This window comes from Notamacropus eugenii, chromosome 2, assembly GCF_028372415.1.
Source record: "Notamacropus eugenii isolate mMacEug1 chromosome 2, mMacEug1.pri_v2, whole genome shotgun sequence".
In the NCBI taxonomy this organism is placed as follows: domain Eukaryota; kingdom Metazoa; phylum Chordata; class Mammalia; order Diprotodontia; family Macropodidae; genus Notamacropus; species Notamacropus eugenii.
In genome coordinates, this window is record NC_092873.1 from 241065386 (window position 1) to 241137474 (window position 72089).

Consider the following 72089-nt stretch of genomic DNA (forward strand, 5'->3'; position numbering starts at 1 on the left):
AAAGTAAAAAATAATTATTCAATAAGTAAAGCCATTTGTTTTCTCCAAGGAAAAAGTGGTTAATGAGCTTGGGTATAAGTCTTTTGCATTTTCTGTCAGAGTGAATAAAACTTGCCCTATATTTGATGTCTTGTTAATCTAATCACTTAGACAACAGGTGAGGGAACTTTTTAGGAAGACGAAGTCAAAGTCTGATATTGTCAGGGAAACCCTGGGTTGAGACATAAGCCAGGTATTTATGAGAGATGAACACGGAATTGCATCATCAGGGTCTGGGCCTAACTGATTCCCACAAAATTATATAAATAATTAGAATTTTCATTAAGACACACTCTGCTTGCTATCCATAACATATTTTCATCTTTCTTGAATTTTTTAGGTGGTGACACTTTAGGATTTAATATGCTCAGAGTTGGCATTTTGAACAACAATGGTTGTGAATCGATTCTGTAGATGTGAACCATACTTAGGTTGGGGCTCCTAGTACTCTGTTCCAGGGTGGCAAAGTTCAGAGGGCATGGACTGCATAGTACCCTTCAATTGACCTTAACATCTAGTTAGCAAGGATAATTAATTAAAATAAGAAGCTGTTGGTAGCATACTCGTTCTCCCTGCCAGCTAGAGCTAGCATATCAATGGAGAACATTGTCTCTCTCTCTCTCTCCCTCCCTCCCTCCATCTCTCTCTCTCTCTCTCTCTCTCTCTCTCTCTCTCTCTCACACACACACACACACACACACACACACACACACACACACACACATACACATACACACCCACCCACACCCACACCCACACAGAATTTCTCTTAAAAAGATGATTTGAGAGCATGTTCTATGCTATTTGTCCTGGGAATGTCTAAAGTTTGCCCCAGCTACAAAATAATACCTAAAAATAAAAAGTTATGGATCTATAGTAAGTTTGAATGTAGTAGATCCTGAACTTTGCTCTGGAGGGAATTCCTAAAGCTAGCTTAGTTGTCTGTCTTTGAGAAGTAAGACCTCTAATAAATTACTCAATCTTAATCTCCTCATTTGTAAAATGAGGGGGAAAGACTAAATCACACTTAAAATACCTTAGTTCTAACACTTTAGGATTCTATTCCTAGATAATCTCTAAGACCCCCTTTCTAGTTCGAATATTCTGTATGGTTCGAAAGCAGGAAAAAATTGTTTTTCTTTTATTGGAAATTTGGGGTTGTCTATATTTCAAATAAATAGGAATTCATGTGTGCCTAGGCAACATGTGAACACACAGTTTTAAAGTGTTATATTGATTTCCTTTATTTAAATCATAGTCGTTTCTAAATATATCCCTCGCCTAAACCCATGTAATAAGTCATCCCTTTTAACAAAGTCTTTTTTGAGAGTGAAAAAAAATTCAGCAAAGGTAAAGAAACACAGCAACCGAATCTGCCTACATATGCAATGTTTCCCACCTATAGTCTCCCCCACCCCCAATGAAGGGAGGGGGACACGCATTGTAAGTTACTCTTGCCCAATGTTTAAAGAAGCCTGAGAAATAGCATAGATGACTTGAAAGCAGTTATTCCACTCTAAACAGGCTGTGTTTCAGCAATAGCAGCTGGCTAGAGACAAGCTGTCCAAAGGTGTATGCTTCAGAAGGCCTGGCAAGCCTTACCACCCATGAAGCAAGTAGGCCACAGTGGAAGGAGGGGAAGAACAGGAGCTGCCTGAGGTTTCTGTATTATTTAACAGTAAAGTGCCATCACCCTGAGCAGAAAGAGTTCTTCAGTTTTTGGCTGCCTTGGGCTGGTGAGACTATTTTGACTGAGCCAAGTAAACTTTTCTGATCCTTCTTGCCTCCTTTGAAAAGGCTTGGAGCTCAGCTGCACCTTAGCACAAAAGGACTTCGTACTGTCATAACTCTGGGTACCCAGAGATATAAGGAACCATTCTGGGAGTCAGGAAGCTCTCTCAATTAAGTGTGGCAAAAACCCAAGCTGCTTCAGAGGGACACATTCCTTTGGCCAGGGAAACAAATGAAGGTTCGACTGATTCAGATCATTAGCAAGTGATTTTTAAATGTAACACACAATCTTGGGCTGCTGGGAATATGGCAAAGAGGAGCCCACTAATTCACTAGACTGTCAACTGAGGCCACGTTTGCTCTAAACCACAGATTCTTAACCATTTTTGATTTGCTCTTTTTGCCATAGACCCCTTTGGCAGTCCGGTGAAGCCAGACTCGGATTCAGACTCAAGCAGAATGTTTTTAAATGTGTAAAATGAACGTGATAGGGATGCAAAGCAAACCAGTCACACTGAAATACAGTTATCAGTTTCTAAGTTCACAGACCGTGGGCTAAGAGTTACAGAATTCTAAACTCTCTAAACTCACTAAATTCGCTTAACACTTAACACAGTGCTCTGCATGTAATAGGCATTTGGTAAGTGACAGAATGCCTTATGGAATTTACCATCTAGTAGACAAGGCAAGGCACATGTTAGGAAGTTTAATAATAACAAAGGTCATAAAGCAAGAGATGTCACAAGATTTTCAGTCGTTTCTGACTCTTCATGACCCCATTTGGGGTTTTCTTGACAAAGATACTGGAGTGGTTTGCCCTTTCCTTCTCCAGCTCATTTTACAGATGAGGAAACTAAGTTTTCCATCCCTGGTTTTGATGAGAAAATGTTCCTCATTCCTCCCATTTGTTCAGGGAGATGAACTCACTGAAAACAAGATAAAAGTTTGAAACGGGCTATTTAGGTTTCTCCTTTCATCTAGCCCAGTTTGCCAGGGTTACGTGACTTGCCCTGGGTCACACAATTAGTATGTGTCTGAGGTCAAATTTAAACTCAGGTCTTCCTGATGCCAGAGCTGACACTCTATACACTGTACCTCTTGGCTGCCTCGTATCACAAGATAGGATAGTAATAACATATAAATATAGTGCATACTAATAAGACCTTATATTTACAAAGCACTTGAAGGTTTGCAACATGCTTTGCACATTATCTCAGTAGACTCTTATAGAAACTCTGGGAGGTAGGTGCTATTATCATCCCTATTTTATGGAAAATGAAACTGAGCCTAGGAAAGTTAAATGACTTGACTAAAGTCTCAAGACAGTAATTGTCTGAGCTAGTATTTGAAACCAGGTTTTTGTGACGACTCCAAGTCCAGTTCTCAAAGTGTGATCCGTTGGACTCCTTGGAATCCCTAAGACCCTTTCAGGGGTTCTGAGAGGTCAAAGTTATTTTTATAATAATGCCAAGACAGTTTTTGCCTGGTAAAATACTCCTCCTTTTTCCAACTACATATCTGTGTGAAGTCAGACTTTCTTTATATACTTCAACCAAGACAACACATCCCAACAGACCAAATGCAGAAGCAGATATGAGAATCCAGCTGTCTTCTATTAAGTCAGACTTTAAAGAACTTTGCAAAACTATGTAAAACAATATCATTCTTCTCATTAAACTGTTATTGTCTTGTAAAATATAGTTTTTTCATTAAAATATGTTATTTATGTTAACATGCAGTAGGTTTATTATTGTTATTTTAACGGATTAATATTTTTAATTATTAGTTTTAATTTCTAATAATGTACATATTGGTAAACATAACCTACATAAACAAAAGCTCTTTGGGGTCCTCAGTAATTTTTAAGAGTCTAAAGGGGTCCTGAGACCAAAAAGTTTGAGGACAACTTTACTATATACCATGCTGAAAGGAAGTGGGTTATAAAAAGGTCCAGATTACTGGAACTGAATGAAGTCACACTTACTGTGTGATCATAAGTAAGTCTCTGAGTCTCAGTATTTTCATCTGTAAAATGAAGGCACTGGGTGTGGAGTAGAGAGAGGATATGGGAGACAGCTAGGAGGGTGCAGTGGATAGAATGCTGGGCTTGGAGTGAGGAAGACCTGAGTTCAGATCCTGATTCAGACACTTATTTGCTGTGTAATCCTGGACAAGACACTTTAACCTCTGTTTGCCTCAGTTTCCACACCTGTAAAATGGAGGAAATAATGGTAGTGACTGCTGCCCAGGCTTACTATGAGGACCAAATGAGATCATATTTGGCACATAGTAAGTACTTAATAAATGGTTGTTTCTTTCATTCCTTCACAGAGCTATTGTAAGAAAGAAGCATGTAAACCTTACAGCACTAAAGGATGATAAAGGATGTTATTAATAATTGCTGCATGAATGGCAGAGATAAAAGAATCACAGCTGGGCCTCCTTATTCAGAGTCATCCCCAAAAATGAACCTACTACAATATGATAAGTGGTCCCCAGCATTTGCTGGAACATTTCAAATGAGGGAGAATTCACAAGATGACCAGGGAGTTTGCTCCACTTTGGCACAGCACTGACTGTTGAGACATTTTTCTTTATGACTGGTTTAAACTTCTATCCATCGTTCTTGGGTGTGATCTCAAGGGCCAAGCAGATCATCTAATGTGGTTTCCGCATGATTGCTTTTCAAATAATGAAGATGATTATCATATTCCTCCCATCCCCCACCTTCTCCAGGCTAACCATCTTCACTTCCTTCAACTGGTGCTCACATAGTAGAGATTCCAGGTCTTTCATGATCCTGGCTGCCTTTCTGCACCTAATATCAATGTGCTTCCTAAGATGCAACTAAGTGCTATGAGTTCAGAGGGGAGGATAGAACCCTATTGTCTAAAAAATGCTCAAAATAAGATCACCTAGCAAAATAAAGTGTCTAATGTGGGAGGAATAAGAACTAGATTCACAATGTCACTGAAATGCAAAACTCAGCTGATGAGAAAACTCTCTCTACCAAAGGGAGTCAGCTGCTTGTCTGCAAGTGATGGTCTGAGAGTTGTTCAAAGCACACAGAGGTAGGTGGCTTGCTCAGAGCACACCACCATTACAAGTCAGAAGCAGGGCTGGAATATTTCCCTGGCTCTGAGGCTACTATCCATTTGCTCTTGGAGTAATCAAGTAGCATCTTGATATATCCTTAATTTGAAGGAGATATGGATTTTCATTGGTATCATTGTACAGGACAAAGGAACCCTGGGAAACATACTAGTCATTCCCTAACTCTGGCCCCAGCCAGTCCTCTTGAACTCTTCAAATCAGGGGAGAATGGAGCATTATTTGTACAAGCAATTGTTATTATTCATGTGAAATTTCTGAATTCGCTTACCCCCTTCTCCTTTTTCCCAGCTGGTCAGTTTAATAGAAGACATTCATTTTTACACACTTGTTGTTTACTTTTCGTCTTTGTTTGGCTTGGAAGAAAGAAGCAAAAGTTTGTCCTGTTTCCTGTTTTAGCAAAGAAAGGTAAAATAACCAACCAGTCTCCACATGCTGGTTCATTTGCAGCACACCATCTGGTCACTGTGAGGCCAAGCAGTCTCAGAGAGAGGCTATATATAAGTTAACCATATGGCCTCATTACACTTACTGAGGTTTCTGCTTAACTTGGGAGCTCCTGTGGTTATTGCTCAGTCATCATATACTGGAAGAACCATTGCCCACCCCCACCCCCACCACCCATCCTGTCTCCTCCCTCATTACCGAGCCCCTAGCTCTCATTGATTTAAGATTTCTCTTAGGACCAGAGCAGTGTGAACTCTAAGTTATTATAAACTAGCCCAGGGGTGGGGAACCTGTGGCCTCGAGGCTACATGTGGCCCTCTAGGTACTCAAGTACGGACCTTTGACTGAATCAGAACTTCATTTGTTCTGTGAAGTTTGGATTCAGTCAAAGGGCTGCACTTGAGGGCTTACAGAACCACATGTGGCCTCAAGGCCACAGGTTCCCCACCCCTGAACTAGCCCAAGTCCAACAGGACTCTGCCCTGTCTCAGAGCATTGACATGAGATAGGGGAAAGCTCTTGTTTTTCCACCCAGATATCCACCACTATCCCATAGTTCTTCTCACAGTCCTTTAAAGGGGTCCCTCCATTTCTGCTACAGGGTGCCCTCCTGACATGCCACAGTTAGATGGGTCCCTGCACTTCTGAAAGACAATATATGAGCCAACTCTTCCTTACCACCCACTGATCATCCTTCCCCCTTCCTCCGCCTAACCGAATTTGCCATGGATTTGGCTAGTTGTGTCTCTACTTTTAAAACCTGGTGGCATTAAATCTATAACATGATTGGCTGTACTCAATAAAACAGAATTCAGGTCAGAGTTCTGCTAGAAGAAATACGTAACTTTTAATAATCGAAAAATATTACAGACTGGTTCTTAATATTTGCATTTTCAAGTAATTCAAAGACCTTTCAGTGTTGGGAGACTGGATACTTTCAGCTATTTATGAATAAAATTGTGAGGAAACACTGTACTTTGTGAGAGAAAGAGGAAAAAAAAAACTACAGCTGTACGTAGCCCCAAACCATGGTAACCAGTCTTTTCTCTGCAGTGAGCCTCTTTCCAACCAAGTCAGAGATTCTCAATTCTCATGATTTTCTTCCAAATCCCAAACAACTAATGCCTTAAAATGTACAAAAGGCTGGAAAGCCTACTGAATTGGCAAATATTTTTGGCCCTTTTTCTATTGAATGTCTGTGCAGAAGAGCAGAAGACATCCAAAGATTTGGATCTTGCTGCATTTCAGCTTAGTTAGGCCAAAAGCATAGTGAGTATGTATGAGAACATTCAAGGCAAATCTGTTGTATTCTGCAATAAAGTTTTGTTCCATAGCTCGTCAGTCAGTAAACATTTATTAAGTGCCTACTCTGTTCTAGACACTGTGCTAAGCTCTGGGGATACAAATACAAATGAAAAACAAAGACAGTCCTTTCCCCTCCAAGAGCTTACAATGTAATCTGGTAGCTGAAAAGGTGGGGAAAGCAGAGAAGGAAAGTTCCAAAGAAGGTCAAAAGCTGTGCGGGCCATGGGAAATGAGGAGATAGTAGAAGAGTGTATACAAGAAGATTGTTTAACAAGACTGGATAAAGTCAAGCAGGTTAGCAGTCAAAGGATATTATGAACTAGCCATTCTCAAAAGAACTACAAACCTAATTGTCATATGAAAGAGTGATCAAAATCACTAATGAGAAATGTTAATCAAAACAATCCTGAGGTTTTACCTCAAACTCAACAAACTGGCAAAAATGACAAAAGATGGGATGTCGATGTTGGAAGGATTGTAGAAAGATAAGTTTACAATGAATAAGTTGATGGTGGAGTTGTGAATTGGCAATGATTCTGGGAAGGAATGTAGAATTACCCAAATAAAATCACTGAAATATCCCAACCCCTTGACCCAAAGATTCCACTGCCAGGTATATGTGGCAAGGAAGTCTCTTGAAGAAGAAAAGTTCCAGATACACTGAAGCTTTTCTAGCAGCACTTTTCGTGGTAACAAAGACCTAGAAATAACAGTGGATGCCCATCAATTGGGAAATGGGCAAAGAAATTATGGTACATGCATGTATTGGAATATTACTGTGCTATAAAAAACAATGACAAGTACAGAGAATCAGGAAATTAATTGTAAGAACTGATGAAAAAATGAAGTAAGCAGAGTCAGGAAATCAATAGCAACATGACTACAAAAATGTAAATAGAAAGAATGAGAATCACAAAAATAGTCAAAACAATGTTGCAAAATTATTTGAAAAGAAGGAAGAAAGGAAAGAAGGCAGGGAGGGAAGGAGGAAGGAAGGAAGGAAGGAAGGAAGGAAGGAAGGAAGGAAGGAAGGAAGGAAGGAAGGAAGGAAGGAAGGAAGGAAGGAAGGAACGAACGAACCAAGATCCCAGGGAAAAGTTATGAGAAGACACCTCTCTTGCTCCTTTGCAGAGGTGAGGATTTGGAATATTATATGTCACATCAGACTTTTTTCAGCATGTTTATTAGTTTTACCGATTTCTTTTCTTATTCCTCTTCTTTGAAACAAAAATTCTTTGTTTTAAGTGGTGTCCACTCAGGACTTTAGAATTGCAAGGAGGCTTAGAAATTATTCCATATATTCCCACGTTTTAGAGAGGAAGTGATTGAACCCGAGAGAGGAGAGGTGACATCTCCAGGGTCACATGGTAGATATGGGACTCCAAATCTAGTTTTGTAGTCAGTGTATCACATTGTCCCATCTGAGCACAAAATGCAAGAAAAGATGGCATTTGTCTGGCAAGTTCAAAGTGTGAAAGCACACAATGCTGATCTTTCAGGGCAAAAAAAAAGGGGGGCAGGAAGCATTGATTAGAGTAGGTTGAGTCTCAAGGACAATTTGGTGTGTGATATGGTAGAAAGGGCTCTGGACTGACTCCTAGTGCAGAGACCTAGGTTCTAGTCTTGGCTCTGTTGGGAAGTAGATGTGTGACCTTGGGTATGTCACCTCTCTGGGCATCTGCAAAATAAAGAGGTTAGACTACAATTTGCCTTCCAGCCTAAAGTGGCACATACTGGGTTTAGTAAAGGATCATCTCTGGTAGCATCACCTGACTGGGAGGGAGAATCTAATGGAATACTATATGTGAAAGAACTTTGAAAAGTATGAAGAACCCAGCAAACACAAGGTGTTAGGGTGATGTACTGTAAAAGAGAGTCTGTGCGGTTGCTAGAAGGTACAGTGGATCAAGTTAGGAAGACTTACATTCAAATCCTGCCTGAGATGCCTACTAGTTTTGTGACCCTGGACAAGTCACTTAATCATTTCTCCCTCAGTCTTCTCATTTGATACTGTTTTACACCTCCCTAGGATTGTTGTGAGGATCAAATGAGATAAGGTTAATAAAATGCTTAACACACCTTGGAGCGCTATATAAATACTAGCTCTCCTATTACCAGCTATTCTTATTATGGGGCACAATGGAAAGGGCCCTAGATTTGAGAACAGAAGGCCCTACATAGGGTCTTTGCAAGCTTGGGGAAGTGATCTCTCCTCCTTGGGGCTAAATTCTTTTCAGCTGTAAAACTAGGGGTTAGGAGTAAATGATTTGTCAAGTCCCATGCTGCCCTAATTGATAGAATCCTATGCTATTGTCTGACCCAAAGGGATAAAGTTATCACTATCTTAAAGAACATCTAAAATGCCTCAGTGACACCTTTTAGAAGTAAACAGAGGAAAGATGTTTGTTTATACAGTCCTTTAATGCTTCTAAAATGAATTGTTTGATTTGCAGTCTCAACAGTCCAAAATCCGTTTAATATTTCAGATCTACTTCACTTTGGGTTGGGTAATTTAAGGCTAAGTTTGATAAACTCCATGCTAGCCTTGGGAGTTTAAAAATTCCTCATATATCAGCCCAACTGAGCCCAAGTCAAGAAGCAGTAAAAATGTAAACAGCATGTAACCTAAAGACATCCAATACCAACAACCACTGGGTTAGGGTCCCAACCCCATCACCAAATAGATCTATCTCCATCCAACCCATCCAATTCAAACTATTTTCAAACTGTCAGACCTTATCCATGTGCCTATTAAAGTTTTTAAAAAAGCAAATCTATTCATGGAATTCTTGGTTGCAGACCCCTGATAGCATCAGAAAGCCAATACTGAAAATTCTATTTCTTTTTTCAATAGTTCAGGCGTACTCAAGAAGAACTCAACACAGTATGAGCTGAAGAAGCTATCAGTAGGGCTGTGCTCACTATTTTTTTCTGTCCAATTCCAGACCAAAACCAGGATTAAACCCTGGAACAGGGCCCTAAGGGGAATTGTGCTATCTCTTGCTTTGGAGATAGTGACAAATCCTCCTGTGTCAGTGTTGCCTAGAGATGACAACTAGACTAAATGACCTTTGAGATGCTGTATTGACTCATAATTCCATTCTGAACCATAAATCTCAATGCAGGCTGAACCTCTTCTCAGCCCCAAACCCCACCCCTTAAGAAATGAGGGATGGGAGAAGAAGAAATGAGGAGAGAAAGAAAGGGGGAGGAGAGAATTAGAAAAGCAGGGGACCTAAATTTAGGGAGAACAGCAAAAAGAATTTTAGTTCCCTACAGGTATCCTCTTCTCTAGCTGTGAAAACTGGCGGGGAAGGAAAATTTCACAACAGCTTCATGAATGAGCAGCTTGTTTCCCTCTAAGGAAGTTTACAGCTGGACATCAGTAGTCAGAGTAGCAGTAATGTTTAGCAGGCAGCCTTCCAGGGTTCGCCAAGTGTTACAAGCCCTTCACAGAGCTCTAGATTTTAAAGGTGAACTGAAACTATTTTAAGATCCCTCTTGGGCAGCAGATGGACAAAATGACGGATTGTTCATATTGTGAAGTTGTTTTCATTACTGGGGAAATTGCAGCCCCATGCACATACACACACAGCATTTTGGTTCAAGTTAACAAGAAAACTCTTATTATTTGCTCCAGTAATCGATGTTCATTCTGCACAGATTGTAATAAGGCAGTGTCTGCAGTGAGGTGTGGAAAAGAGATTACACTTGCAGTGGAGATCTTTTGAGACTGCTGACATTCTTATGAACAAGATAGAAAAATACAGACTGGCCCATAATATAACCAGATGGGTAAGCAACTAGATATTTATTGTAAAGCTTTCTTTTGGGTCGCTAAGAACAGAATGCTTTACAGGTGAAACTGTAATTTATGGAAGTTCTATTGGCATCTCAGTAACAAAAGCCCCTTGGATAGGGTCCAAGATCTGTTCATGTTCAATATAAGTCTGCTTTATGACAACTCACTTAATAGAGAGGTTTCCAGAGTACTCCTTTAGATTCACTTATTTATGGCCCACGGTCAAGGTGAAGGAGCCACAGCCAGTGATTTCCTTAGCCAGCCCTGGCAGCCCCATCATGGCACATTCTCAGTCTCCCCTTCCAGTGCCTACATTAAGCAGGACAGTAGGGACAAGGTGGAAATCTCAGAGATGAAAATGTAAGGGTAGCAAATGAAGAGGAAACGCCCCCCCCCCCCCCCAGGTTCAGAGGGCACTTATAAACAAATGTTTGTTACCACTGTAATCCTATGTATTTTCAAAATTTCCACAAAAGGAAGAAGGGAGTTCTTTTGTCCTGTTCTAAACTCCATTGTTTCTGACTCTCTCCACTAGCACCAACCCTTTGGACCCCAATTCAGCCTGTCCCCATTTTATACTAATGCCTGTGAACTCTCTGGCACCTTCCAAAGTGCCTCCCTCACCTTAAGCAACCTCCTTTTCTTCTCTAGTCATCAATCCCTTCCTCTTGAAAATGAGAGGGTTGAACTCAGTGGTGTCACAAGGTCCCTTCCAGTTCTGAATCCTAGGGGCCTTTCAACATAGGAGGCATGCACTGGGTCATGTAGCTTTGTTGATGTTGGCACATGCAGTGAGCAAAGGGGTGAATGGCTGGCTTTTTCAGATGTTAACTCAGAAACTTTTTCAAGTGAATATGATGATCCTATTTACAAGTATAGTGCCTACATGGAGGAAAAAGCATTTAATGCTGCCTTGGGCTCCTGGATTATCATTTAGTACTCTAAGAGGAGTTATTTAGTTTTACTAAGAAGGGGCAGAATGCTATGGGCTTAGTAGGCCTTGACTCACTAAATTCCTGGAGCTGCTTGGCTTTCAGTCAAACTTGAACTACCTCAAGGCAGGGCCTCCTGATTTCTGGGAAACCAGTTGCTCTTCAGTTTCCTTCCTGTAAGCATCTTGAAGATAGGGGCTATGCCTTACTCATTTTTGTAATCCCAGAGGCTTAAAACAGTGTCTTGCACAAAGCATACACCAGAGGAAGATTTGTTAAATTGAAAGGAAATACCTGTCCCACCAGAGACATCCCTAGAAAGTGGCCCCAGTTGGCCATGGGGGTGAAGGTGAGAGATGAGGAGGAAGGCAATGATGTGGAGTTGTGTCTGAGTCCTACCTAGTTCTGAGGACCTTAAGACAGCTCTACCCTGCCCACAACCCTCCCTACCTCCATACTCACGTACAAAGGTATCTTTAAGTCAGTCAATAAGCGCTTATTATGTGTCAAGCCTAGCACTAAGAGCTGGGGAAACAAAGAAAAGCAAAAATAGTAATTTCTAAAATCAACTTGGACTTTTTAGCCCCTGTGCACAGGAAAGGATCCAGTCAACCCAGGGCCATCCATTGCAGCTGGTTGTCACACCTGAGGATGCTATGGACAAACGTCATCACTTGAAAAATACCTTGTATAACTTGATAGTGATTCATACAGCTCTTAGACCAGACGCTGAAAGAGATGATTTGCCGACCCTTCCACCAGTCTTCCCTTTCTTATAACAATTTTCACTTCCTTCCTATCCCTTCCAATGTTTTCTATACCCAGCACTTCTGTGATTAGCCCCTACCAAAAATCTGCTTTAGGGAAAGGATCTGATATTGACCATTTGAACTCAGACTAGGGTTAGGTCCTGTGATTTCATTGATGTAGAGAACTCCCAGGCAAGGAAACTCCTGCTAATGTAGCTCAGTAGCTTCTCTGTAATTTATAGTTCTAGAGCAGGATTCTTAAGATTGTTTGTTACAGGCCCCTTTGGCAGTCTGGTGAAGCCAATGGATGTCTTCACAGTGTTTTATGAGAACAATGATTCATAACATTTTAAATGCATAGAATATTATTTTATATGCAGAAATATTTTATTCATAAAATGTTCACGACAATATTTTATCTGTATAATATAAATATTTTTAATACATAAAAGGCACAGGATACAAATGAAATCAATTAAATTGAAATATCTTCCCTAGATTGACCTTGTGGCCACCGGCTAGATCATGAGTCTAAAACTAGACTGGATTTTCAATCTTCTAATTCTTTTTTCTCTTTCTTTTTTTTATTCTCTTAAAAAGGATAGCTCCGTGGAAACAGGAGGTACATACTCAGAAATGAAGATTTTGTTAAATTTTTTTAAAGAAAAAAAGAACTTGGGTCTTTTGATTATAGATTTAATGACCTTTCATGCTGTCTCCTCACAAATCCCATGCATTCTCATTTTTCCATGTGCAAAATCTGGATGAGAAGAGTTGTCTTTGCCCAGAAAATATCATTCAAAGGATTAAAGAGATTAGATATTTTTCAATCCTAATGGTACATAGGAATAAAATGTATAATCTCAGATGACTAGAGGCAATTTAGGATGCCAGAAAAGAAAAGCTGACAAAATGAAAAGGAGTAGTTGATCTGACATAATGAGATCTGTTTCAACTTAGCTACTGGGCACTAAAATAATTATATATGCATATAAAACATTTTATGCTATATATAAAATAATTAAAACGGTATGTATATAATGTTGATGATAACAACAGCTAGCATTTATATAGCACTTACTTTGTGCTGGGCCTGTGCTAAGCACTTTGCAATTATTATTTTATTTTGTCCTCACAACAACACTGCAAAGTAGATTATTATCCCCATTTTACAAATCAGGAAACTGAGGCAAACAGCAGTTAAGTGGTTTGTCCAGGGTCACACACCTGGTAAGTGTGTGGTGGGATTTAAACTCAGGTCTTCCTGATTCCAGCCCCAGGTGCTCGATCCATTTCCTTTTAAGAAATAAAGAATACTTTAAAGTATTTTCCTCACAAAAGCAAGTATGTTTACCCCCATTTTGCAGATGAGGAAATGGGGTCTCAAAGACAGTAGGTGACTTGCCCTAGACACATCTCTAGTAAATTTCAGGGCTCAGAGTTAAACCCAGGTGTCTTCTGATGCCACGTTCAGGGCTCTTTCCTGTAAGCCACAGAGCCTTTGTTTGTTGTGTGCTAACTTTTAAAGAATGTCACTGATTTTGAAGACAATAGTTATGCTACAGGAGAATGTTCAAACAGGCGGTACATCAGCTTCACAACCAGTCTTTCATCTTGAAATAAAAGAAAATATAAGTTTTCAAATACACATAACTTCGGTCACTTTAGCAGTTTTTCAAAGAAATTTGTTACATGAGGTCATGGAAGGACATGATAACAGTGATTGAAATTCTCAGCATTTCAAACATAAAAATATCCTGAAATAAAGGGGGAAAGTGAAATAAAACTGCAGGTATAAAACTTTAATTTAGAGCATATAGAATTTAATAATTAATATGTAGGGGCAGCTAGGTAGCTCAATGGATAGAGCTCCAGGCCTGGAGTGAGGAAGACTCCTCTTCCTGAGTTCAAATCTGGCCTCAGACACTTAGTAGCTGTGTGACCCTGGGCAAGCCACTTAATCCTTTTTGCCTCAGTTTCCTCATCTATAAAATGAGTTGGAGGAGGAAATGGCAAACCTAGTATCTTTGCCAAGGAAACCCCAAATGGGGTCACAAAGAATTGGACATGACTGGAAAACAGCTAAACAACAAGAATTTAACAACAGAATAGACTTACGATGGATTTAAATTCTGGAAAAATTCCTCAGATGTTTGATTTCTCCTTCTCCTCCAATTTGGGAAGGGAGGGGGGTCTACATGATGTTCAAAAACCATACTGAGTTGAGAAGTGACAATTCTAATATCAGGATCCTCAAGAGGAGAAGGAGGGCTTCATATGAAAAGCTAACGTTCAAGGCAAGGTAAGATGGAGACATCACTAGGTTGTACCAAGTATTTAAGGCCCTCTTCTCTCTGCTAGTGAGCTGCCTCTAGATCTGTACCCTCAGCCCATCCTATTTGTCTGTACCATGACTACTCCTCCCTAGCTGTGACATCTAGGTCTTGAGCTAGTTACCAAACTTAGACTTCCTTCATTCCTGGACTCATCTTTTATCTGCCTCATCCTGGATCCCAAACTTCGTGACGAAGATCCTTGCCCACTGACCCGTTCCTGATTCCGGAAGAGCTTCAGTGTTCTCGACCCTGGAGATTACCCATATTGTAATTAGCCCAGGCAGGCATTGTGACTCAATGAACAGGGCACATACCCTTTTCTCTGATGGGTAAAAAAAGCTGTCTTCCTAGATAAAACTGGAATTGGTCCTCACTAAAGTTTGACTCTCAAATACAGTCCTTTTCCCTGCCTCGATTCCCTGATCTGCTTACTACCTGACCCTAATTAGAAGACCTGGTGTTCAATGATGGTGTGAGAGGCTTGTATTCTTGGTAATTCTAGGAAGATTTTTGTAAGCACTTAGAACAGTGACTGATACATAGTTAAGTACCTGGTAATGCTGATTGTGTGGCTGATCAGCTGAAAATAGAGATGTGTGTACTTTGCTGTGAAGTTATCTAAGGGAGAGACAAACTTCCTCTGAGATGAGAAAATAATAATGGTAGCAGATGAGATCGAGAGCATCAAAGATTGGGATCTGTTTATGCAAATGTCATTAGAAATAGAACACTAAGATGCTGGGGGGAGGGTAGATCACAGAAACTGTCTGGGAGAAGTCTCTCTATAGTCTATTTCCAGGTTCCTATTAGGGATCCAGCGGTCTTTTATGAATGTAATCTATCTTCTTTGGATTTTTTGTTTATAATAACCCAACGTGGCAGGAGAGAGGGATAAACAGTGTCTCCAAAGTGAATCTGTTTTGCTAACATAAACACAGGATTCCCCAGCAAGTTGACCCTCCAGTAAGAAACAGAGGCCTGCTTTTGATGGGATCAAAGGCTCACCCAGGGAGCAGCTTCTCTCTCCAGCTGTATGTTGGCTTTGCTCGTGTATACATGCGGTAAAGCAAAAGCTGATAAGGGTCCAACTTTTTAGAACTCTTTATTGCTTATTACCAGAAGCAGGAAAAAGTATCATGTGTAATGTTCCAAGATCTGTAAAGGCTACCTACATCTGGTTGGCCAGATCTATTTTTCATTCTTTAAATGGCAGTGTGCCTATCTTTTGACCTATCCTTTTTTTAATGGTGCAATTGGGGGGGGGGGGAGGAGCACTTAAAATCAGCATCAACAACAACCTACAGTATAGATATATCTTCTCAGGATAACTGCATTTCTTTCTTGCTAAGAGCATTGGGGTAACAACTGTAGACCAAACATTTCAGGGGTTCCGCAATAGGCAATGATGCCTTAAACTAGTAAGCAAGTTTCTGCTTCTGAGTTGTTGACTTGGAAGGTAAAAGGTTATATTCCTTTCGGTCTTCTGTCTCCCTAGAGCTGAATATAAGGCTGTTGCCACCTGCTCCTCAGCTCTCTAATAGGAGGAAGGGGTACACTTCCTTGGTTAAGGGTACAATTGGCTAAGAGGTTCATTTACATCAGTGTGATGCCTTATAGAGTTTTGGTTTACTAGAACACTGGTTATTTCAATGGATCTGTCATCTTATCAGGGGAGACACTGAATCCATTAGGACAACTCCATACCCATTCGATGCCATCTCATCCTGTGGGATTGCTGTCCATGTTCTCTCCATATAAAATCCATCTAAAACACTGATGTCTTTCCTTTGGATTTTTGCTTTTCATAGACACCTATTCAGCACCAGAATTTGTCCAGTTCTTTTTTTGACTCTTGTCAATCCCTTTTCTAATTCCATCCCTTTTCTAATTCCATATATGATCATAGCATCATAGATGGAAAACCGTAAGGATTCTCAGGGGCCATTTAGTCTAACCTCATTTTATACATGAGGAAACTGAGGCTGGGGAGGGTCAACTTGCCTTAGGTCACAAAGACTGTTTCAGAGGTGGCATCGTCTTCCTAAACATGTCCTTCACTATGTATTTAGTGCCACTTCTGTATGCAGATATCATGGGGGCGTAGCTACTACCAACTCAGGTCCATACACCATTTGTATTTCATTAGCCTTGGAGCTATCTGTAATTTTGATTTTTCTGGGATCGTGGTATTCTATCTTTCATAACCACACAGTATCACAGGAAAAATAGTGGCATTAAAAAACTGGGCTGGCAGGGCAGGAAGCACTTTGGGGGTTACTTAAGGTACTTTGCAGTATTTCCTCCAATTTTGTTGATCCCATTTTCTCCCTGTATTTTAATTTTTCTCAAAAATCCTATTCTGATACCTCCTCGTAGCCTGGAATTTTCCCTGCCTTCTTGAAGATACATATCATAGCAATGTATATGTCATATATATATATGTATTACATATATGTGTATATAATACATATACATACACACATATACATATATATATACACACACACATGTCAGAGCAGTGTAAAACTCTTTCAACTCTCAAGTTGAAAAATGCTTCGAGTAGAGTCCTGGTAACAGATTCAATCTACTGTAGGAGGACCAGCAGAGCTAAGTTCAGACAGGCTCATAGTCAGCAGACTGGCCACTTTGAATTGATTTTTTGGCCATTTTTCTGGGAAACCATGAAATAGGAGGCTAAGACATAAATAGATGACTACAGTGAAAAATGAGATCTAAGGGTATTAGAGCGTGCAAAACAAAGTCCAGCAGAAGTCAGATGATCATAGGTCCCGAGCACTAGGAAGAACCTCACAGGATATCTAGTCCAACCACCTCATTTTACAGATAAGAAAACTGAGGCCCAGAAAAGTTACGGCCAAGTCACAAAGGTTGTAAGCTTGAAAGGAGCATCCGAATACAGATCCTCTGAATACAGAGCCACAGTTTTGTGCTGTTATTTTGTTTTGTTTTGTTTTGTTTTTTAACGTGTGTACAAGGGGGAAAGACCATTAAGGAAGATTGAAGCAGGGCTCTTGGAAAAGTTGGTATCTGGGTAAAGGATGAGGAAAAATTCAACAGGGGAAGAGAGAAAAGGAGAGCTGTCAGGTATAAGATATAATATGAGAAATGGAACAGAAACAGGAAAGCACAGCATATGCTAACTAAGCAGAGATTATTCCATTTGGGGTAAAGGATTATAATTAGGTCCAGGAGCTGCATGATGAAACTGCATTAAGTAGGAACATAAATGACAAGGCAAGCAGCAATTCAATTGAAGCAGTTAAGCAATTAAGACGAAGCTGGGGAGTTAGAAACTTGACTGTCTACAAAGGAGAGCACATTTAAGGGAATGATAATGTTTTCATATTTTATCATTAGGCATGCTGTTTTGGAACATGATTTGTTACAATGGTTTACACTGCACTGAATGCTGGCACTGAAATTCATCAAAAGTAAGAGAATAAGCAGATTTCTTCCCATTTAGGCATTGGGTCTGGATGTCTCAGCACTCTCTCCATGATTTTTCATCCTAATAAATGTCGAGCATCCTGACAAAGTTGCCTGCTGCTATTTGGTTGGCTCACTGGAAGAGGTTTGCTGGGCTCTACAGGAAAAGTCACCTGGGTTGAAATGGGAGGATTTTCTGGGCATGCTCCCACTCTCAGCACCACAGACCAGAACCTTTTGCAGCTTGTCAGATCTGGGGCATAACATCAGCTCTCCCAGACAGTGAAGTGACATAAAACTACCGCATTATCATTATAGAGGCCCTGGTGCTTGTGAAGCATGACTCCCTTAGCTCAACCCTATGATTTAGCAAGGCTGAGATTCTGAGTTAGAGCTGGTAGCTTTTGTTAATTATCTTTTATTGAATAATCAGGGCAAGTCATAATTCCTCATTATGTGCAGAAAATGGCAGCCAGCTGTTTCTTCTCCTTTCAGGACAGAATCAGAAGAAATGGAAGTGGACTCTGGGTATGGCAGAAGTTTAGCTTAGGTAGAACAGAGAATTTTCTGAGGGTATGGGCTAACTAAAAGATCCCACAGAGAACCTATGAAATACTCTTCTCTGAAGAACTTTTTAAAGGGCAGAAATTCTTGTAGTTCCTGCTGCTAGAAAGATAGGGAGGAAAGAGAGTGAGGGAAAAGAATGGAGAAGATCAGAACTGAGGTGCCAAATATATGGTGTTGAGGGTGGGAAGGAGGTGTCCAGACTTAGCAAGGGCACTCAGCAGGCCCCCTCTGATTTAAAAAGACCTCTCCTTCCTTTCTTGGTTCTCTATCCCATTTCATCAACTAGGGACTAGTTGGGCTAATGAGGTCCTCTTTTAGAATGTAAATTCCTCGTTGGATTATAACATCCTGGGGTTTTAGAACTGGAAAGGATCCTACTCCAACCCTATTATTTTATAGATCAGGAAAACTGAGATTCAAAGAAGTACATCAACTTGCCCAGGGCCACACAGAAAGGGGGGGTGGGGAAAGATACTTAAATATGTTTGAACAGTCAGCTGGGATCAGCCTGAATGAACTAACTGGTTTTGATAAGAAGGAAAGGTACTTAGGAAGCATGGGGGAGGAAGGGAGATCCAAGTCTTGGATTTGGAATAGCAGGGGACTTTGGAGAGTCAGCAGACAGGGAAGCATGGAGAACCGGGGAGCAGGAAAGGGTACGGGAAGAGGAATCTGAAGTAGGAGAAACGTGGAAAGAAAGGGAAGGAGGGCCAAAGACAAACTCTATCAACTTAGCAATTCTGTGGAGTTGCTGCTTTTCTAATAATGAAAATCATCTCTTGAGCCACCTTTGGCTCTGCTGCTCTGAAATGCTGATGCCTGGACGAAGTGGTGGCCAAGACCCATTCCAGGCCATCATTCTGTGATTCTTTGATTTCCTGAGAGTTTTTGTGATAAAAGCCAGAAGGAAGATCTTAATGAGACTTGATAAGGATAAGTGAAGTCTTGGTAGCTGGCACCTTCTCTTTGAATTTGCAGATGATATTCTAGGCTGTTAGGATATAGGCTTGTTTTCTCTATTGAAGACTCAAATCACCACAGGCCTTCTATGATTCAGAAAAAGTAATTTGTGATATTGCTCAATCAGTGTGTTCAAACATGCTGAAAAACTAGACACTGAACTCTTGTTTTCCCTCATGATTGCCCACTATCCTTAATGCCCCTATAATTTCTTGACCAGGCTTCTTCACCGTCCCACCACAACCCAATTCCACAATCTTCTCAATCATTCCCTGACACTACCAGGAGCAAAAGATAGCTTGCTTTATCTGTCTGACCAAAAACAAAACAGGGAAGTGAAGCAATAGTAAAATTGTCAGTGAAGGAGAGGGAGGAGGTCACACTTCTTAGCTGGAATCATTAAGGCTGACTTCTCCAGGCCTCATTACTCTCATCTGTAAAATGAGTGGGTTGAACTTATGAGTGGGAAGGGAAGATTCCTTCCCACTCTGAAATTCTATAATCCTGTGATCCTACAAGACAATAACTAAAAAGAGGCATTGAACATTTCATGGAAGGCTTTCAGGTCTGCTCCAAGCCCATGGCCAAAGCCAAAGTCCCTACTGGTGACCAAGATCTTTTGAATCACAAAATTTCGGAAGCTCCTCAGCTTTTTCAAACTCCATGTTCAACTTGTTCACTGCAAGTAAAAGATGTCCCAGAAGCAGTGAAATCAGGCTCAGGTACAGAACTGCTCTGTGCTTCCCCAAAAAAGAGTTGCCAATATCACCATAAGCCCTACTTTTCTCCTCTGCCCCTAACACAATAAAATAAAATTAAAAGTGAAGAACTAAAAGACTCAACTCCAGAAATGTATGAAGAATAATATGATTTAAGATGGGCTGAGTTTGCAAAGATCACTAAAAAGCAGACCCAGTCCTAGCATGGGAGGACAGGAGAGTTGGTGAAGAAGAAAATAAAAAAGATAGAAAAATTATGTTGGCGATAGATTCTTGATTAAAAAAAAAAAGTAGCAGTGGGAAAGCAGCATCGGTGGGATATAGATGTTTTTGCTGACTTTCCTAAAGAAATCTGGAGTCCTTTGGCTGTTAAAAGAGTTCTGTAGGTGGGAAAACATTGTATTCATTTCCTTGTCTCTCAACACTTTTCTCCTGAGGAAAAATGTTAATAAAGCAGTTGTGGGTTATTTTGTTGGGTTTTTTTTTGTTGGAACTGGACATCCAGAACATGTGGGGATTTAATTCTGAACTTTCCTTCTCACATGAAATCCAGAATTGTAACAATAGAACTTTTCAGGAAAAGGGAAAAAAATTTCCCAGCCCTAGGATATTATTTCCATGAAACTGCAAAAAGGAAGAAGATGTGGGAAGAAAAGAACTTCCCTAACTCTGGCAGAAGGCTGAAAATGAGAAAAAGAGAAACAGACAATAATCTATAAAAAGGCCAAATAAGACATTGAGAGAAGGGACAGGACATATTATGGAGAACCTTTGAACAATGGAATTTCCCATCTGTCTTGTCTATCTCCTATTTCATCTTCTTTGTCAGGGCTGACTTCTGCCACACAAATCTATACCGAAAAGGATCTGCTGAAACTAGGGTCAAGTTCCTGCCATTTAATATAATACTTTCTCTAAACAAGATGAAAATTGATTTTATCTTCATCAATTAAACATTATTGAGTATTTACTTTTAGTTACTACTCTAGGCAAATTATCATCCAGTCTGGAAGACTTTTGGTGAGAGGAAACTCACTATCTCATGAGGCCCATCATTCTAAACTGTCAAAGTCTTTTTAGACACCAGTTCTGTCAGCCAGAACATTAGCTCTTCCATCTGCAAGTCTGATAAGCATGTCATCTGTACTAAATCAATGGGAAAAATATTAAGCACAATAATGCCAGTTATAGATGACTATTAAACTCTGGTATAGACCTCCCTTCAGGTCAACATAGATTCACCAGTTTCCGTGCTTTGAGGAAAGTTGGCCATTGCAGGGTGGGGATGATCAATGCTGGCATAACTGTGGATAAATAGGTACTCTAATACACTGCTGGTGGAGTTGTGAATTAGTTCAATTGTTTATGAAAGAAATTTTCAGTTATACACTGAATTACAAAAATGCCCAATTTTCCCATTACCGGAATTATACCCTAAACAGATTATAGTCAGGAGGAAATAAAAAGACTTATTTATAGAAAAATATTCCTAGCTATACTGTGTGTAATAGCCAAAAAGCAAACAAACCTAGAAGTAGGCTATGGTCTATCAACTAGGGTACGGATGAACAATTTATGGTATAAGAATAAAACAAAATATTATTATGGCAGAAGAAATGGACAAATATGAAGAATTCAAAGAAATAGAAGATTTACAAGAAATGAATAAGAGTGAAAGAGCAATATACACAGTGAACACAATAATGCCGAAAAAGGTAACAAAAGCAACACCAGGTTAAATACACAAGTTCATAAAACACTCATAGCTGCTTTGGTAAAGTCACTGTATACATCTTTTGTTTTGGTGAAGATTTTATTTTGTTATTTTTAGTTATATACATCAAGGTTTTCCTGCTTTGCCATTCGGCAAAAGTAGAAATATGTGTTTACATTTACTATCATTTTGTTTTGTTTTTATTTTCCTTATTTTTTTTTTGACTGCTTCTAGTTTATAAATTTGAATGCTTATATTTTCTAATGGAAGTTAAGACAAAATTGAATGTGGAGAAAAATATGGCCATGCCACATATTCTCTTCACACACACCGCTCTCTCCCCCCCCCCCCCCCCCCCCTGCCACACACACACAAACACATAGAATCACCCCTTTGGGACTAGTCATTCAAGCAGCTCTGCATCTATCTAGCTGCCTAATCATTCAGGCTATGTCTCTCAACTTGTCCATAAGGATAGCATCAGAGATTCATTCAAATGCTTCGCTGAGCTCAATACCCTCAGTCTATAGCATTCTCATCTTCTACTGGTCCAGCAGTGACTTTGTCACAAAAGGAAATGAGGTTGGTCTGGCATGACTTGTTTCTAGCAAACCTAAGGCTAAAATGTATGTTGTACTAGGAGATAACTCTTTAGAGATAAATGTCTCTTTGGTATTATCTCTGGGATTTAACGAGAGCTTGTTTCTATTTTGAAGTCTTGTATCATCAGATAGGTAAATGACTCAATGCTATAGTAAAACAATAACCTGACCACCCAGCAGGCTACATGCAGAGGAGGTGTTTTCATTTTCACTAGGAAGAAAGAAGCCCCTAAAGAATGAGGTGATTTGGGAGCCTATAAAAAAATCCACAAGTTCAATATTGGCCTAAGAGCAACTTTAAAATGGAAGAGTCAGAGAGTAGGAAAGAGGAGACATGGAAAGTCAATAAAAGCTCTGTTTCTTCTATTTGGGGAGAAAGGATGTAGAGAGTTGATTCTACTACTTGCATAAAAAGAAATTGAATCAACCAATAATGTTTTTTATGGTTAACTTACCTGAAATAAACAAAATCTGAAATTCTGAACAAGAAAACAGGGGGAAAGAAAACAATTACTTTTATTACAAGTTTCACTACCATCAAAAAGAATCCAATAAACATACAAAATTAATAGACTCTTTAATAAATTCCTTAGTATTTAACAAGGTAGGAGCAAATGAAATGGGAAACAATAAATAGGCAAAAATAAAGACCCTAATGAACAATTCTCATTCTATATCCATATACTAAAAGGAGAAAGGTCCAATAGACTGAACATCAACAAATTGAATCTCCTTAAAGAAGGACATTAGGAAAAGAAAGAGGGGAAGGAGAATGGGTCCTAGATAAAACAGTTCTAGGTTCTTACAAACAAGTAAGGAAGCAAATAAAACAGAGCGGCAAAAACTGCACCACAGGGGGAAAAGCAAGAGCTAAACAATGGCTTTATTGATTTAAGACATGTGGATTTCATTACGGGAGCTTAATGCATAAAAATGGATTGTGATATCTGAAACTGGGCAAGGAGCAAAATTAGGTCAAGGGGATCCTCAGACGGAAGAAAATGATGAATCTGTATTAGGTAATTGGAGTCTGAGGTGGGAGAAACAAAACTTGTTCCCTCTCCTCTCCTCCTCCCCCCCCAAAATTTTTAAGCCTTCAAAGGCAAATCCACATGCTGGATTGAGCTGGCAAATCCCTGGGTGTAATTCTCTTAGAACCAGCAACAGTGTGCCAAAGAGAGGACTACTCCAGCCAGAAACCGGAGAATCCCCAGGAAAAACAGCTCAAACTGATATGGAAATAAATAATGGGAGATCAAAGCAGAGCGTGTACAATGTCCCAGAAGTCCTGATGCAGAGCTTGAGCTGAATTTGAAAGCTATAAAGTGACAATGATAATATTTTTCATTGGATGGCCTTTGTGTTCCTAAGAACTCATAACCCATAGCATCTTCTGTAAAGCTGATACACTATTATTCACTTGGGACTTCATTTTTTTTGTTTCTCCCAATGAACACCAAAGGGGCAGTGTGAGGGGGAACACTGAAAAACTGAGATTCAATTCAATTCAACAAGTATTTATTATAATGGGTACCATGCTGGACTCTGGGCATACAAAGACAAAAGTAAGCCCCTGCTCACATGGAATTTACAATTTATCCGTGAAAAATTTGTAACTCTATTATGATTAAATAGAAAGAGTTTCAGATGTGGAGTAAGATCTGAATTTGAATTCTAGCAGTGCCATTAACTATGTTGCTGAGTTCATGAGATCTCAAGTAAAAGGAACCTTCAAGGGCATCTAGCCCCACCTCCTCATTCCACCGATGAAGACCTGCCCCAGAGAGGCTAACTGAGTTACCCGTGATCACTCAAGTGATAAGCATGAGGCAAGATTTAAACCAAGGTCTTTTGATTCCAGGGTTAGTGTACTTTCTACATATTATATTGCTTCCCATTTTATTATTCATTAGATTATGAGCTCCTTGAGGTCAGGGGCAGTCTTTTGTCTTTCTGTATCCCTGGTTTAGCACAGTGCCTGGCACTTAGTAGGCATCTCATAAATGTTTATTGATTGGTTATAGTTTCTTCATTTATAAAATGGGAAGTCTGAGTTTCTTCCCTTGTGTATTTTGTTGTGGGGGTTTTGAGTCATTTTTCAGTCACGTCCAACTTTTGATGACCCCAAATGGGTTTTCTTGGCAAAGATACTGAACTAGTTTGCCATTTCATGCAAATCTGCTCCTTTAAAAAGAGAACCAACCAGATGGTGATTGACAAGATACAGTCAGGGAGAATGAATTCAAGATAGTTTCAGATTTTTAGCCTGACTGACTGAAAGAAAAAAACATTATTGAATTACAGGAAAAGGTGAAACAAGAAGACAATTGGGTTTGGGTAGAGTCTGGGACTTCTGCTTTTGACATGTTGTCTTTCAGGCACCAGCAGACCATCTTTGTCAAAATGGCCAAAAGGATGGTAGAAATATGAAAAATAAACCTTAATGAGTTGAAGAAAGAGAGGGGGGGGGAAGAGAGGGAGGGAGGGAGGGAGGGAGAAAGGGAGAGGGAGAGAGACAGACAGACAGACAGACACTTAGGAGTCCTCTTTATAGAAGTGATCACTGAAGCTGTAGGATTGGATGAGATCACCAAAGGAGAGGATGTAGAGAAAGGGGAGTAAAAGGAAGATAGAGGACAACGTCTTTAGAAATATATCTATGCTGGGGAGCTTATAGGAAGAAGAATCAGAGAAGGAGGACAGAGGAGGCTCAAGCAGAAAGGTAAGAAAAGGACAAAGAGCATGAAGTCATGAACAATAAGCAAGAACATCATTGCAAAAAGAGAAGGATGGGCAATATTGTCAAATACTTCAAGGAGGCAAAGGAGAAAGACTGAGTAAAGGATATTGGATTTTTTGACTAGGGAAATGATTGATGACCTTGGAAAGGGCAGTTTCAGATGAGTAATGGCAGTAGAAATTAAGATTTCAAGGATTTCAGATGGGTGAGAAGCAAGGAAGCTGAGGCAGTGTATACAGACACTTTTTTGTTGAGAAGTTCGGCGGAGAAAGGAAGGAGCAAGAAAAGAACAGTAGAAAGAGCATATGTTCTGGAGTCAAAGGACCTGAGTTCAAATATCAGCTCTGCCTTTTAATATTTGGGTGACATTGGGCAAGCCACTTAATCTCAGTGGGCCTTGTTTTTTTTGTTGAGGAAATATGATTTGAGGAATAGGATTCTATAACCTCTAAGGTTATATAAGGTTACATAACCTCTAAGGTTCCTCCCAGCCTGAGATCTATGACCCTATGTCTTCCCCAGGCAACCCATTCCTCCTTTTGGACAGTTTTAATCCTTAGGGAGTTTTTCCTGGCATCAAGCCTTTATCTTCCTATTTGCAAGTTCCACCTATTGCTTCTGCTTCTATAACTCAGGGCCAAACAGAACAAATTTAATCCTTCTCCTATACGGTAACTCTGCAAATACTTGAAGTCAATTTTAACTCCCCTTTCCAAGTCTTCTTTTTTACCACTTCCTTCAACTAATTCTCACAAGTTACAAATTTAAGTCTTATACCATTCTGGTTGCCTTCCTTTGGGCATCCTCTAGTTTATCAATACCCTTCCTGAAACTGTGCTACCCAAAGCTGAAGACAATACTTCAGATGTGATCTAACCAGAAAAAGTACAGCAGTCTTGTTACTTCCTTATTCCTGGAAGTTATGCCTGTCAATACCTTCCAAGATTTCATTAGCTTTTGTGATACTCGTGCCTCATACTGATCTTAGTACCCAATAACGACCCACCCTCCATTTTTTTCAGGTAAACTGCAATATAATTTGCCTTCTCTCACCACGTACTTGTGAAGTGAATTTTAACCTGTGTAAGACAATATTTATCCTTACTAAATTTTATCTATTAAAATCAGCCCAATGTTTTAACTCATAAAATTCCTGTTGGATTTTGACTTTGTCATCCAGTATGTTAAGTATCCATTATGTCTTTCTTATCATCAGCAAATTTGATAAGGATGTATTTTATGCTAAAATCTAGGTAAACTACATATACAGCATTCCTCTGATCTACTAGCTTAATAATCATAACCAAAAAGGGTAAATAACTTTAATCTAGAATGACTTGTTATTTTGCTGAAATATATTTCTCCAAACAGAATTGTACTTAAGTTAAAGCAAAGCTAAGGAAAAATTTAAAAACATAAAGAGTAATACAATAATTAATGTAGATTTCTATATTCCTCTTTCAGAGACAGATCAATAAAATAGAAAGATAAATAAAAATTTGAACAAAGTGTTGGAAAAATTAAAATTTTAAGACATAGTATCTTCTGAATAGGAATATTAAAGAATATACATATTTCTAAGAGTCATATGGAACACCTGCAAAACCTTATTATGTGCTAGGATACAAAGAAAGAAGAAATATATGTAAGAAGGCAGTAATATTAAATATGTCATTTGCAAGCTATAAATAATACATTAATCTTTGTAATTAATACAGGTTAAACAGGCAAAAGATATATACTTCAATGGAGAATCAGACACACTATCCTGAACCATAAGTGGGACAAAGAATAAATTATGAAAACAATTGTGTAAATTATAAAAGAGTATAATTACAATGAGATAACATACTAAAATTTGAGGATGTAGTTAGAGAAGTATGAAGATAAAAAGTTATACAACTGAAGACATATAGTAATAAAATTTAAAAAGATACATTAATGAACTGAGCATGTATTAATAAAAGGAGAAAGTAATTAAATTAGCACTCCCCCTTAAAAAAAGCATAGAAGAGAGAATAAAAATCTGAGAACTAGATTTTGAAATATTTAAAGGACTAAAAATGAGGAAAAAAACTAGAAACTTTTTTTAAAAACTGACAAAAACAGATATATCATTTGCTAACCTCAAAAAAAGGAGAGGAAAATTTAAAAATGAATCATTATACCAATAGAAATGAAAGGGGAAAGGAACCTATGACAAAATGAAGCAGCCATTTAAATTTTCTAAATGATTCTAAAAACTTAGCATGTGAAAGAACTCTTTAATATGAGCAAAAGTATATATCTAAAGTCAAAAGCTAGTATTAGCTACAATGGTGAAACACTGGAAGGTTTTCCGGTAAGTACAGTGGTAAAGAAAGGATGCCCTCTCCTTTCACTGTGATTTCACATTGTTCTAGAAATAATAACGATAGCAAGAAGGCAAACTCAAGAAATGAAAAGCATAAGCACTGTCAAACAAGAGGCAAAACTATTCCTGTTTGTACTTGACATGATGGTGTACTTGGAAAAATTCCAGGAAATCAATGAAGAAAATAATGGAGACAATGAACAGTTTCAGTAAGGTAGCAGATTACAAAATAAATCTATAAAAATCATCATTCCCATGATTTCACTAAGTTTTTTGTTTTTTTTTTATTACAGGCACAACTAGGTGGCAGAGTAGATAGTGGATAGAATACTGGCTTTGGAATCTACCTGTTGTTTGACCCTAGTCAAGTCACTTAATCTCTCTGAGTCTATATCCTTATCTGTAAAATGGGATAATAATAGCATCCGCTTCCCAGAATTGTTGTGAGGATGCAATGAGATAATACTTTTATAGTGTTTTGTAAACCTTGAAGTGCTTTATAAATACTCGCTGTCATTAGTATATCCCAAAGAAATTAATGATAAAAACTTCCTGTGCATTAAAAAAAAAAATCATAAAAATATTCTTAATGGTAACAAAAAAAATTAGAAAATGGGACCCTATCAATTAGAAAATGGCAAAACCAATTATGGTATCTGGATATAATGGGATATTACTGTGAAGTAAGGCAGCATATAAGAGTAATTCAAAAAGAAAAAAACAGGAGAAAACAACGTAAGTGGTAAAGAGAGCAAAACCATCAAGATTACAATAATACAAATGCTAACAGTGTTGAAAAGCCACTGAAATCTGATAAATTATGAGAACAACATAGGTCCTAAAGGGCTGAGAATGAAACCTATCTCCCTCTCTGAACAGAGAAGTGGAGACTGCAAATGTCACATGTAATGTACCCTGTCAGATACAGGGACGGTGTCATTGATTTTGCTTAAATATTTGGGTTCATTTTGGGGTTGTTGGTTTGGTTTTTTTGTTGTTGGTGGTTAGTTTTTGTGCCAGGGGAAGGTTTAAATTTGAGTGGAGAGAGTTTTAAAGGGAAATGACTGATATGAAAACAAAAGGTAACTTTTTTGAAATAAAGGAAAGAATTTAGGCAAGAGTTGATAATAAATGAATAAAAGTTTGCCAAGGAGTGGTAAGGAGCCAGCTAATGTTAGATTGCTTGAATATATTGTGTACCTAAGCTTCCATCATACTACTGAAATTGCAAGGCCAATGTCAGGGTCATTCAGTACCTAGCTTGTAGCCACGTATGGACTCTGTAGGAAGCACTCTCCAGGGACAGCCCACATCCCTCTTTCCTAATTAGTCCTATGTACCAGAGCTGCCATATAAAGGGTTATTATCCTAAAACTTTCCCTCATGGGAATTGCAGATTTGGGTTGGGGAAGTAAGGGTAGAGGGAAGCAAAGTGGAGTCAAGTTGACAGATAATAAAGTCAAGCACATACTAGATGTTCAAATAAACAATCCACAAGTATTTATAAGCATGTACTTATAGCACAGTGTCAGCCACTAAGCTAAATGCTGGGAATACAAAGGAGAAAACAAAACCAGTTCCTGCCCTCAACTAGCATAGATTCTAATAGGGAATACACATATAACATATGGAGAGAGACAGATAGACAGATAAATAGATAGATGGATGGATAGAAAGATGGAGGGATGGATGGATAGATGGATGCATAAATGGATGACAAATGGATGGATAGATGTACATATATAGATATATACAAAATACAAAGTAGATAAAAGCTAACTTTAGAGGGGAAGGTACTAACAACTAGAGAGACTGGGAAGGGGAGATGGCTTTTGAGCTGAATCTTTCATGAAACCAGGGATTCTAAGGTAGAAAGAAACAGAGAGAAGAGACAGAGACAGAGAGGCAGAGAGAGAGAAACACAGAGAAACACACCTCAGGAAATTAAAAATCACAGACATCTGTCAAACATAGGAAAAGCCAACCCCAAGCTGTTTTCCAGACTTGGTATGGCCAGTCATCAGTAAAGTCAGGTTCCTTTTCTAAATAGGAACTGAGACCCTAGTTCTAGTACATGGCATCACCACATTGTAAAAGTATACCTCTGCCCTTCTACTCTCTTCCTAACTTAGAGGAGTACCAGTTTCCATTCCTTTTTTTTCTTCCCCTTCCTATAGAGTTTGGTCTTATTTTAAAATATATTGTAGAATTCTAATTTGGGGTAGGAATTAGACTCACAAGTTATACCGCTGGGAATGTTTTGTGAAACAAAATTCCAGTAATAGAATTCTGTACCAACTTTCTTTCTCATGAATCTGGGTGCTTTGCCAACAGAATATAAGCCCTGGCAGGTCCTGCTAAGCTGGAGAGGCTTTGAGTAGGGGCCTAGTAACAGGATGAATGTCTGTCACCCAATCCAATCCAATTTTAACCAACATTAAGGGCCTGCTATATGCAAGGTACCATGGTAGGTGCTGGAGATACAAAGACTGCCATCCAAGGGCTAGGTTAATTGAAGCCAGAGAAGTTCATCACCAGAAATTTGAACAACAATTCATGACTTTTTTTTTTAATCTCAGCATCTCTTTTTGGGGTTTTTTTTTTTTAGAAATTTATTTCTCATATTTTGTTTATTCATACCTCCCATACCTTTTTTGTTTTCAATGAACAAAGCTTTATTTTCTCTTCTCCTCTCTTCCAATGGAAAGGGGAAAAAAAACCTTTGTTACAAATATGTATAGTCAAGCAAAGCAAATTTCCACATTGATCATACTCAGTCAATAAACATTTATTAAGTGCCGACTACATGCCAGGCACTAACTGTGCTAAGTGCTAGGGATAAAAAAAATAAAAAAAAAAAAAAGAAGCAAAAGACAGTCCCTGCCCTCAAAGGCTCACAAACTAATGTCCAAAAAGTATATGTCTCATCCTGCACCCTGAGTCCATCACCTCTCTCTCAGTAGATTGTTAGCATTCTTGATGTCTTCTAGAATCACAGTGGATCATTCTTGAAGATAGTCTGTTGAAGAACGAAAGATCACCAGTGAAGTCACACATTTCTAAAGTGTCAAAATCTTATTCTGGGAAGAATCAGTAAAAAGAGATCGTTCAAGCCCTACCCCATTGGGGCATCCTGATTGTATAAGCTATTAGCCCTTACAATGCCCAGAACTGCAGGATCATAGAATGCTACAAAGTTGGAAAGGACCTCAGAGACCATCCATTTTAAGAATTATTAAGGACCCAGCCAACTGTTATGTAGCCACTATTTAAAGATGCCTGTTACTTCCTCTGGTAGTCTATCCCATTATTTGGATAGTTCCAGTGGTGTGCTGAAAGCAGCTTAAATAGATCCTGGAGAGAAATGATAATATATCAGGGCTCAATTTATCGTTTTGTTGATTTTCTAGACTTAATGTGATGGAGAATATATTCATAATGGATATTCAATTTAAAAGTGGGTCAAACATATGTATTTTTTTCCCCAGAAGGCCAGTTGTTAATCATTTACCTGCATGCCCAGGATAATTCTAATTGTTAGCTTTTTCTTTACTTCAAGCATGAATATGTTTCCATGCAACTTCTGTCTACTACTTCTAATTCTGCCTCCTGGGACCAAGTCTAAAGTTTATTCCTCAAGACAGTTCTTCAGATTCTTTAAGATAGTTATCAGATCCAGTTTAAGTCTAGGCTAAACATCTCCAGTTCCTTCAGTCAATCTTTATATGATATGATCCTGAAGTCCTCTCCCATTTTGAACATTCTCTCTTGTTACTTTTCTGCTTATTAATATCATTCCGAAAATATGGCGCCTGCAACTGAGCACATATATTCTGACCAGGAGAGAGTTTAGTGGAACTGTTGCCTCCCTTATGCTAGACTCTGACTCTTTTAATATAATGCATGGTGCCCCAGGCACAAAAATTAAAAGGATGTATCCCTTGCATAGACTACCCAACTAGTGGTCATCTAATTTGCTCTTGAAAACCTGCAAGAGAATAAAATCACTGCCTCCTTGGGTAGACTTTTGGTAAACTCTAGTTGTTAATAAGTGCAGGTGAAAGAATGAGAATATTTAGTCTAGAGAAGAAAATGTCACTCCAACTTCATTCCTTCCTCCTTACCCAAATTTTAATACCCACTTAAACTAGGAAGCAACCAGATGGAAAGCCTTGTAAAGAGTCCATATCTGTGGTCCAGAAAATTTCCCTTCCCACTCAAATGATTTTTATCTTGCTTATTTCTTACATTATTTTCACATCATGAATCATAAAAGTTGATTGGAGGACATATTTCACACAGCTTCTCTGAGGATTCAAAATTGCTAGCTTCTATCCAGGTGGTATGTGCTAGATGCTCATGAAAATCAAGTGTTCCAAAAGTCTTGGTGCAGTTTTAATAGGAGCCACTTTGTTGAAGGAGAGTCTCTAAGTCTGCTTTGTTCTCCTGGCTCTGCTCCTGAGTCTTTCAACTTCTCTACCCAACAGTCTTCATACCATGGAAGATGCCCCTGCCCTGGTGACCCCCTCCTTTGATTGCTGAGTTCCTCTCAGAACCTCCATTCTGAGGGAAAGCGCAGACCAGCCATACTCATTCTCTCACTCCTTTCTTGACTCTCTGAACTTCTCCCTTCCTCCCCACCAAACCTTACAGCTGCCTTTTATATGTTATGTTATCTTCCCCCATTGGAATGAAGCACCTTGAGGGCAAAAATTGTTTTTCCTTTTGCTTGTGTCTGTATTCTTAATACTTAACAAAGTACCTCCCAAGGAGTGTTTGTTTAATAAATGCTTGTTGGCTTACCTTGATTTTTCATTCTTCAGAATCAAATGCTTTCTGAATAGTCAATAAGCAATAAATTAATAGAATCTTGGGTTCTTTGCTCCTTATCATCAATTGTGTGACAATAAAGTTATAATATGCAATAGAATATAATTTGTAAGACTACTAGTTCCTTTCTCCTATTTTCATCAAGGATACCTTTGATGCACTATAGGTCATTCTCATAAGATGCTGCAGATATGAAAAAGTGGGAATATGGGTCAAGAGTTATTGATGTCATGGGATCCCAGTCCTTTCACTTACTACCTCCTGTATCACCTTTGGCAACTATCTTGGCCTCTGTATTCTCATTTCTTTTAATGAGAGTTGGAGTAGATGATCTTTGAGGGCTCTTCCAACTGTAAATCCATATCTTAAAATTCTATCAGTAGCCACAAATTTAGAGATGGAAGACTCCTTACAGATAATATAAGGCAATTCTCTCATTTTACAAATGAGCAGCAAACAGGAGAGTAAAGAGTTAGGATTCAGACCTATGTCCTTTGCCTTCAGGCACAGTAGATAGAGTGCTTGCCCTGGAATCAGGAAGACTCATCTTCTTGAGTTCAAATCTGGCCTCAGACACTTACTAGTTAAGTGACCCTGGGCAAGTCACTTCACCCTGTTTGCCTCAATTTCCTCATCTGTAAAATGAGCTGGAGAAGGAAATGGCAAACCACTCCAGTATCTTTGCCAAGAAAACCTCAAAAAGATTATGAAGTGTCAGATGCAACTGAAAAATGACTCAACAGTTGACTCCAAATTCAGTTCTCCTTCTACCATGCCATGATATTTTTTTAGTTTGTTACAGCAAACAGAGTACTGGACTTGGCATCAGGACATCTACATCCTGCTTCTAGCACTTCTATGTGACCATGGGCTAGTCCCCTAAACCAGGTTCCTTATTTGTGAAAGGAGGGGATTGGACAGAGTGATCTGGAGGATTTCTTCCAGTTATAAATCTATGATGCCATATTTTCCAAACTGATCACTCAGCACTGTCAAAAATGTATCACCTCTAGTGTGGACACTCTCTTTGTGTGTTAGGAGTATGAGCTGCAACCCATAATGGAGGATTTCTGACTGACTTCAGTGCCAGTAATTGCTGAAGCAAGAGAAACAATGATCATTAGTTATAGCCCCAGGACACCAAAATCCAATAAAGTATATGCCTGGATGTAGGTATAATGTTGGGAGGTGCAGACTTGCAAGAAGAGAGAAAAAGAAGGATCTGCCAGGAGGAAGGGTCCACAGTAGCAACCTGAGACAGAATGAAATCATCATGAATGAGACAGAATCATATCATCCTTGCCAATTCCAGAGAGTTGGAACAGCCTGATTCAGTGGAACATGGTTTGTGGAACAGGAAATACTAGTGTTGGAAGTTATGCCTACCATATTTGGACTCCAGAGATAGCAGAGAAACTAAACTCTAAAGATTGGTACCACGTAGTAGTGCAGGAGCTAATGTGAATTCAATTCCAAGGGGCTACCAAGCTATCCCTATAATAATCCTAAAATCTGAGTCAAGCAGATTTCTCCAAGGAAGTGATTATTTCTCTGCTCCAGTAGAAGATTTTCCCTTTTGGGGGGGAGGGGCACTCAAAATTATCTTTACTTGTTTACTTTCTACTGTTACTTAGCCATTTGGTTCTAATTAAATACTCTTTGTAGCTACATAATATTCTGTGAACACAGAATGAACTGGTTGGAGATTTGAGCTATGATTTGCTTAATTATGATTACCCAAATCATACTATTGAAACTTAAGGCAGCTAGGAACTCCAGAGTTGTACCTCTAGTCCCACAGGTATATTTTGTATAGGGTAGCTAGGGATTCCAGAGTCATTGTATCTTTAGTGACACAGGTATATTTTGTATACTCTATTTCCTTTTCCTATCTTCACTTACTGTCACTGATGAAGAATACCATTTTTTAATGGAAATGTTGACAGATTTTTTCCATCTTTTGTCTATCTGTTTTCCCTTTTCCAGTTTTTATTTTAAATGACCTTAGGATAAGCTACCCTAACTGTATCTCATGACAAGTTTTCTATAAATTCATTTTCCTCCCGACGCTAATTGCTGTTTTATAAGGTGATATTGTTCATAAACATTCCCTGCTATCCTTTTTAAGGACTGGCAAATGAATTTGTACACTGAACATGTGTTGTCCATGGTGGCTGTGTCTCCAGTTGGCAAGCAGATCAAGTGTTTACTTGCTGAAAGGGTATCGAAGTTCTTCTGTTCTTGTCAGAGTTGTGGCTGCTTTACACCAAAACACTTTCATAAGAAATAATGATAGTAGGTGTTGATGGACTGTTTCTTTATATGTCAGTTTTCTAAATTTCCTCCAATTTTCCAATAAGTCAAGATAGAATATATATGTATGTATTGTAGCTTGTGATGTTCTGTGTGTGTTGTGTGTATGTGTGTGTAGGAGGGAAAGGAGGCCAGAGGTCAGAAAGCCAAATGCTTTATTCATTGAGACCAATGGTCATTTAAAGTCAAAAATTCAAACTGCCCCCCCCCCCAAGTCCTGAGGCTATTCCAGAGATACAGCTTTCTTTCTTAGGCATACAGTATTCATAATTTTTCCTTATCTTAGACTCTTAAATGGCCCTCTTTGTGCTATGCTGGTCCTGTCAGACTTTGCCAGGACTTAAAGCGTTTTTCTGCAAAGTTTACTCAGGAAACACATGGAATGCTCTGTAACAAGTGGAGCCCGTGTTTCTCCCATTTAATGAGGCTCTTTCTTTTCACATATCAAATGTCCAATCCTTAACCAAAATACTTTATTGTTCGATAATGACTCAAGATTTCAGACTCCTGGAATGAAAAAGAGAACCAGTGGAAAGCAATGGAATCCCACTATGGAGAGAAATGTTTCATTAACTTTGTAAAATGTCAGTGGTAAGGGGGTTTTCAGGGGCATTTCAAAATTCCTGTGCAGTTGCTGTGAAAGGAACAGAAACACAGCGTTGTAAATGCTAGAAACAAGAAAAGGGAAAGAGACTCCACTGAAAGTAGAACTTGTTTTCATCACTCTGGGCAAAGCAGATCTCAGAAGGTAAACAGACAGTCCTCAAGAGGAAAGAAAGGGGGAGAGAGAAAGAGAAAGAAAGGGGGGGGGGAGAGAGAACATGTGTTAGACTTTTAAAAATATGTTATTGATGCCTTTTTTTCTCTACATAGTTGTAATTTCCAATGATAAATCTTAACCTACCCTCACTTGATACATACTAGCCATGTGACCCTGAACAAGTGACTCAACCTCTCAGAGCCCTCCTGGGTAACTTTCTAAGGCTATAGGTGGTGCAGTGGATAGAGTACCAGTGCAGCAGTCAGGAGGACCTGAGTTCAAATCTCACCTCAGACACTTGACACTCACTAGCTGTGTGACCTTGGACAAGTCACTTAACCCCAACTGCCTCATCCTGGGTCATCTCCAGTCATCCTGATGAATATCTGGTCACTGGATTCAAACGGCTCTGGAAGAGAAGTGAGGCTGGTGACTTGCACAGCCCTCCCTCACTCAAAACAAAGTCAAGCGCAAGTCACGTCATCATTTCTCTGATGACATGCTCTTCTTTGGCAACGAAGGACCAACACACAAATTATAAACAAGTTACTTATTTGCACTGATAGAGGGAATATCTGAACCCAGGATCTTCTACACCAATAACATCAGAGATCCCTTTTTTAAAAGAAAAATAAAGCAAACTGACACAGTGACCATGCCTTATTTTTCACCTATGGTCTACCACCTCTCCATGGAGAAGAAGGTGATATGGTTCATCACCAGTCCCATAAAATAAGATTTTTTTTTTTATAATTTGGAGGCATGTGTCATACTGTGATAATATTGGCATGAACATTGGCAGGGCTCTTAGGTTGTGCCAACTCCAAATCTATGATTTCATCAGTGTGGGAATTTCTTTGTGAAAACTCCTTCACTAGAGAGTTAACAGTTTTCTTGCAAAGTATATTAAAGAAGCACATGGGATGCACTATAACATGTGGGGGGTACATATAAGAGATTCATTTGACTCTTACAGTTTTAGAGAGTTACCTGTTATCCTGAGAGAATAAGGGATTTATCTAGGGTTACATAAAAAAATAAGTGACAAAGGTAAACCCTGAACCCAGGTTTTTCTGGTTCCAAGGTTATCCCTCTGTTTACTCCCTCATACTGCCCTTTATCAATCAGTCAATCAACAAGGAATTTTCGAGTGCCCACTGTGACTTTTGCAGGAGCAGCTAGATGGCAAAGTGGATAGAGCACCCTAGCCTGGAGTCAGAAAGACCTGAGTTCAAATCCAGCCTCAGACACTTACTAACTGTGTGACCCTGGACAACCCACTTCACCCTGTTTGCCTTAGTTTTCTCTTCTGTCAAATGAGCTAGAAAGGAAAATGCAAACTACTCTAGTATCTTTGCCATGAAAATCCCAAATGGGATCACAAAGAATTGGACAAGACTGAAACAATTGAACAACAACGTCTTTGGCACTATATTAAACACTGAAGACTAATTCTAAATTACAGTTTTAGAGTTCTATACTATACTAATATAGTACTATATAAAAGACTATACTGAAAACTAAAAGTTTTATTATTATACCAAAGACACAAAGAAAAATTGGAGAAAACAACATATGCATAAGAAATCTATTGCACTCTACTGGAGAAAACAACATATACATATGACAGTATATACAACATACATGCAAAGTAAATGCAAAGTAAACTAGGGGGAATGCACCAGCATTTGGGAGAGCCACCTCTTGCCAAAGGTGGCGCATGACCTAAGCCTGATTCTAAGAGGGGGGATGAGGAGAGAGCAGTTCAAGCATGAGGAACAGTCAGTGAAAAAAATATCTAGAAAGGATATAGTGCTCTTGTGAGGAAGAGTAAGGAATTCAGTATAGCTGAACCACAGAGTGTGTAGAGGACCTTATTGTTCAGTTATCTCAGTCATGTCTGACTTTTCATGACCTCACTTGGAGTTTTCTTGGCAAAGATACTGAAGTGGCTTGCGATTTTCTTCTCCAGCTCATTTTACAGATAAGGAAACTGAGGCAAACAAGGTGAAGTGACTTGCCCAAGATCACACAGCTAGTAGATGTCTAAGGTCAGGTTTGAACTCAGGTCTTCCTAACTCCAGACCCAGTGTTCTATCCACTGTGCCACCTCGCTGCCCTGTGTAGGGGAGTAATGTGCAGAAAAACAGGAAGGCAGCAGATAGTGAAGAACCTGAAATTCAAACACATATACACAAACAGAAAGGTTTGTATTTGATCCTAGAGGTAATAGGGAGTCACTTAAGGTTACTGGGGTGAGAGAGGGGACAATGTGGTCAGACTTACACTTTAGGAAAATCAGTTTTAAGTAAATTCTCACAGACATAATGACTTATTTGAAAATGCTTCTTCAGAGTATGCTGCTAATAAGTCCTGCCATTGTTCATGCTGGTCCCTGACAGGGAGTTGCACTGGAGGAACGATATTAGATGTTTTGAAAGCCATGTTAAGCCAGTCATGACCCCCAAATTTTCATTTCATTTCCAAAAGATAATTATTGAAAGAGCACAAGAATTGTAGTCAGGGGATTTGAGTTCAAATCCCAGATTGAGTACTTGTTAACTGAACCCTTGGAAATTCCCTAAATCTTTTCATTTTCCTCATCTGTAAAATGAAGAGGTTGGACAAAGTTCCCTAAGGTCTCTTCCAACACTAAACTCTAAATCACAGGGTGACCTAATGACTACTTTTACTATCAGGGAGAAATTTAGAAAAACACAGGATTTGTAAACAGAAGACCTGAGTTCAAATCTCAGCTGTATCATGGACCTTAAACTCTCTGAGCCTGAGTTTCATTTCCTGAATTCACAGCAGTATTATGGGTAAGTTAAAGCACTACAAAAATGTGAGCTATTATTGTTGAGAAAATTTGGCTAGGGAGTAGAATAAAAAAAAACAAAACAGCAAAGTCCCATATTCCCAAATTAGTCAAATTTGACTTGAATGCAAATTGTCATCTTTCAGGACCAGTCTAAGGCAGAATTCTCCTCCTTGCCTTCCTACCCACCCAAAGTGATGGGTAACCCTGTCTTCCTAAACACTTCTGAGACTTAGGCAGAACTCTATGCTTCAGATCTCTTCATTCTAATCTAACAAGCATTTATGAAGCATGTCATATGTGTCAGGTACTGATGAGGATACAAAGACATCACTGAAAGAGTACTTGCTGAGGAGGAGTTTACATCTGAGAGAAATTATCTCTCCAATAACCAGTTACTATTGGGGAGATCCAAGAATTTTTCCCTTTCTAATTCCTCAATTAGCTCAAATTGAGCCACTAAAGAACAGGGTTGATTATGAGATTAGATCTAACATTCTCCTCAATCTTGTTCAGACTCCACTCAACTGGGGGAGCCCGTTGTGTTCTGCTCAAGCTTGGGTGAGTGATAGATCCTTTGTCTAGGTTGCAGGGGGCTGGGAGTAATCAGCCCCCAGCCCTTCTTTAGAATAGGTCCACCTGTCATTATAACAGTGATTCTTCTCTTTAATTGTTAACCCATCAGAGCTGATTGCTGTCTGTTGGGAACATCCACTCTTCCAAGAGCATGTAAACATCAAGAGGCTGCCATGATCTGTTTTTGGCTTACAAAAGATGGTCAAATGACCATGCTTGAATTAATTATTCACTAGCCATAATTAATAAAATGATTAATTACCCAGAAATTATGTCTCTCAAACTTTTTATATGTCACACATTCTACCTTTTACACCAGTGGTATGAAACTGAAATAGAAATGGAGGCCAGTACACTGTATATAAAGATCCCTATGGGCATGTATTGACTTAGAAAACCACACATTAATATTATCAATATTTTATTGCATTTTAATTTATTTTGTTAAATATTCCCAATTACATTTTAAATTGCTTCAGGCTGCACTGGGTTGTTGTGGGCTGATGCAGGAGGTGCTCTCTGTTTGATACCTCTGTTTTACAACATCAAAATTTACAAAATTTACACATTTATTCCATGGGTGATAACAAGCAAAAAAACATTCGATCAAACTAATTCCTGTTGAGATATTGTACTAGCTAATATACTATCCTTTCACCTAGTAAAAATACCCCTAGAGGATAGATAAGGAGAATGTCCTCCAAATTATACAATAAGAAGAAAGATGTTATCTGTACCCAGAGAAAGAACTGAAAAATAGAAGTATACTTAGAATAATTTTATATTTGTGTCTAATGGTAATCATAGGGCGGAGGGGGAAAAGGAGGAAGAGGAAAAAAATGTTTTATATATATAATATATATAAATTTATTACGTATAAATGGAATAGCATGGTATACATAATAGATTCAGTTTCATGTGCAATTTTTTTTTATTATACTATGTTATGGAAATACTAGTTTTATCCCACAAATTAAAAACATAGAAATAAAAGGGTATAAAAAGTTATATTATGACTACTTTTTTTCTGTCTCAATTGTTAGCCCTACCTATGTGAACATAATATATCTCTTCACTTTCAAAATCAGGGATTTCTTTAATGTGACTATTTTTTCCGCTGACCCAGATTACAATCCCTCTATCTTTACATTAATAAAGTCTTCAAGAGTTGCTATGGTTCAAGAAATTCCTCAGAATCCTAAAAATAAGCTTCTGAACTTAACCAGATCAGTCTTAGGGCACACAGGCCATTAGCAGTCTTGTCCTTGGAGGCCTCCTTCTTCACCTCAACCTCTTAGAGTGTCTGGCTTCCTTCAAAGCTCAATTAAAGCTTTACCTACTTTGTACTACCATACACGAGACTTTTACCGATCCCTTCCTCCAGCAGTCTCTCAACCCCAAAATGATCTTGTATTGGCATTATTTTTTAATACAATTATGTGTGTATATATTGTTTATTATATGTATGCTACTTGAGGGTAGGGACTGATTCATTTTTCTCTCTGTATCTTCAGTGTCTAGAACAGAGGAGAAAGATTGCTCATTTCTAGATTACACAGTTAACTGAAGCCTTTCCAGATAGCTAGGACCTGCCTGACATTATCTTCTGACAACCTAACTAAGCATCAAGATCTCAGAATCGCTGTCCCTCCATGATTTGCCATCAAAAGGAGATCTTGCATCATATATACAAGCCAATAAATAGCAGCAGCCTGTATTGTTGGGGAAACTACTTGATTGTAAGTCCAAAGGCATGGATTCAAATCTGAGTTAACTCCATCCCACAGTCCGTGTAGTGTCTCAAGAAAACAAGCTCTAGAAAGCTGACATTCTACTGTAGGAAAAGAACATGTACCCAGATTAGTATATGACAAATATATGCAAAGCAAATGTGAAATAATTTAGCAGGGGTAGTGCTCACAAATGGGAAGCAGGAAAAGCTTCAACTAAGAAATGGTACTTGAGTATGAGCTGGAAAGTAAAGTTTCTAAGAGGCAGAATTGAGAAAAGAGGGTGTTGAGGTGCCACTGGCAATACAGTGCTGGAACCGGAGTTAGGAGGACCCGAGTTCAAATCTGATCTCAGACATTTACTAACTGTGTGACCCTGGGAAAGTCATTTAGCCTCAGTTTCCTTATCTGTAAAATAGGAATAATAACAGCACCTCCCTCCCAAGAATGTTGAAGATCAAATGAAATAACATTTGTAAAGTGCTTTGCAGACCTTAAAGTGTTAAATGCTAGGTATCATTATTAATTCATAATTAATTCATAATTAGACATCAGAATAACTGAATTCCAGTCCTAACTGTACCATTAGAAGTCTAGATGACCTTGGGTAAATGGCTTAACCTCTCTGGACCTCAGGCCCCTCATCTCTAAAATGAAAGGAATTGACTAGAAAATCTCTATAGATCCTTCCAGCTCTACCTCCTACCATTATATAATGCCTGTTAATACCAAGAATCTTGCTCTAAGAATCCCATTAGAGCCAAAACCCAGGCTCTATCCCTTCTCTTTAAAAGGAAACATAGCTGTGGTTCATCAGTGAACATTCTTTCCCCATCCCCCTCCCATGTTTATTTTGCACATTTTTAAACCAAGGATGAAGCAATAACAAGAGGGGTATGCTTATTATTGTTATTATAATTACTGAACTCAATTTCCCACTTCACACCCTGGGGAGAGGGTGTCCTCTGAAGCTAAGAAGATAATAGTTTGTAGTTATGTAGGACTTTACAGTTTACAAAGACCTTTCCTATCCATGATCTCATTTGATCCTTGTAACAACCTATGGGAAGCTGGCAGAATAGGTATTATTATTACTTGTATTGGATAGGTAAGGAAAGTATAACTCCAGAGGGTGACTTGCCTAAGGTCACCGACCTGGTAATTAGAGAATCCAGGGCTAGAATTCCGATTCCCTGACTTCTAATTAGGAATTAGACAACACTTGGAACAAGGGACAACAAAAAAGGAATTTATTAAGTGTCTCCTCCTGTGTGGCAGGTATTGTGCCAGGCACCAAAGCCTCAGAATTAAAAATGAAAATAATTTCTCCTCTTAAGGACCTTGAACTCTCCTGGAGGGAAATGTACACTATGGGTCTGCTGAAGCTCAAGCCACCAGCCTGTAGGTCTTGTAGGTCTCAGGAGAGATAATTGTGATATTATCAGTGTGAATATTCACACCTCAGATATCAGGAAAGGCTCCAACCTGGAATTTTATTTATTGTTTTATTGATTGTCTTGACATAAAAAAAGGAATGAAGAAAATGTTCTAATGCAGATTAAGCTTTAAAATGTCATGCTTTTTTTTTGAGAACCAATTATTTAGTATTCACCAGCACTGTCCACAAAATAAATGAGAAGTCATTTGGTAGGGGTAGTCAGTCCTTATAATTGGGGACCAAGAAAAGCCTCATATTGGAGATGGTGCTTGAGTGTGAGCCTTGACAAACAGGAGGGTTTCCAAGAAACAGAGGTGACAAGGGAGGGAGGGCATTCCAAGCTTGGAGGATTTGGAGGACAGCCTATGCAAGGATAAAGAGCTAGGAGAGAGAATGTTCTTCAAGAGGAACCACAAAAAAAAAGCCAGTGGAAGTGGAACATACAGTTCGTGAGAAGTGATGTAAAGTAATTTGGGAAAGACAGGTCAGAGCCAGTTTGTATGGGGTTTTAAATCACAGCCAAGAGTTCATATTTTATTCTAGAAACAGAATCAAACCATGGAAGCTTATTAAGCAGGTCAGAGTTTCTTGAATTATGCTTTGGGAAGATGATTTGGGCAGCTACTTGGATGACAGATTGGAGAGAGGAAACGCTGGAGGCAGGGCAGTCAATCAGGAGGCTAATGTGGCATTGCAGGGGAGAGGTGATGAGGTGAGTAGAGAGAAGGGTGGAGGAAGCATCAACGAGACCTGACAACTTAAATTGAAATAGTGTATGAGAAATGATGAGGAGTGGAGGATGACTTCAAGGGTGAGAGGGTGGGCAGATACAAGGATGGCAGTTCCCTCAATAGAAATAAGAAACTTGGGAAGAGGGGTAAGATGGGGAGGGGCAGGGGAGAGAGTTCTATTTTAGACACGTTGAATTTGAGGTACCGATTCGACATTGAGATGGAAATGTCTAACAGGCAGTTAGAGATAGGAAATTGGAGTTTAGGAGAAAAGGGGGCTGAATGTATCGATTTGGAAATCATCTTCATTGAGAAAATCTGCTATAGGAGCAGATAAGATCACCAAGAGACAGGGTAGAGAAAAGGCAGAGAACTAGGATATGCTCACGCCTTAAGGAGAAAAGGTAGATCATAATTCTGCAAAGAACAGTAAGAAAGAATAATTGAAAAGGTAGGGGAAGAAACAGGAGAAAGCAGTGTCATCAAAACCCAGGGAGGAGGGGAGAGAGCATCTAAAAGACCAATAGTGTCCAATGTTGCCACTTTCTATTTGTAACCAAGGACAAGTTACTTTATCTCCCTCACCTAGAAAATGAAGAAGTTAGAATAGAGGACCTCAAAGATCCCTTCCTGATCTAAATCGATATAGATCTATGATCTTAGATTAGGAATCATTCCACTGCAGCAAACTTCCCTCTGCAACCATGATGCCCTTAATCCCCTCCCTCTCAGTTTCCTCTACCCAACCCCATGTTCAAAGCCCAAATATATCTCTTTTACTTAAATTTATATCATCCAGACAGAGGGAAAAATCAGTTGGCAACTTTCAGGAAACAATACGAAGGTGCCCAGTTTGCTAGGCATGTGCTGTCAACTAAGTACAGAAGGTATTATCTGGAGTGCATGAGGTTAACAGAAGTCTTCTATTGCCATTTTGCATCAAGACTATGCAGAAATAGTCCACTCCTTTTATCCCCCTGCCCAAATAAACTCTCGTTGATCTAGTCAGTGAAGGGTTTAGGTCATTTCTATCCCTTGCTAAGCAAAAAACTAAACAATGTCATTTGAAATTCATTAAAACATTCAAGTGGATTTGGGACCAGTATTATTCCTCAGTCACCCCACTGCTCTAGGTACTATAAACACTATGGGGGTAGGCATGGTAGGGGGAGGGGTGGAGAAAGAAGAAAATGCCAGATGCCTGAGGCAGTTGAAACAACTGGATGGAAGCAGGGTTTGCTCTTTATTTTGATGTGGGATCTCAGCAATGTCAACCTCACTAAACTCATGTGAAAGGGGGTTCCATGCTGAAGCCAGCTGCTTTCATGGCACTGGCCATGTCCCATGCGACAACATCTGTTTGTTTTCTCACTCCTTATTGTGGTCTATAAATACTTCTGGCCTGGCGACCAGGAATGTCAGGAGACAGCTGTGCATTCCTGTGTCTGTCACTGACCTGGACACACTCAGCGCCTTCTGTTGGTAGAGGTCAATGGGATTGGAGGAAGGTGGTCACTTACATCCTATTCTTTTTATGAATGGATATGTTTATTATTAGACCAATTGGAGTGTTGACAAGCATGGCACAGAACAGAAATGCGGCCCCTTTCCAGTATCAAACATTTAGCATTTTGATTGGCTGAGGAATTAGCTGGCAGCAGTTACTTGGTTAAAATTCCCTGAGGTTTATTTATGTGGTCATTTGGAATCTTTCTTCTTATTTTAAATATATCAGCATTTTTCCACAGCCCTGAGCTTTCCTCACCACAGTAGGCAGGAAGTTAATATGTCTCACAGAAGCTTGTTAAGTTTGATTCCAGGAGAAAAAGACAAGAGACAGAGGAGAAAAGAAAGAGAAAAGAGAGAAAGAAGGGAAGTGAGAAGAGGAGAGAGACAGGGATGAGAGGAGAAAAGAGGAGGGGAGGGAAGGGGAGGGGAGAGGAGAGGAAGGGAGGGGAGGGGAGGGGAAGAGAGGGGAGGGGAAGGGAGGAGAGGAGAGGAAGGGAGGAGATTCATTGCAGGGTAATGGGGATGAAATAACGATGAAATAAAGCATAATTCCTCTGTTTGTCCTTATAATTCTAACAGAAATTGTGAGAAGGCTCTAGACATATATATATATGCACATGTTATATGTATGTATATAATGTAAGGCAAAATGTGGTTAAGTACAAAATGAAAGGTCCAAACAGAATGCTGTAAGATATATGGGGGCAGGGAGAGATGGAGAGGGAAAAGGAAAGGGGGAGGGGGGAGATAGAGAGAGACAGACAGACAGAGACAGAGAGGGAGGGAGGGAGAAGGAGAGGGAGAGGGAGAGGGAGAGAGACAGAGACAGAGACAGAGAGAGACAGAGACAGAGACAGGGACAGAGACAGGGACAGGGACAGGGACAGGGACAGAGACAGGGAGAGAAACATTACTTCAGGTTGACAGGATTAGCATGAGCAACTCTAACATAAGAAGTTCTGTCCTTCTGCCCTCTGAAAGGTAGATGAGGACTACTCCCCCATCAAAATGGTTAAAGCAATCAGGTAAAAGTACAAACACAGCCAAAAAGATTTGCCCCTCTGTCTTGCATCTACAAGACAGAACACAATGATAAAAATTCTGTTTAAATCACCCTAACAGAACATCTAGGATGGCAAAATGAAACGACCCCTGACTCTTTCAGAGTGAGAGGATCTGGGTTAAAATCCTGCCTCTAGCCATATTACCTGTGTGATCTTCAACGTCACTTCATTTCCCTGTGCCTCAGTTTCCTCATCTGTAAAATGAGATGATCATAGTAGATGACCTTGGAGGCCTCTACAGCCCTAGAGCTATTTTATTATCCTTAAGGGTAGAAAACATTTTCTTTTTTTTTGTCTTTCTTTCCCCGGCACCAAGCCTGTAGTACACATTCAATAAATGCTTGTCGGGTTGAGTCCATCAGCCTTGGCTCTGTAGGACTTTTGGCAGTTTAAAAACAATTCCACCCTCAGAAGACCAAGATTTACCCCAGTACAGGAGATTCAGTAGAATGTGTCCAAGGCCCCAAAAGCAGTCCCCAAAGAGATTTCCCAATGTATGAGCAAGAGTAGCAAAGGTCTCTACTGTAGAAGAACATCACTCAGCTGGATTCACATATCTTGGCTTTCAGTTCAATCCAATAAGCATTTTTTAAACACCTGCTGTGTGCAGAGCACTAGTTTATGTGCTGATGATACAAAACCTAAAATTACATAGACCCTACTCTTAAGCAACTTACATTCTACTTGGGAATCAAAAAAGATGTACCGATAAGTAAAACCAAGATATGTGAATAGAACACAGGGCCTGGAGTCAGGAAGGGCTGAGTTAAAATTCTGCCTTGGACTTTTACTAGCTGTGTGACTGTTGGCAAGCCACTTCCCCCTATTTGCCTCAGTTTTCTGATCTATAAAACAGAGAAAGAAAATGACAAACCATTCCAGTCTCTCTTCTAAGACCTCAAATGCGGTCTTGAAGCTGGACAGGGCTGAAAAAAATGGCGAACAACAACACCCTCAAACAACTTACATTCTACTTGAGAATCAAGAGGGTGAACCAATAAGTAAAAACAAGATGATGTCAAAAAGGAGAAAAAAAAATCCAGGGCATTAGGAAAAGCTAGGTGGCACCCGAACTGAGTCCTGACAGAAGTTAAGAAGCCAGGTAGTACAGTGGATAAAATGCTGAGCCTAGAATCAGAGAATCAGAAAGACCTGAATTCTAACCTACCTTCAAATGAATGCTGTGTGTCCCTGGACAAGTCACTTAACCTTTCTTTGCCTTAGTTTCCTCATCTGTAAAATGGATTGTTGTTAGGATCAAGGGAGATAATAATTGTAAAGCATTTAGCACAGTGCCTGGCACATAGTAAGCACCATATAAATGTTAGCCACTATTGTTAGTAGTAGTACAACCCAAGACAATAATAACTTTTTTGGCTCTGACATTACCCCACTGACTCATATTGAGCTTAGCGTCCACTGAAACCTTCACATCTTTTTCAGACAAGCTGCTGTCTAACCCTGCCTCCTCCATCTCTAACTGGTGACATGGATTTTTACTCCTGTCCCCTGGATATGAGCATCCCTCAGGTTTAGTTCTTAGCTTTCTACCAATATGTGAAGACCTACTTTCTCCACACCCAGAGCTTCATCTATTATCTCTAGGTGGATCATTATAAAATCTCTCTCTCTCCATCCCCAACCTCTTTCCAGAGCTTTCTCTGATGGACATTTCCAGCTGGATATCTTACCACCACAACCAATGTAACATTTAAAAATGAACTCCTCATCTTTCCCACCAAACCAGCTCCCCCTTCCTCACTGCCCTACTTCTGCTCATGCTAAAACTCTTCCAGTTACCCAGGCATAAAACTGTGGCTCCGTGACTTGCCTACTACATGGAATCAGTTGCCAAGTTCTATAGAATCTCACCATGCAGTTTTGATCACATCATTCCCTTGCTCAATAAATTCCAGTGGCTGCTTAGGGTCAAAACTAAACTCCTCTGTTTAGCGTACCGAGTCCTTTATAACCTGGCTCCAACATAGTTTTCTAGCATTGTGTATTATTCTCCCTTCACACACCCTTTAGTCTAACCCAAATGGCCTTGGTTCTCCCACACAACACTCCATCACACTCTTTGCACAGGCCATCTCCCATGACTAGAATGCATTCCCTCCTCAACTTGCCCTCTTAAAATTTCTAATTCCCTTCAAAGGTTGGCTCAAGCGCCACTCCCTACAAAAGGTCTTTCCTGATCTCCCCATCTGGAATTGCCTTCCTCCCTCCCAGAAAAAGTACCTTGCTTTTATTTTATAAATACTTTTTTGTTTTCATATTTTTACATACTTACAAACATACATGGTACTCCCTCAATACAATATAAGCCCCTCGAGGGCAGGGACATGTCAGCCAATCAGTCAACAAGCATTTGTTGAGCATTTACTATGTTTCAGGCACTAGGTTAAATGCTTTGGATGGAAAGAAAGGTGGACATACTGTCCCTGCCCTCAAGTTCACATGAAAGAGGAAGACAACATGCAAATAAAGTACATAAAAAGTACATAAAATAGAAGTAGAAAGTAATCTCAGAGGAAAGACAGTGACAGGGACTAGGAAAGCTCTCTGGCAGAAGGTGGGATTTGGTTGTTGGTATTCATTCGTATCCGATTCTTCATGATCCCATTTGGGGTTTTCCTGGCAAAGATACTGGAGCAGTTTGCCATTTCCTTCTCCAGCTCATTTTATAGATGAGGAAACTGAGGCAAAGAGGGTAAAATGACTTGCCCAGGGCAACACAGTATCTGAAGTCAAATTTGAATTCAAAATCTTCCTTACTTCAGGCCCAGCTCTTGATCTATTGCACTATCTAGCTTTTAAGTTAGTCTTCAAGAGAGCCAGGAGGGGGAGGTTAGGAAGGAGTGCATTCCAGGTATGGGGGACAGTCAATGAAAAACAGTCAGGAGGAGTTTTGGAATGTGAGGAACAGTAAGTAAGCCAGTGCTACTGGTTCGAAGAGTAGAAGGATAAGTAAAAAGTTGTGTTTTTCTCCTTCTTTCACCAGTGCCTGGCATGTAGTAGGTGCTTAATAAATTCTTGTTTTTCAATTTTCCCAGTTCTAAAGAATACAGATGTTTCTCCTTTTTGCTTCAACTAACAGTCCTTTTTAAAATTTTCACATGTAAAATAAATTCTCCACTAGAGTTACTATTCTTTAAATTAATTATTTGAATTCAAATTAATTTATATGACTAAGTTAAGATAGCTGGCAGTATTGATGTGACAATAGAGGCTGGACTTACAATTTCATGGGTATAGGGAACTCCCACTCCTAATGCAGGATGGTATACTTTCTGCAATTCATCATCTCAGAGAGTCATCCAGAGAGAGTATCAGGATCACACAACCAGCCATAGTAATGTGTCAGAGGCAGGACTGGAATCCAGTTCTGGTTCTGAGGCCAACTGTCTAACCACTGCACTGGGGTGCATTAAGTTCATCCAAAATAAGACATGTGTGAATGGTGAACTTTAATTACTTATGTTGATGAAACAATTTCTATGGGACCTCGCAGGATTTTCTACCCTACTTTTCCTTTGTCATGCATACAATATCATCACTATTGCTCAATTAGGACTATGATAATAAATGGCAGGCAGCAATTGAGTGGTGCAGTGGATAGAGTACTGGGTCTGGAGTCAGCAAGACTCATCTTCCCAAGTTCAAATCAGACACTTACTAACTGTGTGACCCTGGGCAAGTCATTTAACACTGTCTCAGTGTTCTCATCTGTCAAATGAGCTAGAGAAGGAAATGGGAAACCACTCCTGTATCTGTGCCAAGAAAACCCCAAATGGGGTCACAAAGAGTCAGACCCACTTGAACAAGAATAAATGGCAGAGATAGAAAGAAAACAGAACTGATCTATTAATGAATGATTTATTTGTTTTCTCCTTAGACACTGCTCAGCTACATCAAGTCTTAGGGATCATAGATGAAGAGTCGGAAGAGACCTTAGAGATCATTTGTTCCAACTCCACCTCCTTCCATATTTTACAGATACAGAAGCTAAGGCAGAAAAGGCCCAGGGTACCACGGCTATTAAGTGGCAGAGCAAAAATTCCAGCCCAAACCCTGGCTCCAAATTCAGTTCCTCATCTCACAGTAAAATGCTGTTGGCATATACTTGGTTCATAGCTTTGCTCTGATAAAGGACGTATTTCATGTTATTAAACATTTTCCATTATATCCCTTTTATCAGGGATTACCCTCCTCATGACAGACATCTGAAATGCCTCATATTTAGAGAGTCAATGAATATTTATTAAGACCCACTGAGGCTCAGAGGCACTGAGAATACCAAGACAAAAATGAAACAGTGACTGCCCTCGGAGAGTTTCTAGTCTATCAGAGCGAAAACATGTATGTAAATGAGCATATGCAGAATACCGAGTGTCTCAAAAATCAGTGTTGGTTAAGTATGCGCTAAGACTTTTAGGACACCCCATATGAATAGGTAAAATACAAATTAAATAAAGTATAAACTTACTAAAAACCAGAGAATCAGAAAGTGGCACTTGAAGGAAGCAAGGGATTCTATGATCAAAGAGTACATTCCAAGAATGGGGTGGGGGGTCCATGCAAAAGTAGAGAGAAAGGAGATAGTCCCACACACAAAAAAGATTTTGGATATAAGCAGTGTTGGAAATTTTAGTACAAATGCTGCTTTTGTTCTTAGAACAAAATAGTAGAGTGGGGTAAGATCACAGAGGGATTTTAGGGCAAAAAGAACATGTTACTATTGACTATTATTCCCTTAAATATCAACTCTAATATTTAAATGATGCAGCTCCAGAAGCATAGGATGAAAAGTTCATTGCTCCCATTGGACACTTAAAGACATAGAGACTAGGCACAGTAGAGCTGTCCAAAAATGTAATTGGCTGCCTTGGAAGCTAGTGAGTTCCTTTCATTAGAAGTCTTCCTGCAAGGGCTAAACGAGATGACCACTTGCCGCATGTGTTGTAGAGGACACTCCTTTTTCAGGTACAGATTGGACTCCATAGCCACCAAGGTCTTCTTCCAGCTCTATACTTCTGTGACTAGGACAGATTCACTTTGTTACTGGCTTCCTTATTTAGGTCAAATTCAGGCTGGTAATGGCTCATCCCTGCCAATCCTGTTGGTTTTCTCCCTTCTGGTAGACATTTCAGCCTTGTTCACTAAAGAAGGTTGCATAACAAAACTCAAATGAATGGTTTCCAAGCCCTCTGAAAAAGACTATTTGACTGCTTAGCAAATGTCCCAGGACTGATTTGGCTTCAGACTTGCTCCTCTGCTGAAACAAGGCCAAAGAAACAATTGTGAAGCCAGATACTTTGGTTGAGCAGTCCATAAATCAGTGCTGGAAAGAGGGGTTGCCGAGGCTTTCTGTTACCAAGTCCTTCTGGGTCTGTGATTTCCATCCCAGGCAGAATCCCTGGCTTCCAGACCTCAGTTCCATGGATTCAACAGGTCTGACTAGGCCAAGTCCTTGGTTCCCATTACTTTTGTACTGTGGTTTCTATGTCAGTTACAAGAAAACCAGGCAAAATTACAATTTTATGCAGTCTTACGCAATGCCTTCTCGTGGAAGGCCACAGAAATTGTTGGATTCCATTGACTACGGGGCCATGGAGATAATGGGCCAGTGCCGAGCTGGTTACAACTTGAATGGATTTAAAAATAAATAAATAAAATGAGTGGAATGGTTCCAAAGTCAAGATAGAGAACTTAGCATAGTGTTTGATTTCTCCTCCTATAAATATAGATAAATGTGTGGTGATCAATGATGGGAAATCATTATCACTGTCATGATTTAGGTAACAGGCTAACTGTCCTCCATCATATGAGATAGGACACAGCAATCAGTCGGGATTCAGGGGAACTAATTCCCAGCTGAACTGCAGACTCATTGTGTGGCCATGGTTGTCACTTAACCTCTTTTTACCTCACGTTCCCCATCTATAAAAACAAATGAGGAAAATTATATTTAATTGTTTTAAGAATTCAAATGAAAGGTTCTATAAGGACACAGTGGGAAAGTGTTTCATTGAAATTCAAGATTATTCAGGAAAAATCTCAGGGTTACATTAGACCAGTGATTACCTCACTTTTGAAATTGTGATGCTCAATCTCATCATATGGAAAATGGGGTTAATATCTTCATTGACCTTGAGCAAATCAATTAGCCTCTCTGATTCTAATTTCCTCACATGTGAAACCAAGGGACTAGACTCAATGACCTCTATGATCCCTTCCAGCAATAGGTTTATGATTCCATGAGTTCAATATGACTCCCAGCTTTCCCTTTTATTATTTATATGGTTTTGACAATGGGAACTCAGTTTCCTCATCTATAAAATGAAGGAGTTAAACTAGATGTCCTCTAAGACCTCATCCAGCTCTAAATCTATGATTTATTGATCTTATGATCCATCCATTGGCTACCTTGTGAAGCACTGGATAGAGCACCAGTGCAGGAATCAGGAGAACCCCTAGCTGTGTGACCTTGGACAAGTCACTTAACCCCAACTGCCTCATCCTGGGTCATCTTTAGTCATCCTGATGAATATCTGGTCACTGGATTCAGATGGCTCTGGAGGAAAAGTGAGGCTGGTGACCTGCACAGCCCTCCATCACTCAAAACAAAGTCAAGTGCAAGTCATGTCACTATTTCTCTGATGGCATGGTCTTCTTTGGCAACAAAGTAAAGAATAGCTTTGTCAACCTAAACTGCTTTAGACTCAATCCAACAACAAATATTAATTTAGTTCCTACTATGTAATAAGCCCTGTACTCAATATTAGAGAAACAAAGACAATAGTGAAACAGTCTGGCCCACAAGGAGCTTAACTTCTATATACAAAACACCGACAAACCAGATCCAAGGTATGTTTGAAAAGAAGACGCTATCATACAACTAGAAGGGTCTAAATTGTAATCATCTAAAATAAAATTCGAAATTAGGATAGCTTTTTAATATTCTTGTTTATAGAGAGGAGGTTATCACATTTTATAGATCAGTTTATTAACACATATGAGCAACCTTAATTCTCTGATTTGTAAATGTAATTCATCTAATACCTACCATGCACAAGGCACTGGATTTTCAACTGTTTTGGCAGAAATTCCATCACACCAAGGCGGCCAAGCTCCCATACTCTGGACTGGAAGTAAACTAGGTGTGAACAAGTTAGAATTGAATTAAATTAAATATCCAATTTTTTAAATGTATCTATCAGTTTTGCTGATTTCTTTTTCTTCTTCCTCTTTATTAAAAAGTTTTCTTTATTATATGGGATGGCTCTCAGGGAGGGGAAAGGGGAAGAAATGTGGAGGGAAATTTAGATAATGTAAAAACAGAAAATAGCAATAAAAATTTACTGAAGAAAGAAAGCTCTCCCTCTTCCCTGTCCCTGACTCTGCAAACCCTTGATACAGAAAAACCTGGTTCTAATCTGGAACTCACAGAAGAGCAGAGTTGGAAAGTCAGAGGGGAGATTGCTGTGCCTCAAGCCAATGGAAAGACTCTTCCTGGAGAGGGAGGCAGGGTCCGAGGCAAGTCCTATCATTTGCCCAACCTACTTACTGCCACCCTTAAAACTTCGATCAGTGATATCTAGGGACAGCAAATCTCAGGGCCACAAAATAGCCTGATGATAGAAATACTGACAGTGACTAACTCTACATAAAACTTCATCATATTATTATACTTTTATATAATTATAATGCAATTCATATTAAAAAATAAAACGACCAGTGTCCACTAATTCAATATTTCCATCACTAGCTGGAACATTTAAGGGAAGGAGGTAATCATAAATCTTTCCAAACTCTTATCTCTTTTTCTCTCCTTCCTTTCTCCCCCTTTGTTTCTTTCTTTCAGCTTTCTTTCATTTTGCCTTTTTCTCTGAACCAGATTTACACTTTCCCCATTAATCTCTGCCTCTGCTACTATTAACCAGTAATGTTAAATAACATCTAGTGCCTTTGCTACAAAAGGACTAGCTTGGTAGTGACAAGTATACCCAACTTGGAGGCAAAGAACCTGAGTTCACATTCAGGCTCTGACACTTTACTAGCTGTGTGACCTTAGGCAAGTCACAACCTCTCTGGACCATTATTCCTCTAAAATGAATAGGTAAGATCATTATTTATAAACCAAAATCTTCAATTTAAGTTTGAAATGAAAATGTGTGCCATTCAGAGGATTGTTTGTTTTCACATAGAATGGTCATCCTTTTTCTAATCAAAGACCGGAGGACCTTAGTTAAGTTTGAGCTATATTGGGATGTCTCTGTAGTCTTAAGATTAGATAGAGGGTTTCATGCCAAACCCTCAAGGGAAATGGCAGTCCCTTCAAACTCGGAAGAGGTACCAACTCGTAAAAGGATAATCAGGCTCTACCTCCTCATCATCATATTTTTCTTAATAGTCCAAGAAGATTGGAGAGTCTTACTCTTTTGGTGTGGATCAGCGATTTCCTGAGAGAACATCATCCACCAAAGCAGATCAGCCTCGTCCCTGCTCTACAGTTTATACTCCTAGAAAGCTTAATGAGACAGTAAGAGGTTAAGTGACTTGTCCAAGGTTACACATTGGTCTGAGGTGGTACTTCCCCTCCCTCCCACCCATCACCCCCCACCCCCACCCCCATGCCTCATCCTGCCTCTGAGCTCTGAGGTCAGCTTTTCTCCTGCAATATACCCAGACTATACTACATGCTGCCATATTAGCCCTTAGAACAACGATCCAGAGGCCAGTGTGGAAACAGGAGCATTTGTTGACTTCTGTGTTCATTTCTCCCTCTAGTCATCTCCACATTTCAACTCCCAGGTCCCTATTTGCACTTCATTGTCTCTGAGATCTTTACACCTTCTCAGAGCAAAAGGAATGATAATGCCATCCATAGTGAAGCCCAGGAAGAGAAGCTGCCTCTGTGAGTTACAGATGGGGGGCAGGGGGCGCAAGAGCAGAGGGGCCAATTAGAGATGACTAATGTAATGTAGGCAGCAACCTAGGAAACCTATAAAAAAGACCAGTGGGACTCAGATCATGCTACATAATGGATTTCTCTGTCCTACTGGCCAGCCCTGCACCTTAGCACTGCTGATCTTTCTGGGCTGACTGCCATCAAGCTCTGGGACTTGTTCCACAGCAGCTGCCAAGCCCATAGCTGGGCTCCCATTGTATCTAGGCTCCCCTTCTGGAAGGAAAGGCTACAGATGGCCCAGCAATGAAGGCTCTGAGTCCTAGCCTCTATCCTCATCTATTCTCCTCTTCTGGAAATCCCTTACCCCATGACTGGTGCTTGCCTCTCTCTGTATCAGCTCCAAGAGCCTCAGAATCACAGAAATATAAGGGAGAGGTGACCTTAAAGGTCACTGAGCACTGGACAGCAGGAATTTCTTGTATTTTTACACACACACACACACACACACACACACACACACACACACAGCAAATTTGTATGCATCTAATAAATCCTGGTGGATTGACTAATATCTTTCAAGATGCCAATCAAAGGCCATCTTCTAAAGGAGGCCTGTCCCAATGGAGCCTTGCTGCTAGAGCCTTCCTCTTCATCTGTTCTGTATATATCTTGTATGTGCCTATTCATTTACATGCTGTTTCCCCACTGAAATGTAAGTTAATGGAGGGATGGTATTTTCACTGTTCTTTGTACCCCTAGCACTTAGCAAAGTGCCTGGCACACAGTAGGTGCTCAGGAAGTGCTTAGTCTAAATTGTATCTGAAGTGGGAATCTTCTCTATAACATGCTGGCAAGTGGTTATCCAGTCTCCCCTTGATACCTCTATTGTATGGGAAATCACTGTCTCCTGAAGTAGTCCATAATACTTTGAAGGACATACAGGAGAATATGAATCAAGCGTCATCAGATAAGAAGGTATGGCTGGCTTCTCATGGCTCTGGCTAACAACAACAATTGCTGTTGCTCGGTTGTGTCCATCTCTTTGTGACTCCATTTAGGGTTTTCTTGGTAGAGATACTGGAATGGTTTCCCATTTCCTTTTCCAGCCCATTTTACAGATGAGGAAATTGAGACAAACAGGGTTAAGTGACTTGCCCAGGGTCACATAGCTAGTAAGTAGCTGAGGTCAAATTTGAATTCAGGTCTTCCTGATTTCAGGCCTAGTTCTCTAACATCCTCATCATCCAGGTGCCCACAAATAACAATAAAAGTTCTTTAAGGTTTATGAAGTACTTTATATGCTGTCTCATTTGATCTTCATAACAACCCTGTGAAGAAGATATAATTATTCCCATTTTATAGAAAACTGAGACCACCAAAAGTGACTTGATTAGGACCACACAGTTCATAAAAGTTTGATTCATGGTTAGAAATCCAGTTTTCTTGAGTCTAGATTCAAACTGATATCCACTGAGCCACCCAGCTGCCTAAAGGGCATTCCTTTTACCCTCCCCTTATTTATTCTCTATAGAACTCCCAACAACACTTATGCCCAACCTTATCCTTCTTTCTTGAAGGAGCTAACAACAAGAGTAGTCCTAGATTTCTCTATCCCCTCCACATTCACCATGGGTCTTTTGGCCCAGTAACAATAGTAGTCTAGGGAAGTAATGGCTTTAGATGATAAATCTTCATCTTTGCCTTTCTTTCTCCTGCTTATCACCTTGGGATGGCTTAGAAAAGTCTCTGGCAGCACACTCTGCCTCCCCACCCATTGTGAATTCTTAATGAGGAGACAGACTGTCATTTAGTCTCTTCTCTGCTAGTGGGTGCCAGATGAGTCTATTTCATTACCCAGACTGCTTTTTTTTTGTTTCCACCCTTGACCCATCAAAAAACACTAATGTGTTTTTTTAATGTGTTCTTTTTCTTTTTATCTTGTAGTAGGATATCCAATAGCAAAAATGAATGGGCCAAAAAAACAAAAGAGTTAGGAGTCTTGCCTAGCACAGGCCACTGGAAATACTGTAGCTAGTGCTGAGTGCTTGTGACCGCAGGAGTAAGACAATGAAGGGGTCTGTTAACACAGTGGTTTCTCCCATAGCTCAGTCATGGGGGAATAAGAAAAATGTGTCTGAGGAGAGAACCAGGTCCCTGACATACCACAGTTTCTCCTAGACCTGGACCACTACCCCCAGTCTCATGACTTTAGCACAGAAACAGTCAACTGTCCTTGCAGTGAATGGAAGAACTGGGCCAGACCTGGTGACCAGCTTCTCCCCATATGTTCTCAAGATGGCACACACACGCGTGCACATGAACATGCACACACACATATTCTACTTCTTCTATGCCTTCTTCTGTCATCTTTCTTCAAAACTCTCTGCAAACTATCCCTGACACATGTATACATAGGCCTTCAAGTCTCCGTTCCAAAACATCCATGCTGGTGGGGTGGCTGTACATCCCCTCCTCTTCCTATCTTATCCTCATTTGACAACCCTCAGTATGTCTTCACTGGACTATTCCTAGTCAGTCTCCTGGCTTCCAATCTCTCTAATCCATCCTCCACTCAACTGCCAAATTGGTATTTCTGAAGCATGTCATTCCCCTTCTCCAAAAGCTTCAGTAGCTCCTGATTTCTTCTAGAATTAAATACAAATGTCTCTGTTTGACATTTAAAACCCTTCAATTCCTTTTAAGTATTTATAAAATGTCAATCAGTATGTCAGTTACTTTGCTAGCTACTGGTGATATGAAGGCATAAATGAAAACAGTTCTTGCTAATGTTTGACGAGATGATCTTCGTAATTTGCTTCTGGCCTAACTTTTTTAACTTATTTCACATTACTCCCCTTCATGTACTTTATATTCCAACCAACAAGGTCTACCTGCTATTCCCAGCACACAACATTCTTCTCCTGCCACTGGGACTTTGCACAGACTCAGGACAATTCTAAAGGACTCAAGATGAAAAATGCTATCCACCTCCAGAGAAAGAAGACCTGATGAAGTCTGAATGAAGATCAATGCATACTTTTTTTTAGCTTATTTTTATGGGGTTTTTTGGTCTGTTTTTTCTTTCACAACATGACTAATATGGAAATACGTTTTGCATGATTGAACATATATAACCCATATCCAACTGCTCGTCATCTCAGGGAGGGGGAAAGGGAAGGAGGGAGAGAATTTGGAACTCAATTATTTTTTCATGAGTGTCAAAAATTGTTTTTTACATGTAATTGGAAAAAATAAAATATTATTAAAAATTTAAAAGACAGATAGATAAAAATAAAAATAAAAAAGAAGGGGAATTACCAGGGTCTTGGATATAAGGAAAAAGTAATAGGGAAAGTGGGATGGAAAGCTCCCATCTAGTTTCCACAAAAATAGAGTTAATCTTTGGTTTTTCTTTCAAGGGAGACACCCTAGTTATAAGGGGAAGTAGTAGAAAAATTTGTCAAGGATTCTGGGAAGAAATACTGGCCCCAAAAGTTCATGGTCCTATGTGACCAGCTAATCCTATTGTCCAAACCTATCTCCACATTTCATTTATTTTTTGCTTTTATTTTTGACAGTTTTAGTTTGGCTTAGTTTGGTTTTTTTTGTTTTTGTTTTTGTTTTTTGTTTTTTGCTTTTGTTTCAGTTAATCCGTCAATCAGGCAACAAATATTTATTTAATGCCTGCTCTGTGGCCCGAGCTATTCTTGGCTCTTTGGAAAGGCAAAAAAAAAAAAAATCCTTGCTCTCAAGGAGCTCACAGTTTTATTGACCAAGATAGGTTGGTACTTTTGAAAGCTAAGTCCACACCTGGGGTTAATTAAGTCAGTATTTTAAATAGTTCACCCTTATATAGTACATTACAGTTCAAAGAGGATTTTCCTCAGACTTAGTGAAATAGGTAGTGCAAGTGTTATTTTAACCTATTTTACAGATGAGGAAACTGAGGCTCAGAAAACTTCAGTAACTTTCCCAGGGCTAAAGGATCCCAGGATTTAGAACTATAAGGGACCCGAGACATAATCTAGTCCAACCCTCTCATTTTACAGATGAAGAAACTGAGGCCCAGAGAGGTTAAGTGACATTAGTATAATCGTTCTTATTACTTTGGGGAAACCACAGCATGGAAAAAAATACTTCCTAAATTGTCTATTGACAGAAGGAACTGAGTAATTAATTTATTCTTAGACTTAATGTTGGACTCTTTCTAAAAAGTAGGTCAGTCAGAACTTGCACCCGCTTCTTCTGACTTCTAGGACTAGCGTTCTTTCCAAATTCTTTCAAACTCATATTAGGAAGGCAGAGTTTAAATAGAAATCACTTAAAACCCCAAAACCATTTGTGTGAAATGTCCTAAATGGGTTGGAAAGGGTGGTCTGACCTCGAAGTGGGGATGTAAAGAGTCAGTTGAAACCTAGGCAGATGCTAGCCTGACATGTAAATTACTGGCTTTATCCATAAAGCTTTAGTCTCCTCTCTCCTCTGTTTTCCTACTTAAAAAGAATGCAAAAGAAACTAGCCACCTTCTGCTTAATGAAAAGCTGGCATTTTAAAAGATCCAGTGATTTCCCTAGAAATATCTGAATTTATTAGTCAGCCCCATTTAGGGTAATTTAATTTACTATGGAGTAGATCACTGGTAGTGGTGTAATAAAAATTTATCTTATTTATCAGTTTTAAAATGTGGCAGTTTTTGTCTTCAGAAAAATTGCTTACAATTGATACTTGAAGTCTTAAGGCTTATGTTTATGAATACATAAGGAAGGAAGGAAGGAAGGAAGGAAGGAAGGAAGGAAGGAAGGAAGGAAGGAAGGAAGGAAGGAAATAAGGAGAAAAAGAGACAGAGCGAAATACAGACAGATAAAGAGAAACAAAGAAAGCCAACTACATTTCTAGTAGAGTTCATCAGATTTCCAAAGTGTATCCCTAAATATGTATGACAAAGTGGTTAACAATCTTCTCCCATTGACTAATCATGTTATAAAAGCAAAAGCCTACAGCCAATTAACTGAGATTCTCTCTCACACACAACACACACATACACACACTACTATGTAGCAGAACTCAGAGAAAATTATAGATATGTTTTCAAAAGATCTAATCGAGGTTGATTGTAGTCAGATTGATAATAAAAATGTGAACATAACTGGGTGGTCTCAGGACAGATGGAATTTGTAGGGGAATATTTTTATGAAATGACCTTTATAATAGGGAACAGTTAGGGTTCAGAGAGTCCATATGTGACATGACTTAAATGCAGAGAAAGATGATTTTTATCCCTGAAGTCACTTTAATGTGACTCAGATTCATTCTGAGTCCTATTTTAGTAAGCACATGCATTTTCATTTTTGCTGAATGTTGGAGCTACAACCTGCTGGGTCAATCACAGTGATTACTTGGCAAGGATAAATCAAAAGTCCTCTCCTACGGTTGAATGGTTCTCAACATGTGATCTGGAGTGGGGGTGGGGGGGGAAGCCTGAGGAGAGAAGGGCAGAAATCTTTATTAAGCACCTACTATGTTCTGGGGACTGTGTTAAGCTCTTTACCAACATTACCTCATTTGATTCGAAATCCTTTCAGGGAGGGGTGGGTGGGTGTCTGTGAAGTCAAAATTACTTTTATAGTAACACTAAAATGTTTTCATTCACAACATTTTCATAAAATGCTTTCATATGGTAAATTATTTATGGTAAATACTTATAGATATAACACATATAAACAGAAGGTCTTGGGGTGGGGGGAGGGCACAATAATTTTTAAGAGTGTAAAGGGGTTCTGAGGCCAAGAAGTTTAAGAACCATCATCCTAGAGGATTAAATGTGGGCCAAATACCAGATTCAGCTGCCTGATATCTATATCTATGTCTACGTGTAAGTCTTTACACATATGTGCATACATACATACACACATACATGTATATATGTGTATATATACATATGTATATTGATCTTCACAACTCTGTGAAGAAGTAATATAATTATCCCCATTTTACAGAAAACTGAGGTCAATAGAAGTTATGACTTGATTACACATATATACACAATACACAATATACACATGCATACATACCATACATGTATATATACATATATGCATATGCAAATATATGTGTGTATATGTCTATATAGAGACTGAATATATATTATAGATATATACCTTGTATATAACATATATAGGCTCTGTGTGTATACACACTGTGTATATGTACATACACACACACACACACAGACCCCAAGTTAAGAACCCTTGGCTTAAGAGTTATGTAATGTATTATTGCCTTGATTTTTCCATCTAGCTTTCTGAAAAATCTATGGTTACCAGTTTCACAGTGGGAAAAACACTGACTCTGGTATCAAAAGACCCGATACATACAATCTGAGTTATTTAATGTCCCTGGGTCTCAGTTTCTTCATCTGTTAAATTGAGGTTAATCTAGGTATCCTCAGAGACCCACCCCTTCTATCTAGATCTGGGATCCTATAAAGAATATTCTTGGCTCTTCCAATAACCCTGTGATCTTCCTTGTGAGTATTCCTTCCACCCCACATGGAATCCCATTCTCACTTCACTTTACATGATTCTTGTCCATGCCTTTCCATAAATCCTACCCAATTAACTGAAGGTTTTTATAGGGATTTTAAAATATATCATGGATTCTCAGTGCCTGGCACTTAATAAATGTTCACTGATTGAAAGGACAACATTTCAAGCTATCCATCTGTAATTCTTTTACTCTAGCTCCGCAACTGACCTACCTCCTGTTTCTGTCATGCACAGCCTTGCTGATCTCATTTATGCCACTTCTCTTGAACAATTATTCTGAAGTCTATAAATATCATTTCATTTGATCCTCATAACAACCCTTGGAGGAAGGTGCTGTTATTATCCCCATTTTACAGGTCAGGAAACTGAGACAAGGGTTAAGTCACTCATCCAGAATCACACAACAGATCTGAACTTGGATTTTCCTGAACTCCAGGCCCAGAGCTTTATCCACCATGGTACCAACTGCCTCAAATTAGAGATGGAAGATACTTTGGCAGTCATCTGATCCAACCTCATCATTTTACAAATAAGGAACAGAGGCCCAGGGAGGTTAAGTGAATCAGATGCCCAAAGTCATGGACATCATAAGCATCATAAGAGCATTCAAACCCAGGTTCTCTGGTTCACATCCTACAATCTTTACGTAGCACTATGCTGCTTTCCAAGTTTTCCACAATGCCTGCTATAAAAAAATCTAGAGAGTCTCATCCTCCAGACTACTAGGAATTTTTTTTTCTAAGCCACAGTGACCAGATTAACAAGCTTTTCTTAAAATACCCCTTGGAGCTGTAGCACAGCTAGCCATACTTTCATGCTAGTCAGTTAAATCCAATAATTTTCTTCCTACTTGTGCAGCTCTGGAGGTGATGAGGAATTATTCTGGCAGACAAGGCACTGAAGGGTCTGGTGTAGCATGCAGGCACTGGGAACTTCTAGGAAGGCAGGCCAGGAGGGGAATAAGACAATGAGAAAAGAAAATAATGATAGTTGACATTTATTTATCCCTTCAAAGGATGTATCTACCCTTTCAAAGTTGTAAAGAGTTTCTCATACACATTCTTCATTGAACTGTATAAAAAGCTGTGGAAAGTGAATGAAGCAATTCACATTCCCATGTTACAGATGAAAACGCTGAGACTCAAGGAGGTTGTGTCTTGCCAATGATCACACAGCTAATAAGTGCGAGAGGAAAGATTTGAATTCAGGGTTTTCTGACTTTAGATCCAAAACTTTATTCAATACCCTGTCCCATCTCTTCAATCTACCTCACCTATTTATCTTGGGCCAGCCCTGAAGATACCTTCTGTCTGAGTGCTCAGTTTGGGACCCACCTTCCAATTTCCCTTCTCCTAGCTTTTGTTCAATCTGTTCCAAACTGATATACAACTACTGCCCTCCCAATAGCCTCTGATCTATCCAAGCTATAACATTCAGAGGTCCCCAAGCAAACCTGCTTTGACTTCATGCTTGGAAAGCCCACCCCTTTCATCTCTGCCTATAGAAATACTGTCATTATCTCCTCCAAAAAGCCTTCCTGGCCACCCCACCCTGAGTGATTCTCTCCTTCCTTTGCATTTTTGCAACAATTATATCTTCTGTCTATTTCATTTAGCAATGAATTCTATACAGCACCTGGCTGTCTTTCCTCTTGCACTTCTATTTAAAACAAATTCATTTTTTACATGCTTGTACTTTACCTTCCCAAGCTTCTGGAAGGCAGGGACCTATCGTCCCACTACAAATCACCTGCATGCTAATGAGATACTTTATGGATCCGCATGCTCTCAAAGCCATTGCTCACAAGCTGTCAATTTGTTTGCCTTTGGCAGACAACAATAGACCACAGTAGCTCAAAGCAGAGAACATTTAATCAATACATCTTCAGAGAAAGGAAATGTTTCTACTATACACATAGGCAGCATACTCTCCCACTGGTTACCACACCACCGGTGGGAGAGGACACATATGTAGAAAACAGGGATAACTAGAAAATAAACATAATAGAGCACATATGTAGAGAACAGGTACAACTAGATAATTTGTATGAAGAAGCACATACTAGTCAGTCAGTTCATAAATACTTATTAAGCACCTACTATGTGTCAGATACTGTGCTAAGTAAGCCGTGGTAATAAAAGGAAAGGTGAAAGCCAGAGTCTGCTCCCAAGGAGTTCATACTCTAATGGGGGAGACGGCATGACTAGCCATGTACAAATAATGCAGAAAGATGATAATTTTTAAATGCAGTCAAGAAAGGGAAGGTACTAGAATTAAGGCGGATCATTAGGAAAGGCTTCCTGTAGAAGGCAGGGTTTTAACTGAGACTTGAAGGAAGTCAGGGAAACCAGAAGGTAGAGATGTGGAGGCATGAAAGGGTAAAAAGTAAAGTAAGCAGAACCAAGAAAACATTGTATACAATAACAGCAATGTTGTTTTAAGAACGACTTTGAGTGACGAAGGCATTTTAACTATTATACGTACACAAATGAAAAATAAAGGACATATAAAAGAAAAACATTACCAGAGAAAGAACTAATAAATAGATGTATATGTAGAATAATTTTACATATGTGTATATATGTATATCTGCATACATATATATAATACACCTATTTGTGTCATCTCCAGGGTAGGGTGGGAGAGGGGAAAAAAAAAGAAAAAGAAATTTAGATGATAACTTTATTATATATTTAAAAGGAATACCAAGATATACATAATAGACTTATAGTTTCAGTCTTTTTTTTAACATACTATGTTATGGAAATGCTTATTTTACTCCATAAATTTAAAATTAAAAAGAAATTAGAAAAAGAAAAGAAAATGCCTAGAGTCCAGAGATGGAATCCCTTGTTTCAAGGAACATCAAGGAGGCTGGTGCCACTGGGTCACAGAGTACATGGGGGCGGTGCAGAGAGGGGAGAGAAGACTGAAAGGAGAAGATGGGACTGAGTTATCAAACAAAAGAATTTCTGTTTGATGCTGGAGGTGATAGGGAACCACTAAAATTTATTGAATAAAAGGTGAGATGATCATATCTGTGCTTTTTTGACAGCTAAGTGGAAAATGAAGTAAAGTCAGGAGAGACCTGGTGCAAGGAGACCAACCAGAAAATTATGCAATAGTCTTGGTGTCAGGTGATGATGGCCTTCACCAGAGTGGTCACAGTTTCAGAGGAGATAAAGCGATGTATGCAAAAGATGTTACAAAGGTAAAAATTGACAGGCTGGATATGAAGCTTGAAGAACAGTGAGGAGTTGAAGATGATGCCTAGATTGCAAGCCCCAGTGACTGAGAGAATATGGTGCTACTCTCAACAGTAATAGGGAAGTCTGGAAGGAAAAAGTGCTTGAGGGAGAAAGACAATGAGTTCAGTTTGGGATATAATGAATTTAAGATGTCTGCAAGACATCCACTTTGAGATATCTTAAAGGCAGTTAGAGATATGAGACTGGAGATCAGGAGAGAGGTTAAAGCTGGATAAGGAGATTTGAGAAGCATCATCATAAAAATGATAATTGAATTCAGAGGAGCTGATGAGATCATCAGGTTAAGTAATTTAAAGAGAGAAGAAGACCCAGTACAGATCCTCATGGTTAGTGGGCATGATCTGGATGAAGGTCCAGCAAAGGGAACTGAGAAGGAGCGGTCAGATAAGTAGGAGAGAGTCATGTCACAAAAACTTAGAAGGGAGAGTATCAAAAGAGAGTGGTCACCAAGGTCAAAAGCTGAAGAGCAGTCAACAAGAATGAGGACTGAGAAAAGGCCATTAGATTTTATAATTAAGAAATCAATAGTAAATTTGGAGAAAATAGGTTCATCCGAATGATGAGAGGCTAAACTTTAGACAGCTAAGAAGAAAGTGGGAGGAGAGAAAATGGATGCACCTATTGTAAATGGACTACTCAAGGAGTTTAGCCACAAAATGCAGAAGAGATATGGGACAATAGCTAGCAGGGCCCTCTTGCTACAGCAAGAGGGGACTTTTTTGGGGTGGAGAAGACATAGACATGTTTGGAGGCAATAGGAAAGCAACCACTAAACAGAGAGAGTCTGAAAATTAGTAAGAGAGTAAAGATGATTGAAGGGGCAATTTACTGGAGATGGAATGGGATCACTTGTCCATGGAGAGGATATGGTCTTAAGCAAGGAGAAGGACGAAGGAGGAAATAGTGGCAAAAGGCATGACAATGGTATGGGAGGAGGAGAAAGCAAGAAGAGGAAACACTCAATGAATGACTTCAATTTTTTCAGCAAAATATGAGGCCAAGTTCTCAGGTGAGAGAGTGGGAGAAAGGTGAGACATAGTATGTTTGAAGAGGGATGAAAAGGTTCAGGATTGCTGTCGTAAGTGGAATAGTGAGTTGATTTGTTGTTGTTCATTCAATCATGTCCAACTCGCTGTGACCCCATTTGGGGGTTTTCTTGGTAAAGATATTGGAATGAGTCAGTTAGGGACATGTAAAAAAAACTGCCTTGCAGCAGTGAGGGCCCAGTTGAAGTTATATAACATAAATTTGTATTGAATTCAGCAGTATTGTGATTTTTCTCCAACTTCATTCAGCAGCACATGCAACAAATACTGGGAGTGATCCAAGGCTGAAACTTGACAGCCTTATCTTTGATAGGACTAGGGGGCAAGGGACTCAAGAAGACAGTACAGAATTGAACTGGTTCACCAAGGGGTCAGGATAGGGAAAGGAGGAGAATATAGCCAGTATAGGGGTGATGGCCTGGGAGAGAACCGAGAGGTTGAGTGATTGAAGGTCACAGTATAGACAAAGAACTGTTTGGAGTTCACTAGGCAAAGGGAAAAGTGGAACAACAAAAGTTTGTGATCAGATAAGGGAATTTCAGAATTCATGAAAATAGAAGTATAGCATTTTGGGATGGTGGGAAGATCAAAGGTATGACCATTTTTGTATGTAAGAATGAGATGGAGGATGACACTCTGTGAAATGGGTAACTTGAGGAACTATCAGTTTAGGGTGTTTGAAGGAATATCAATATATCAAGTACATATGTGACCAGGTGAATTAAGGCTAAACTCCTTGAGTAGTCCATTTACAATAGGTGCATCCATTTTCTCTCCTCCCACTTTCTTCTTAGCTGTCTAAAGTTTAGCCTCTCATCATTCGGATGAACCTATATATAGAAACAAATATAGGCAGGGTATACTCATGGCCAGGGCAACTCATACCATTGATATTGCAGTACCATTCATATCATCTACTGATGTCATCATGTTACCATCTGACTCAGGTAGACATAGTATCTCTACTGTTTACCAGAATTATCTGCTAGAATTGTCCATTGGTTTCATGGTTGTTGGAATACCCACTGCTACGATGAGGTTGCTCGCAAGCCTCTCCCTGATAAGGGGAGCTAAAGCTCTTTTGGTATAACCGACGGTTATGAGGCCTCCACACTTAGCCAGGCAATAAGCAAAAACTAATAGAAGCCTTCAGGCTAAAATTAAATATATTCTTTTCATTGCCTTTCTCCCAGTGTCTATTCAAAGTCCCTGCCTCCAGCCAACCGTTTGGTTTGGGGTTAAAAAATTATTTTTAACTCAGGTGAAAGCCTTGATTGTTAGCCTGTGTTCCCAAAACCCACTTCAGGTACTCCACCCACCCAAATCCCACAGGAACTGTGTGCGGACCTGGCCAAAAGGGTGCTTTTCAGCTCCTACCCTTCTCCCTGATTGGCATACAAATAAATGAGAAACAAGGACTAAGGAATCTCAGAATCAGAGACTGAAAGCTGGAAAAGACCTCAGAGGGCATTTAGTCCAAACTCCTGATTTTACAGATAAAGGAAACTAGAGCCAAGTAGGTTAAATGATTTGTCCAAGATTCCACAGTTAAAAAGCTCCAGAGCTGGAATTTGAACTCAGCTCCTATGACATAAAATCCAACTGGGCTAAGAGCCAATCGTTTGCTATTGATCTGCAATTCTGCCTTTAATATGTAGAGCTGCCAACAAGAAAACAGGAGCCAGGCTAGCATTCTGGCTCATACAGAAGCAATGGTCTGTCTACTTGGAATTCCTCAAAGTGCCTAGCACAGTGATTTACATTTTTCTGTCTTGACCTTGGCTAGCCCTCTGACACCACCTGCCATATTTGTTCTGGAAGGTGGAACCCATGCAAACTGTACCCCAAGCAAGTTTCTTTGTTATCGAAGGATCAGGCAATTGGCACCGAATAATTTTTTTTTTTTTTTTGGTTTTTATGGGCAAGGCCAACCTGAAGGTAACCTCATTTCTACTGATTAATTTTAAGAAGAACCTTTCACTTTGGTTTTGGTTAACAGATAAAGCTGAATTCCTTTTTCAGCTGCTGCTAGGTTGTGTCTTCATACTGAGATAATGAAAGCAGGACATCCTTTTGTAATCAGGTTTCCTTGTGAACTCAGAGAAGGCATGAACCTCTCTACAACTTAAGCTGAGGAGAGACAGGAGGCCGCATGCCCTGTCTGAATGAATTACCCCTATTCATTTCAGACTCAGAACCATTAAGGGCTTCAGTTAAGCGCAGCTAATTTGAAATATACAAGGAAGTCCCCATCTGAAAAATGGTGAGAAAGATTTTTGCTTCCTTGCCAGACTTGAAACCAGACCTGAGTGGTACTTAAAACCTCAATTTCACAAGCAAGGGGGTTTGCTTCCACTTACCTTTCAGAGCTGGAAGGAGCTCAACAAACACGGCCTAGGAGCCATATGTTGGCTGCCTTTTTTTTTCCATGGGATTTTCTTTTGTTTCACTCAAGTTATCCCTCACTAAGGAATGGAGTCTGCTTTTCAACAGCTTTCCTTTAAAACAGATTATAATGGATTTCATGCCTGAGCAAAGTGCTGCAGTGAAGATCCTAGGGACCAATATAGCTTTCTACCCCAAGAAAGAACATGGCTAAGCCACAGCAGTGCTGATACAGCTGAGTGAGGATGAGGTGTAATGAGTACCTACCTCTGGAAAAGAATGCTTTCTCAGGTGGAAGACATTAGTTTTGCTGATGGCTTGGATTATTGCCTTTACATCAGGAGTTCCTCACCCTTTTTTAACATAATGGACCCTTCTGGCTATGTGGTAAAGTCTTTGGACCTCTTTTCAGAATAATGTTTATAAATACATAAAATGAAATGCATTGTATTACAAAGGAAAACAATTACACTGAAATACAGTTATTAAAAAAATTAATGGACTCTAGGTTAAGAACCCCTGCATAATGTTACCTGACCTCACAAGTTCCCACCTGCCTCTACACTAACTTGTCTCATGTGTTCAATCATGTCTGACTCTCTGTGACCCCATTTGGGATTTTCTTGGCAGAGATACTGGAGTGGTTTGCCATTTTCTTCTTCTGTTCATTTTATAGATGAGGAAACTGAGGCAGAGTTACATGACTTGTCCAGAGTCACACAGCTAGTAGCTAGATTTGAACTCAGGTCTTCCCATTTCCAGTCCTGGCAATCTATCCATTGTGCCAATGAGCTGCCCATCTCAAGGCTTCTTCTGTCTAGCCCCCTGCATTGACATCTTTAAACATCTTGATCACTTTCTGATAAAGGATTGACCCGTACCCTTTCTCCTCATCCCCCAAGCCTCTTCATGTCCTTAGAGAGTATTGATTGCCCTTTATCACCAATACCTTCCCTGGGAGGAGGTGGGGGGATGGAGTGAAGAGTCTAACAAAAATTGACTTTGCAATGTCACCGGCAGTAGGAGATTTTCCCCCAACCAGATATCCATTTACCTTCTCCACTGAAGGGATTCCAAAGGCACATTTGGCTCCAAAATCCAACCACTGGTCCCTTCCAAACCCTTTTCATTTTCTTATAAAACAGTGAACTGACTCTAATAATCTAAATTTTAAGGGATAAATGTACGTGCAATACTTAAGTTCAAAAACAACCTCACAGGTACAAGGGGAAGGAGGCATGACCTGAGTGTAGTTCATCTGAAAAAGATCTGGAGGTTTTTAGTGGAATGTAAGCTCGGTAAGTTAATGGTGAATATGGTAGCCAAGAAAGTCAATGAAATGGTAGGATAAATTAAGAGAGGCTGTATTAAGGTAGGAAACAGTCCCACTGTACTCTGTCCTGGCCAGACCACACTGGAGTATTGTGCTCAGTTCTGGACGCTACATTTTCAAAAAGATATTGCTAAGTAAGGTGCTAAGAGTCTACAGCAGGGTAATCAAGATGATTCCATTGGTATAGGGAACTCCCAGGTAAGGAATCTCCCTCCACCAATATCTTCTCTAACTTATAGTCTTAGAGGGTTGCCTAAAGCATTAGCAGGCTTCCTCAGAGTCAGACAGTATATATCAGGGATGAGACTTAACAGACCTTCCTAGATATGAGGCCTACTTTCTGTCTACTTTATCCTTGTTCTTCAATTGTTTGAGTCATGAGTTCATGACCCCATTTGAGATTTTCTTGGCAAAGATACTGGAATGGTTTGCCCTTTTCTTTTCCAGCTCATTTTTACAGATGAGGAAACTGAAGCAAACAGGTTAAGTGACTTATCCAGGGTCACACAGCTAGTAAGTGTCTGAGGCCAGATTTGAACTGGAGAAGATAAATCTTTCAGACTTCAGGCCTGGTATTCACTTTGCCAACTAGCTGCCCTACTTCAGCCCTGCCACCCCACATAATCAGGATGAGGAAATAAAGTTCTTGCCATATGAAGCTTAGGGAGAGATGGAATTGATGGAAATGTTTAATCTAAAAAAGACTTCAAGCAAAGTTGAAGGATTATCATGGGAAAAAGAGAATGATACTTGTTCAACTTGGTTTCAGGTGGTAACATAAGGATCATTGGGTAAAACTTGCAAAGAAGTAAATTTTGACTCAATGGTAGGAAAACCTTCCTTATAACCATGGTTTTCCAAAGTGGTATTGACTGCCTCACAAAGAAAGGAATTCCACCTCCTTGGAGGTCTACACCCAAGAGCTGGGACTTGGAGGAGACATGGGAGAAGACTTTGGTTCTTTTAGTATGTGTTAGAACAAATGTCCTCTGAATTCCTTTTCAGCTATGAGTTTTTGCAATCTAAACCCAATGGCAACCAAGGAGATGACCATGGCAACCTGAATGTTCTCTTACCTAGAGACTGAGAAAAAGAATTCAGAGTAAATACTGAGTTAACTAAATTTCAGCCTTCGATCTGGACATTTTCACTCGCTTCTGGCCTCAAATCTACTGAATACCAGAATTTCCAGATCTCGAACCTGAGTCCTTCAAGAATGTTTTACAATATTTTACCACCAAATTTCACTATTGGCTCTATGGCCTCTTGAAAGATCAAAATTCTCTGGAATCATAGAATCATAGACTTACAGCCCAAGAGCCCTTCAATTTCTTGTAGCACAACCTCACTCGCTCATTTTACAGATGAAAAAACTGAGGCCCAAAACAGTTAAGTAACTGACTCAAGGTCACAGACAGTAAACGTCAAGATTCTTTCCATTTTACAATAGCACTTATTAAATTCAGCACTTGCCTCAGAGTATTGGAAAAGAAAACTTTCAAAGAGAAGAATAACTTTGACAAATGACCAATTTTTCAAACTCGCTACATTGGACTAAGACCTAAAGCACAGATGGAGTCAGCGTTAGTCTAAATGACATACTTTGAAAGTTATCAGGAAATCCCAGTTGTCCCCAAATATCTATCCTCCCAGCCCATAGCATTTCCTCAAATTCCACCCCTAAATCTCCCTTTGGTCTCTTCAGTGAAAATATTGCCTCCTGTCAGATACAAATACCTCTGGGAGATAAGGTCTATGACACATTCCATTTTTATTGAGTTGGTGTCCTATCTTTCCAAAGATCTGCTGGATGGGAGCACAGCTCTTTCTGAACCCTCAGAACAAGGCCTTGCCCTGTTACAGGGAGCCACAGACCAGCCTGCTCATGAACAGTTGAACTGGCAAGCCAGAAGAGTGCTCAGGGCTAGATCTGGGCTTGGTGTTCACACCACATGACCCAGATGTAATATTTCCAGGAAGAGGACATTGCACACGAGGTTGTAGAATTTAGAGCTGAATGGGGTTTTAGAAATCATGTAGTCCTTTTTTGTTTTTTGTGCCATGGACCCCTTTGGTGGTCAGTCTGGCAAAAAAGAGGCCCATGGCCTCTTTCTCAGAATAAAGTTTTTAAGTGCCTACAATAAAATGCATTATTTTATAAAGGAAATCAATTATATTGAAATACAGTTTTCAAAATATTTTTTAAAAACAAGCACACAGGCCCCAGGTTAAGAATCCCTGATCCAGTATCAAACTGGATCAACCCCTTATTTTTTCAGATAAAAAAGCTATGTTCCAAGCCACATAACTAGCGTCCGCACCAGGACTAGAATCCCCCAAGTCTTCTAATTTTGAGTTGTTGCTGTCTAATTGTTTTCAGTCACATCCAAATCTTTGTGACCCCATTTGGGGTTTTCTTGGCAAAGATACTGGAATGGTTTGCCCTTTTCTTTTCCAGCTCATTTTTATAGATGAGGAAACTGAGGCAAACAGGGTTAAGTGACTTGCACAGGGTCAATAGCTAGCAAGTATCAGAAGCCAGGCTTGAACTGATTCCAGGCCCAGAACTGTTTGTCTACTGAGCCACCTAGGTGCCTTCTTCCAGATTCTGAGACAATGTTTTTCTCCAATTTCACAATTGTGCCTGAGACCAACCCTGGCCTCAGGCTCCTAAGTATCCAATTATGTAATACAGGTGCTGATCAAAAGGCAAAGGTACAGTCAAGACAGCCCTACGTAAGATTTGAAAATTGTACTCCCTGTCTCTTATGGCCCGCTGGAAAGTGTGAAACGTGAGATTTGACTTCTCACAAAATAAATAACTCTGAGTTGCAGAGAGGGGAAATTTTCTTGAAATTTCACATGTGCCTTTATTTTTAAGCCATATTTTAAAATATCTCTTCTTCACCTCCTTGTGTATCATGCCCTTGGCAATTGCCTTCCTAGCCTATCTCTTGTTAAAACTATCGAAACTATTCATCACACTCCTGCTATTCACATCTATTAAGAAGGCTCTGGAAATACTGCATCTGGATCTGTGATGTGAACAGCAAGCCCAGCTCTAACCCTTCTAATTTCCAACCTTGCCAGTTCAACTATTCATGAGCAAGCTGGTCTGTGGCTCCCTCTAACAGGGCAAGGCCTTGTTCTGAGGATTCAGAATAGCGGTACAATCCAAACAGGAGAGCCCTGGTGAGTAACTCTGAGTAACACCGATGTTCTGCAGTTTATAGGCTGGGTGGAGGGATCCAAGACCAGTCTCAAAATGGGGTGT